This window comes from Thalassophryne amazonica, unplaced genomic scaffold (assembly GCF_902500255.1).
Source record: "Thalassophryne amazonica unplaced genomic scaffold, fThaAma1.1, whole genome shotgun sequence".
Lineage (NCBI taxonomy): Eukaryota > Metazoa > Chordata > Actinopteri > Batrachoidiformes > Batrachoididae > Thalassophryne > Thalassophryne amazonica.
In genome coordinates this window covers 200,636-272,724 of record NW_022986245.1, presented here as the reverse complement: position 1 = coordinate 272,724, position 72,089 = coordinate 200,636, and the positions used below count along the sequence as shown (strand labels likewise).

The following is a 72,089-nucleotide window of genomic DNA, read 5'->3' as shown; positions in this document are numbered from 1 at the left end:
GAATAGCCAGATTAGCAGACGCCTGAAAGATTCCACAGTTCTGAGAACAGAGTGGCTCTCAATGCATCTGAATGTAGAATGTGGTCTTCACAGACGATCAGAGCGGGTTTCCAGGGCTGCAATTCTATTCGAGATATTTTCCAACGCGCGGTTAACCCCCACCGACTGCGCAGCCACTGTCTTCCCAATCGAATCAATCATGTAGGGCAGCCTGGAAGGACCAATCAAAGCTGCTTCCACTTTCTTGATTTTCAGGTAAACCAGCATAGTGCCCGCTCCACACATCAGAAAGCCGGTCACCACCAAGCCGAATATGTACACATCTTCGACGTCCTCCACAGAAAGCATGTAAAGGCACATGACCTGCCATCTCCTCCACGAGTCCATCACGTAACCCATCACATGCGTCCCGGCAAGACAGGTCGGGTCCTCCGCCCCTGAATGTCTTGTAGAAAAAATAGTGTCAATTGCATTCAGAGACCACTTTAACAGATCCATTTTTGTCGTTCCAGAAGAGCAAAGCTGCAGCCTCACAGACAACACGCCACAGATATATATATATATAAATATACAACTAAATACTAGTTTAGTGATTCACAGGATTGATAAAAAAGCAGTTTGAACATAATAGTTTTGAGTTTGTAGCGTCAACAGCAGATGCTACTATTATTGTGAACACCCCTTTTCTACTTTTTTTACTAATAGCCCAATTTCATAGCCTTAAGAGTGTGCATATCATGAATGCTTGGTCTTGTTGGATTTGTGAGAATCTACTGAATCTACTGGTACCTTGTTTCTCATGTAACAATAAGAAATATACCCAAAACCTGGATTAATCTTTTAGTCACATAGCACTACTATTATTCTGAACACTACTGTATGTATATGCATAGATGCATATTCCCAATCTTTTCAAAGCATCTGCTCAGAAGAGGATCACTGACCTAATTAAATTCAGATCAGAGAGGAGGACAAATTTGTCTATCCTGAAAGAATTAATTTGAGTTCTTATTGTTTCTGCCTCACCAGACAGCGTAGATGTCCACATCTCTTTGAAAAAGAATTTGAGATGACAGACTTGTATCAGCTTATTTGTTTTATATTTAATAGTTACTTCAACTTCAAACAACTTTATTAATCCCACAAGGGGCAATTAAGTTTGAGCAGCTCATTAAAACCACCGTGACGTATAACGTATAAGAACAATAAAACAAATACTAACAGATGAAAACAGACTTTGAGAAGGAGTTCAAATGAGTAGCCAGTTTAAAAAAAAAAAAACACCCCAGACCTACGGAGCATTTGAAAGTTGAATTGCCAAGGGAATAAACAACTTTAAAAGACGATTGGTTTTACAAACTGGTGAAGCATGAAGGTGTCCTATAGACAACAGAAAAAAACTCCCCTGACAGAACATGACCTGACGAAGAGACACAATGCTTTCAGCCTTCTAGAGGATCTGTTGATTAGAGAAAGAATTTAAGTCTCTTTGTTCAACCCCAATAATCTTTGAGCAGGTTTTAACTATGCTGTACAGGCTGTTTCTGTCTTTCACTGTGAGGCTGTGTAAAGAAACAAAAAGCTCAGAAGACTGATTTTAAAAAATGACAAAGGATGACAGGCCTGACAGAGCAATTCAAAGCAGTTCAATTTGTGGGGAAGATTAATTCTCTGCTGTTTCCGCTTCACAGTGGTGTCTGTGTTTACATCAAACCTCGGCTTGTACTCAAAAATAGGACCCAAATACTTCCAATGCTGTGAAAACGTTTGTGCACCCTCGAGGTTTTACATGTTTGAAATTTTTTAAGTCATCTAAAAAAAAAAAAAATCAGGCTTTTTATATTAAATTTTCTCAAATTCTGCCCTTTAAACTCACAATGAAAAGTAAATTCTACATCATTAATTATAAAAATCAAAAAGTCAAAATGATGGTGTGAATATAAGTGCCCCCTTTTAGTACAACACATACAAACCATCACTTTTACATTCAGTCTTCTTCAGACAAGTCAGGGGACAGATACATCAACACTTCCAAGACACTGACTATGTCTTGGTCTTTATTTACATCAGTTGTGTGGAAATACAAACGGTACAGCACTCTATGGTAAATCTGTCTGGAGGAGACAGTTCTCAAAAACTAAGGGACCGTACAAGGAGACAAGTGAGGAAAGTCACCAACACACCCAGACAACTCTGTGCAAGTTACAGGCTTTTGTGGCTGCAGCTGGTGAAATTCATACTAAAGGGGGCACTCCACACTATAATGTTGGCTTTTAGATTTTTTTTTCCTCATTTAATTCATGATGTAGATATTACTTTTCACTGGGAGTTTAAAGGGCAGGATTTTAGAAATTTTAACATGAAAAGCCTGATTTTTTTTTTTTATGTCATAAAAATTTTTAAATATATAAAAGCTTGAGGGGGGCACCAACCATTTCATAGCACTGTATATGATGTGACAAGATCCACTTTTCATACACTCAGTGGTGGGCACAGCTAACCAAAAAGTTAGCTTTGATAACCGTTAATCAGCTAAATGAAAAGTTAGCTTTTATGCCGCTAAATTGATAAACCACTAAAAAAAAACTTAGCGGAAGTTACAGCTAACCGCTAACTTTCAGTATTGTCTCTGTTACACTCTCAGCTACTGACAAGCCAGGTTCGAGGTTAAGCACCGCCAGTGCTTCTAATTAAAATCAAAGACGATCACAACCCAAGACAACCTACGAGCCAGCGCTTCAGTCTTTGTATGCCCTGCCCACTGCTGTAAAGAAGAGTCATTTACCTTCATAGCATACAGCGGTCCAGCTGTGAGGCAGGCGTCCTCAAAAGGAAAGAAGGATTGACTTATGGTTTTGATTTATAAACCAAATTAATCCAGATAATTTAACTACATTAATGTCAAGTCTGTCATTTGTACAAAGTGAAAATATAACACATATCTTTTAATTTTAAAATAATGTACTAATTCTGAAGTTATGAACATTAACACACAAAGATGCCATAATGCATTATGGGTAAACTGAGCCTCTGATCACTGATTAGCTGATTAATTATATGTAAAAACCAACACACACAAGTTAACGTGTGTGTTGGTTTTTACAAATGTGTATTTGAATTTTTTTTTTTTTTTTCTGCTTAAGTTGTGATTCAGCAACAACCGTGATATAAACTGGGCGTCATTCACACTGCCATCCAGTAGATGGCAGTTTTCTATGCATTTTGATCCTAGATGGCTCCTTTTTATCTGTACATGATTTTAAAAAAAAGAGGGGCAAAGGAATGCACCCTTGTGGTGATCCTGTGGACAACACCACAGAGTCCAAGAGGCAGCCATTTATAGAGACGCCCTGTTCTTTGTCAAAAAAAAAAAAAAAAAATTAAAAGCCATAAAACGAGCTGGTGAGGCAGGTGGAAATGATCTTGCAGCCTTTGTAGTCTGCAAACAAGAGTCTGGCATGTGCATGTGCTTCTCCAGTTTATACAAGGAGCCAAGAATAAAAACCTAAGCAAATTGAAGTGTCAAGGGCTCCGTCCACCCTTTCCAAAATAAGATTCTTCACAATCCTCTCAAAGCTTTTCATTATTAATGATGTTAAAGCGACAGGTCTAAAATCACTAAGTTGCTTTGGTTTGGTCGTCTTTTGGACCGGGATCACTGTAGAAGATTTCCAACTGACAGGAATTTGGTTAGACTTGATTTTAGTTGGTTCCTGATGTTTCCTTGTCAAATCTGCTCTTCAAATCACGTGGAGCCAGTGAAGGGAAGCTAGAATGTCTGTAGTCAAACCTCGTGGTTTTCATTGAAACCCGAGCAGCAGTATTCAGTGCCATCTGTAGGCATGTCGTACTCTTATGTGGCAATAGTCAGTCAGGGGAGGTGATGGTCCAGTGGTTAAAGTGTTGGGCTTGAGACCAGAGGATCCTCGGTTCAAATCCAAGCCTGACCAGAAAATCACTTGCCCTTGGTCAAGGTCCTTAATCCCCTTGTTGCTCCCGGTGTGTAGTGAGCACCTTGTATGGCAGCAGCCTGACATTGGGGTGAATGTGAGGCATGGATGTGGAAAGCGCTTTGAGCATCTGATGCAGATGGAAAAGCGCTATATAAATGCAGTCCATTTACCATTTCAATTCTGGAAGACAAAAGCTGAATTAAAATGTGTAAAATGTAAAACAAATCCTCCTGATGTACATTTCCACTCTAAAGGCCCTTTGCCACTACACAGAACTAGCACTACTCAGCTCGACTCTACTCTTTTTTTGCTTTTCCATTAGGGTTAGTACCTGGTGCTTTTTTTGGTACCTGCTGAGGAACAGTTCCAAGCGAGCCGAGCCGATACTAAAATGTGACATCAGCAGGCTGCTGGCCACTGATTGGTCAGAGAATGTCGTCGTTATGAGCACGCCGCCTGACACAAAAATTAAACCCGCCATTTTTAAATACTAGCAGCGGTATTATAGCCATAGTAAAGCTGGTTATAGTGGCCCTTTCTTTCATTTCATGCCAAGTTATTTTTTTACTCGCACAAAACCACACCATGATCCGTGGGTGAGTTGTGGAGTTTTCTGTTTGCTGGCGGAGGAGAGAATATTGAGAGCTGGCCGAAGTGAGAAGATTTCCCAGTTTTGCGTCGCTCATGACTCATTGAACATTACAGCAACGTAGAGAAAAGCAGAAAAAGGAATTACAGGACAGAACGGCCGGAGTGGGTCGGACCGTAAGGGCTGGAAAGGGTTCGACCACACAAACACCATTTACGGTCACCGATCAGCGAGCACCGGGAGGCAGGATGACCGCGACTCATCCACGGAGGTGAGGATGGTAAGTGATTTTTGTAAAGACTTTATAGTCTGGAGTCTGCTTCAAAGCACTGTTTAACGTAACTTATCCCATTGGTGGTAAGAGCACTTTAACAAAGATATTTTGAGTCTAAACGTGTGTTAAAGTAACGTCGTTGACTCATGTATGCAGAAACAATGAGGTTGCTAGTTAGCTTTGTTTGCTAACTAGCAAGCTAGCTAACGCCGTGCTCAGCTTGAAAGTATTCGCTTATAGAAAAATATAAAAACACGCACACCTAACGTCGGCATGTCAACAATGAACGTGTACATCTGACTAATGTATTAGTTTTTTTTTTCTTTTTCTTTTTTTTTTTTTTTTTTTTAAAACATGTCGCCATGTCATGTTGTGCTTGTAATAGAGTCTTGTGTATTTATTGAAGAATTCACTTCCAGAAGTGAGGAGGGTCCAGACGACTCTCCAGGCTCCTCTGACCCGTCACCAGCTTCATCAGCGTGCAGGATCACACAGCAACATGTTATCACGGGTGAGAAGTCATGTCTTTGTGTAACTCTTAGCTTCCAAATTATTTGATAATAATAATTATTATTATTATTGTTATTATTTAAACTTGCTTTTGTTAATCTCTTCTCATTTCTATCTTCATTATTGTCCAGGCAAGAGAAGATGGAGCCTGTTCCAGCAGGAGAATCTGTCCATCCTGAGTGAGATTGAGGCTGAAGCTGAACTGGGCCCAGCGTGATCAGTACATCCGATTGATCCTCTGACACTCGCTCTTCTTTATTTGCTCTTCTTTTAGTTGCAGTAAACAATTTGACTTCTGTGACTGTATCATAATTTGTCACTTCAGGCTGAGTCAACAGTAAAAAACATTGTCATTGATGTTTTGGTGTGATGGTGGTTCATGTCTAAGAATTTTTAATTTGGGATTTGCCGCTTCAGAAGACACTGCACACTACACCTGACCAAATCTTGGAATAATCGTGTCTAAAACGGAGATTTTACCAAATGGTATTTAACCTAAACAAAAAGATTGAGACACTTCAGTGACGGCACCATTACATCAAGGAGTTCTGGCTCTACAAGGGTTTAATGACATGTAACATGAAGTAAATTTTTTTCAGGTATTTTTGAACAACCAGTTTTACTGCCCATTTACATTTATGACCCCATTAAATGTAAAAGGTATTTTACTACTGGATTATGCTTAAACAGGTTTCCTGTCTTTCAGCATTTAATTTATGCCAGTAAACCTTGATAACCTTTATAAATCAAATTCATGTGGCACAAAAGTGGAGACATTTCTGCAGAAAATACAAAAATTTATTGTTGGTCAAAATTCACAGTGAAAGACAGCAGGTGTGTAACGTGTAGGTAGACGCTGACAAAGGTGTCCCATTCTGTGTCATGAACTTTTGCAGCGGTGACTCTGAGAAAACCGTCTGAAACACACACAGAGCACACATATTTTAATAAAAAAATAATGTAATTAATTACAGGGTCTGTGATTACTGAACCTAAGTGAATCATTTAATTGAATTTATAATAAATAAATAACCCCTTAGGTCTGTGTGTGTTTTGGGTATTTAGTAATCTGGTTAAATTAACGGTTCTGGGTTATTTCTGTTACATATGTCCAGGAGGTATGAAACTTTGATCTTAAATCAGGAGAACTGTTTAACTGTAATTAATATGGGTTAAATGCAGACATTTCATTGTACAAATATGTATAATGACAATAAAAGGCTATTCTTTTTTCTACCCGGTTCTTTCATGTAATTTTCTTCCCCGTACCAAGAATCCAAACTGTTGGGAAAGTGTAGTGACACGGACCCACAACAGGGGGCGTAAATGAACGGACAATGGATAAGCCAAAATATAACAATTTAATGTTGCGAATTGTGCACAACGGAATACAGACAAATGCAGTTTGAGAATGATAGTCAATTATACGAAAAGTGACGTGTGGGCAGGCTCGAGGATAGAAGACGTCTGTCCAGAGAAGAGCCGGGTCCCACACGGCTTCCACTGCCAACGGATCTGAAGAACACCGGAGCTGCCAAGTCCTGAGTCCCCAGGTGGCCACCGTCTCCAGCTGTCAGACCTGGTACTGCTGGCAGGAAGCAGAGACAGTTAATGGTGGGTGTGTGGATACACACCCAGTAAATCCTCACACACAGATTCCGTTCCTCCGGGAGGGAGCACCTCCACCTCCGAAGTAGGAACACAATAGCAGCTCCTGTTAACCACTTATCTGGTTGGAGTGAGAGGCGAGGACGTCGATTCTCTCACTGATCGCCAACCCAGCTGAAAGTGCACCACAGGAAAACGGCTGCAAACAGATCAAACGTAAGTCACAGTTCAGACACAGCAGAGAATATTACTTAAGTGGTAGATGATATCTCGGCAGCGAGGTGGAGTTGCTGCCCGGCTTTTATGGTGATGTGGTGATGATGAGTGACAGCTGGTGCTGTTGATGAGTGACAGCTGTCACTCCCAGTTGCTCCAGCGCCCTCTCATGCCTGAAGCCCGCACTTCAGGCAGGGCGCCCTCTGGTGGTGGGCCATCAGTACGTCCTCTTCAGCAGCCCACACAACACAAACCATTGTATTCCTCATTTTTAGTTTATTAAAGGTCACAACAAAAACCAGGCCCGTGACCCTCACAGACAGACAGTGAACATCTTGGTGAAGGCACACGAAGTAGCTTGTACAACACTTTTATACAGTGTGGGTGCTAACAATGGGTGTGGTTTACTCTCACATTTCTAATGTTACTGGCTCTCACCAACAGGGGGAGCTCTCCCTGTGTCTGAAACTTAGACATATAATAGAAGTGAAACTTATCTGATATTTCTCAGAACTTCCAAATACTTGATAGCTAATGTAAAATAAAAAATTAGCACAGATATTATCTAACAGCTATATTATATAGAATGCTTATAAAAACACAAACATTTGGAGATATAAAGGCTGATGAGTCCTTTAATAATTGTCTTACTAGATTTCATTTAAATTTAAATCTGTCGATTGAACATTAAAATCTGGATGAAAAACATCAGTTTTAAGCCTGTTTGAGTTCGGTGACGATGTTAATTCACGGTAATTAAAACCAAACCAACATTTTGTGCATAAATGTCAGTAAACACACAAACTCCCACATTTGAGATTTAACAAAAAAGTTATCAAAGCAAGTTACTTTGGTATGAAAAGTATTAACAACCCAGTTATTGCTCTCAAAAACAACTCACGTTTAAACAAAATGGAGCAAAGTGTGACTAAAGGCGTTATAAGCGCTGTAATTGATTGATCAAAAATAGCGCTTTATTTTGACAACCACCATTTTAATACTTTTTTAAATTGAATTTATTAAACTACGCTGGATTTATTTACGACCTACCTAGGAAGCTAACGATTAGCTACAATTAGCTTACCGTTCATGCGTTGTCAGCATGTCCTCCTGTCTTCAGCTTCATATTCTTGTATGATTTGCCAAAGTCTCCTGTACTTTTCAAGCGTGTTTCATCTCGTCACCTGTAGCTTCTCTTAAAAACCCACAGAGCAGTCAGCGCACAGAATCCTCACCACTCACCACTCTCATACTTTAAACTCACCACTCTGATACTTTATTTTAATGAGTGTTGTTCTAACATTTATTGTTAATTTGTTTCTTTGCAGACATGCAGCCGTTGTTGGTGATTAAAGAAGAAACTCTCCCTGAACACCAGGAATGGAGTCTGAGTGTTGACCAGGAGGACATTAAAGAAGAAGAGAAGCTGTGGATAAGTCAGCAGGGAGAGCAGCTTCAGCAGCTGGAGGAGACAGATCTCACCAAGTTTGGTTTCACTGCCGTCCCTGTGAAGAGTGAAAATGATGATGAAAAACCAGAGTCATCACAGCTTCATCAAAGCCCAAGTGATGAGAGCACAGAGGCTGAGCCTGTAGCCAGCAGCTCATCTGTACACAGAACACTGACAGCAGAAGCTGATGGAGAGGACGATGGAGGACCACAACCAGCCAGCAACTCAGGTCCAAACAGTCATTTACAACCAGATACCAGTGGCAGGAGTTCAGACAGTTCTGGAACTGAGACCGATGATGGTTATGACTGGAAACAGACTAGAGAACTTCAGTCAAGTTTTAACTGTCGAAAAAATACCAATGTTGTTCACACTGATGAGAAACAATTTAATGGCTCTAAATATAGAAAAGCAACTGGTCACATGAACAACTCAGAGCAACAAAAGGAGAGGCAAGCAAGCAGAAAACAATTTAGCTGTTCTGATCATAGTAAAAGACAAAAACAGAACAAACACATTCAAATTCAGACAGGACAAAAAACATTTGTCTGTTCTGAGTGTGGTAAAAGATTTGGACAAAAGAGCACTCTGAACAGACACATGATAATTCATACAGGGCAAAAAGCATTTATCTGTTCTGAGTGTGGTCAAAGATTTGGACTAAAGAGCACTCTGAACACACACATGATAATTCACACAGGGAAAAAAGCATTTGTCTGTTCTGAGTGTGGCCAAAGATTTGGACTAAAGAGCAACCTAAACACACACATGATAATTCATGCAGGACGGAAAGCATTTGTCTGTTCTGAGTGTGGTCAAAGATTTGGACGAAAGGGAACTCTGAAAACACACATGATAATTCATACAGGACAAAAAGCATTTGTCTGTTCTGAGTGTGGTCAAAGATTTGGACGAAAGGGCACTCTGAACACACACATGATAATTCATACAGGACAAAAAGCATTTGTCTGTTCTGAGTGTGGTAGAAGATTTGGACTAAAGAGCCACCTGAACACACACATGATAATTCACACAGGGCAAAAAGCATTTGTCTGTTCTCAGTGTGGTCAAAGATTTGGACGAAAGAGCACTCTGAACACACACATGATCATTCATACAGGACAAAAAGCATTTGTCTGTTCTCAGTGTGGTAAACGATTTGGACGAAAGAGCCACCTGAACACACACATGATAATTCATACAGGGCAAAAAGCATTTGTCTGTTCTGAGTGTGGTCAAAGATTTGGACTAAAGAGCTATCTAGACAGACACATGATAATTCATACTGGACAAAAAGCATTTGTCTGTTCTGAGTGTGGTAAAAGATTTGGACGAAAGGACACCCTGAACACACACATGATAATTCATGCAGGTGGGTTGGAGTTCCTACTGGACACTAGCCTCGAGTGTCCTCGGCCCCACTGTGAAGGGGTTTGCTGGGAGAGATCTCAGTATGAGGATGTTGCAGGGAAAACAAACCCCAGCTAAAAACTCCACAAAGCAAATATGAAAATGTGTAACAATGATGAATTGTACTGGCCGGATGTTGCCCAGGATAAAAAGGTCCCCAAATCACACCAAGGCACCAAGGTGTGTGAGAGCAATGGTGCAACTTCTCCCAGTGCTGCAGGGAAAAATCTCTCCTGTGGCAGCATTCAGCTGGGTCCAGATCCACCAGATCAGCATAGTTCTGATCCTAGATCTCAACAACAGCAACATCAATGGGCCAAAAGACAACAGTGAAACTGTGCCATTGTAAACTGGACCACTGAGGAGAAGAAAAAGATTTTTCACTGTTTCACTTATTCAAGGCCTGAGAAGTGAGGCAGGAGGACAAAGATAGTATTTGAGGAGCGGATAAAATAAGTGGATTTACCAACAGAAAAGAAAGAAAGAAGCCACCACAACTGCAAAACTACAATCGATCGCCTCAAAACACAAAATATCTGACAGCAGAAAAAATACAAAGTATAAAGGAAGAAGCCCAAAAAGAAGCGATAAAAGATCATCAGTCAATAGAGGAAGGGAAACAACTTGAGTTTGAAAGGAGTCAGTGGAAGAGGGAGGAAGAGTGGGTACTGCTGTGAGCAGTGGAATATGCCAAAATAAAATACACCAACAGCCAGAGAAAAGGATGTAGAGAATGGCAAAGAATATTTCACCACCACTGCCCAAGTAAGAAAGACAAACCAAGAGGGCGACTCACCACCCAAAGACACAACTTTATCACACAAAAACATTTCTCGGATGCAGAAATACAAGTGATGCAACAGGAGGTTGGACAAATGATCAGAGACGGCATCTGGCCTCTGAGAGAAAACTGGGAAACTATCTGTCAAAAGGCTCATAAAACCATCATGATTTATGATCCCTCCTCCTCCTCCTCTCCCTTCCCCAAAGCGCCCTGCCTCCACCCCCAGACCTACCCAAACTCCTCCCACCTCTAATTTTTGAATAGCATTTTATAATTTTTAATTTCAGAGTTAAAGAATAATTAAAAAATAAACATATCTTTATTGCAATTATGGGGCAATTTCTTTAATGTAGTAATTCATTAAATAGTAGTTTATGATATCTGAATTATGTTAATGAGTAATTAAAAAATGTAAGTATCAAATGATTTGCTTTATGGTATAATTAAATGGGATTATTCAAAATAAAGTTTTATGAAGTAAATGCCTTTCTGTTATTTAAAATAAAGTTTTATGAAGTAATTAAAGAAATGGTGTCTTAGTCTTAGATCTTAGGTTTTACAGTGCGATGAGCAGATAAAACAGTATTTTATGTCCTTGAGAAGAAAAAAATGTTTCCTGATGTCTATCGTAAAACTCAGACCCCATGTGGTGACGGAGCGCCGGTCCTAGCGAGGTGTGGAGGTGTGGCTTTTTTCAAGCATACATTTCCTTAATTCACAGTCAATTTCCTGATCGGAGATTATACATGTTTCCAGCTGCGTATAATTCAATTTTTCAATTTCAATTTATTTTAATTTATATAGCGCCAAATCACAACAGAGGTGCCTCAAGGCGCTTCACACAAGTAAGGTCTAACCTTACCAACCCCCAGAGCAACAGTGATAGAGATGGGTATTGATAAGATTTTATCGATATCAATGCCATTATTGATTCTGCTTATCGATCCGATTCCTTATCGATTCCCTTATCGATACCTCTTGTGAATTTTGTACTCAAAGTAGGCTTTACAGGTTTTCAATGTATTTCATTGAGTCTTAAAGTAAATAAATATGAAATTAGTCACTGTATCCTTGATCTCTGGACATAAATAAAAATTTAAAAAATGATGTTTCGCTTTGAAGTTATTAATTCAGACTGGATTCTATCGTTCTATCTTGACTCGTCAGAGAGCCGCACAGCGTTTGGAGCTGTGTGAACAGAACGGAGGACGGTTCCCGTTTCTTTCTCGCAACAAGACAGGAGTCCCAGTTAGTGACTTTAATCTGCACAAAAGCGACTCACGATTTCACATATTCAGGGATGAAAGTGGTGAAAAACAAAAAAAGCTGAAACCCAAAATTACCCTCCAACACCACCTGCACGAAAATGTTTGAATTCTAGAAGCTGTGAAATGTAATCTGGGACTATTCCAGACAATAAACTGGAGTGAGTGCAGCATCCATTTAGTGAGAAAAAAACCCAACTTTCCTTATTCAAATTCATTCCAGTAGTATTCTGCTCTTACTAGGATGCAGCAGTTTTCTAGTTTGGCACATAGTTCTGGAAGAAATCACTGAAGAAATTAACACATTGAAAATATGGTTTGACTAAAACAAACTGTCATTAAACTTAAATAAGAGGGATGAAGTGGAGGTGGAAGAGTCACTAGGTGTTCACAGGAAACACTTACTTATTTCTATATGTTTGTATTTATTTATATATGTTCATTGTTCGTTGGTTTTATATTTTCTGTTGTGTTTCTATTCAGGTTCTTTTTGTCTCTTTCTCTAAAATTGTATATAATAAGTATATATTGTATATAATAATCATTAGATTATTAATATATAAACAAAAATAAATTTAAGAAATATTACAATTTGAAAACAAATGCACCGCCAGGGAATGACCTACAAAGTCACCTTCAAGCTTGCCGGTTCTGAGACCGGGTTAGTGGGTCAAATGAAACTGGACCGCATTAACATTACAATTTGTTCATGTAAATGGGGAATCTTCTTCACAGACTAAAGTTAATTATGGAGTTCCACAAGGTTCTGTGCTAGGACCAATTTTTATTCACTTTATACATGCTTCCCTTAGGCAGTATTATTAGACGGTACTGCTTAAATTTTCATTGTTACGCAGATGATACCCAGCTTTATCTATCCATGAAGCCAGAGGACACACACCAATTAGCTAAACTGCAGGATTGTCTTACAGACATAAAGACATGGATGACCTCTAATTTCCTGCTTTTAAACTCAGATAAAACTGAAGTTATTGTACTTGGCCCCACAAATCTTAGAAACATGGTGTCTAACCAGATCCTTACTCTGGATGGCATTACCCTGAGCTCTAGTAATACTGTGAGAAATCTTGGAGTCATTTTTGATCAGGATATGTCATTCAAAGCGCATATTAAATATGTAGGACTGCTTTTTTGCATTTACGCAATATCTCTAAAATCAGAAAGGTCTTGTCTCAGAGTGATGCTGAAAAACTAATTCATGCATTTATTTCCTCTAGGCTGGACTATTGTAATTCATTATTATCAGGTTGTCCTAAAAGTTCCCTAAAAAGCCTTCAGTTAATTCAAAATGCTGCAGCTAGAGTACTGACGGGGACTAGAAGGAGAGAGCATATCTCACCCATATTGGCCTCTCTTCATTGGCTTCCTGTTAATTCTAGAATAGAATTTAAAATTCTTCTTCTTACTTATAAGGTTTTGAATAATCAGGTCCCATCTTATCTTAGGGACCTCGTAGTACCATATCACCCCAATAGAGCGCTTCGCTCTCAGACTGCAGGCTTACTTGTAGTTCCTAGGGTTTGTAAGAGTAGAATGGGAGGCAGAGCCTTCAGCTTTCAGGCTCCTCTCCTGTGGAACCAGCTCCCAATTCAGATCAGGGAGACAGACACCCTCTCTACTTTTAAGATTAGGCTTAAACTTTCCTTTTTGCTAAAGCTTATAGTTAGGGCTGGATCAGGTGACCCTGAACCATCCCTTAGTTATGCTGCTATAGACATAGACTGCTGGGGGGTTCCCATGATGCATTGTTTCTTTCTCTTTTTGCTCTGTATGCACCACTCTGCATTTAATCATTAGTGATTGATCTCTGCTCCCCTCCACAGCATGTCTTTTTCCTGGTTCTCTCCCTCAGCCCCAACCAGTCCCAGCAGAAGACTGCCCCTCCCTGAGCCTGGTTCTGCTGGAGGTTTCTTCCTGTTAAAAGGGAGTTTTTCCTTCCCACTGTAGCCAAGTGCTTGCTCACAGGGGGTCGTTTTGACCGTTGGGGTTTTACATAATTATTGTATGGCCTTGCCTTACAATATAAAGCGCCTTGGGGCAACTGTTTGTTGTGATTTGGCGCTATATAAAAAAATTGATTGATTGATTGATTGATTAACGGTGATCGCTGTACCGCCGTGGCTGTGTCAGCGGAGGAGTGGTGTGAAATGCTGATCACTCACGCTGAGAAAATAAATTCACTTTTCCTGAGGTGCCTCGCTTGGTGGGGACGTAGTGAAAGTCAGAAAAAAAAAATCTTACACCTTTTTTTTGTTGTTAAAATGACCCGTGACTCCTCCCACTTTACGGACATGTTTATGTACATTACTGCACCAGAATTTCTTTAAACAGCCACCATCGAGCTGGCATGAACGCCGCACGTGCAGTCTTGACACCTCCCCCGCAGCCTGCTGCGAGGAGTTTGCAGAGATCGACTCAGTTTTTAAGATTACTGCAGGAGTCTTCGGTTGATCTTTCTGGGGTGACTGAGCAACCGTGGTCGAGTCTTTGCAACCTTACACCCGCTGAAGTTGGGCCTACGTGGCGTGTAACTTAACCAGGAGCTGCGTACAGCCTGCCCACGGTGCCGGAACACGAGGAGCTGCAGGGTGCTTCATGGAGCCGAGAAGGGTTCGATCACCTGTGGTCAGTTCCCTTTAACCCTAGCAAGGGTGATGGAGCGCCTTCCTCACCGGGAGTTGCGTCCAGCCCGGCAGCCATACCAGAGGACAAGGAGCGGGTCCTTCCCGTTGTAGAACATCAGGCTGCCGCAGTGGGGGCTGGATCAGCAAGCCCGGCGCATATACAGAGTACGTCACACCGGTCATCGGAGATCTGATGGATGGCCTGATGTTAGCTGAATTCCTGAAAACTATTAAAGTCGCTGTGGCCCACCTGCTTCTAACGGTGATCAAAGATTACCATCGGAAACTCTGTTACAGCTGCCAAGTTGATCACCCGAGCCAGAAGCAGCACGAGTGTCTGGAAGCCCCAAGTGAATATTTTTATACCAGGCGGTTTGACCGGCTGATGTCGAAACGTTGGACCCTGCATTTCATTCCAGCTATCCTGAAACTCCTGGAACAACGCGTCATCCGTCCTTCAGCAGCGAGAGTGCAGGGCGTGGCCGAGAACAGTCTTAGCGAACTGAAATATTGTGATAATTTTGCTGAAAAACTGACCAAAATTGACACTTGTTTGGTGAAAGCTTCCAAGGAGATGTCAGGGAGGTGGAAGCTGTATGGAATTCTGACGACTGAACACCTGCAGGTTTTTTTAAATCATTATAATGTTTCTGTCACGCGTAATTGTGTGATGAAATTGTTTCAAAGCGTGAGGGACGTGTATGTTATACTCTCGTATCTGTTGGAACAAATTATGATTCACAAACTGGACAGCCCTGACGTCCCATCAAGTGTAATGGAGCGCGTTTTTAATGTCATCAGATGCCGAACTGAGCCCTGGAGTCTGGGAGGAACACGTTTGCACCACAGCCCTACAATCATCTGAAATTGGTCTATTAGTAAAACAAAGTAGAAAAGGGGGTGTTCACAATAATAGTAGCATCTGCTGTTGACGCTACAAACTCAAAACTATTATGTTCAAACTGCTTTTTTAGCAATCCTGTGAATCACTAAACTAGTATTTAGTTGTATAACCACAGTTTTTCATGATTTCTTCACATCTGCGAGGCATTAATTTTGTTGGTTTGGAACCAAGATTTTGCTGGTTTACTAGTGTGCTTGGGGTCATTGTCTTGTTGAAACACCCATTTCAAGGGCATGTCCTCTTCAGCATAAGGCAACATGACCTCTTCAAGTATTCTGACATATCCAAACTGATCCATGATACCTGGTATGTGATATATAGGCCCAACACCATAGTAGGAGAAACATGCCCATATCATGATGCTTGCACCACCATGCTTCACTGTCTTCACTGTGAACTGTGGCTTGAATTCAGAGTTTGGGGGTCGTCTCACAAACTGTCTGCGGCCCTTGGACCCAGAAAGAACAATTTTACTCTCATCAGTCCACAAAATATTCCTCCATTTCTCTTTAGGCCAGTTGATGTGTTCTTTGGCAAATTGTAACCTCTTCTGCACATGTCTTTTATTTAACAGAGGGACTTTACGGGGGATTCTTTCAAATAAATGAGCTTCACACAGGCGTCTTCTAACTGTCACAGCACTTACAGGTAACTCCAGACTGTCTTTGATCATCCTGGAGCTGATCAATGGGTGAGCCTTTGCCATTCTGGTTATTCTTCTATCCATTTTGATGGTTGTTTTCCGTTTTCTTCCACGCGTCTCAGGCTTTCAAAGAGAAAAGCATGTTCAACAGGTGCTGGCTTCATCCTTAAATAGGGGACACCTGATTTACACCTGTTTGTTCCACAAAACTGACAAACTCACTGACTGAATGCCACACTACTACAACCCCTGGCAAAAATGATGGAATCACCGGCCTCGGAGGATGTTCATTCAGTTGTTTAATTTTGTAGAAAAAAAGCAGATCACAGACATGACACAAAACTAAAGTCATTTCAAATGGCAACTTTCTGGCTTTAAGAAACACTATAAGAAATCAGGAAAAAAATTGTGGCAGTCAGTAACAGTTACTTTTTTAGACCAAGCAGAGGGAAACAAATATGGAATCACTCAATTCTAAGGAAAAAATGATGGAATCATGAAAAACAAAAGAACACTCCAACACATCACTAGTATTTTGTTGCACCACCTCTGGCTTTTATAACAGCTTGCAGTCTCTGAGGCATGGACTTAATGAGTGACAAACAGTACTCTTCATCAATCTGGCTCCAACTTTCTCTGATTGCTGTTGCCAGATCAGCTTTGCAGGTTGGAGACTTGTCATGGACCATTTTCTTCAACTTCCACCAAAGATTTTCAATTGGATTAAGATCCGGACTATTTGCAGGACATGACACTGACCCTATGTGTCTTTTTGCAAGGAATGTTTTCACAGTTTTTGCTCTATGGCAAGATGCATTATCATCTTGAAAAATGATATCATCATCCCCAAACATCCTTTGAATTGATGGGATAAGAAAAGTGTCCAAAATATCAACGTAAACTTGTGCATTTATTGATGATGTAATGACAGCCATCTCCCCAGTGCCTTTACCTGACATGCAGCCCCATATCATCAATGACTGTGGAAATTTACATGTTCTCTTCAGGCAGTCATCTTTATAAATCTCATTGGAACGGCACCAAACAAAACTTCCAGCATCATCACCTTGCCCAATGCAGATTCGAGATTCATCACTGAATATGACTTTCATCCAGTCATCCACAGTCCACGATTGCTTTTCCTTAGCCCATTGTACTTGTTTTTTTCTGTTTAGGTGTTAATGATGGCTTTCGTTTAGCTTTTCTGTATGTAAATCCAACTTCCTTTAGGCGGTTTCTTACAGTTCAGTCACAGACGTTGACTCCAGTTTCCTCCCATTCGTTCCTCATTTGTTGTGCATTTTCGATTTTTGAGGCATATTGCTTTAATTTTTCTGTCTTGACGCTTTGATGTCTTCCTTGGTCTACCAGTATGTTTGCCTTTAACAACCTTCCCATGTTGTTTGTATTTGGTCCAGAGTTTAGACACAGCTGACTGTAAACAACCAACATCTTTTGCAACATTGCGTGATGATTTACTCTCTTTTAAGAGTTTGATAATCCTCTCCTTTGTTTCAATTGACATCTCTCGTGTTGGAGCCATGATTCATGTCAGTCCACTTGGTGCAACAGCTCTCCAAGGTGTGATCACTCCTTTTTAGATGCAGACTAACGAGCAGATCTGATTTGATGCAGGTGTTAGTTTTGAGGATGAAAATTTACAGGGTGATTCCATAATTTATTCCTCAGAATTGAGTGATTCCATATTTTCTGCTTGGTCTAAACACGTAACCGTTACTGACTGCCACAATTTTTTTTCTTGATTTCTTATAATGTTTCTTAAAGCCAGAAAGTTGCCATTTGAAATGACTTTACTTTTGAGTCATGTCTGTGATCTGCTTTTTTTCTACATAATTAAACAATTGAATGAACATCCTCCGAGGCCGGTGATTCCATAATTATTGCCAGGGGTTGTACAACCTCATGGAGGAAGATTGAAACCGACTGCATTCTACTCAAAAGGATTGGATCCAGTAGCACAGGCACTGCCCCCTTGTGTTCACACTGTTTGTGCTGCAGCCATGGCCATCGATTCATCAGCTGATGTTGTTTCATCCAACTACACTCTTAGTACCACATGCTGTAGATGTGTTGTTGCTACAGGCTAAAATGAATTTTCTATCGCCAGCCAGACATTTATCTTATACTGCTACGTTGCTGTCACAACCCCACGTGGTCATAAAGCGATGCACCACACTGAATCCAGCTACTCTCCTCCCCACCGAGGAGGATGGAGACCCCCACAGCTGTGTTGCTGTTACTGAAGGTCTCCAGCTCCCCAGAGCCGATCTGACAGATTCTCCCCTGTCTGAGGGAGAAGTCTGGTTTGTTGACCGTTCTTTCTCCAAGAATGATAAGGGAGAGACGCAGACAGGATATGATGTAGTGAGGTCACAGAATGGTTATTGAAGCAAAACAGATAACACACACACATTCAGCACAAGCTGCTGAACTCATCGCTCTGACTAGAGCTTGTATTTTGGCCAAAGATAAAAAAGTGACTATTTATACTGATCCCTACTCATTTAGTGTGAGGTGTTTTGGTGACACTGTAAGCTGAGCAACAATGCTACCGGAGGACACTCTGGTGGGACGCCGTGTTCCGGCAGGAGAACGGCGGCAGGAACGTTGCTGTCACCAGCGTTGCAAAGATAGCTGTTGTGTTATGGTCTTAGTGTGTGGGATACTTGACTCCTTATGTAGAGACATCGCCATAGCAACACATCTTTTCCACAGGACGAGACATCGCCATAGCACTCTTTCCCAACTTTGGAATCTCCAGTGTAAGAAGAGAAGTTGAATTCACCAGATACAAGTTCCTACAGTTCATGAACTCATCACTGACGTTCGCAAAGGCCACTTCGGAAGAACTCACCGCTCTACGACTGATGGTGCTACAGAACCGCATGGTTCTCGACCTCCTAACCGCACCACAAGGAGGTGTGTGTGTGATAGTGGGAACTGCATGCTGCACCTTTATTCCGGACAACACTGCCGATGGTGGGGCCATTCAAAAAGGCCATCGCTGAAATGACTACTACCAGAGATGCTGTGCAGGCTTCCGTGAATTCTAAGAGCTGGGACCTTTGGTCTTGGTTCACATCTGGAACTTGGTGGCAACTCCTTTTGAAAACTTGTATTCCTCTCCCTGCTGTTGTGATTCTGTTTTGTGTTTTGATGACTTGCGTGCTTCCATGTATCCGTAGCATGCTTACCCGCACAGTGAACCCTTCTTTTTTGCAGTACCAAGTCCTGATACAACAGCAGAATAGAAGCTATGAACCTGTGTGGCAACAGATTGACAATGTCAGTGCTGAAGCAGGATATGAGAATGTGTAATGCTTTTATGATGTGCCTATTGAAAGTGTGAAAGCAAGTGATAGGCATCTGATGTTCTGCATTCACAAACGACAAACAGGAGGGACATGTCAGAAAAATCATGCTCATACCATCATAACACTTATGTTTTTATTATCATTTGTTCTGCATCACATATCTTATGCATGCTTATATTTTTGCACTGTGCTGTGTTGCACGTCTCTGCTGGGATTGCTGGCCTTGAAACGAGGAAAGTTCTCGTGGGATGACAGTGAAACAACAGAACTGATGAGCACCAGTTGGTTCCACATCCTGCCTGGAGATGGGTTGTTTGATGGGAAGACAAGGGAGTATAAGCTAGCAATCAAAGCAAATCCACAGATAGGACATGTAATAGATCTTTGTTCAACAGCTGCACAGAATGTTTTGCATATGTATCTACTCAAGGTACCTGACAAACTGTGAGACGCATGTGAGTTTTCCATCAATGACTACATGATCACGCCCTGCTTGTACATCACACTGTTTGCGTGAATAAAAGATGCTGAGCAGAGGGAGACTGTCGAAGAGAGTCAAAAAGAGAGAGGTGGAGACTGACTGCTCTGAGACTGCTCTTCCCTTTGCATGCAAAGCTGACAGAAAAGATTTGCTGCATCCCGTGTCCATTCATTTCTTTGGTGTCTAAAGGTGTTTGACCCTGACACAGGTGCTGACCAAGCTGGGCTTCCTGGTATCACGGGCATTCCAGTGTGAGCTGGCTGATCAGTCAGGCGCGTGCCAGTCAATGTTATGCTAATCCGCAATCATCCAAATGTCATCAGGTACATTCCAACATTACAGCGCATTTTGCAGCGAGAGCCGGTTTCCTGAATGTAATCAGAGCTACTGACTGCACACTAGGGCTGGACTGGGACCAAAAAACGGCCCGGGCATTTTTGGCCATGGCGGCCCACCATGATTATTTATATGATACATGAAAACACACAACATACCAGAGGACATATGCACACATTGTGTTATTTCAAACATTAAAATAAAGCGCAGTAGAATGTGCCACAAATTACTGCATTTACAGTCGTTTTTGACAGGAAGGTGATTAGAGAACCTCTGCCTTGGGTTCCTGAAGCATGGATCTGCTTACTTTTTTCAGTTATGTTGCTGAGGTGCTCTTTTAAGCAGACATCAGAAATATTATCAATTCCACAAAATTGCCATGATCAAGGCTGTCAAGTTGTACGCAGCCTCACTGTGCTCCTGCCTGGAGCTTCAGCCTCTCTTCCCTTTGACCTTCACAACCTCCATTACACGTTCCAACACCTGATGTCTCTTCTTAACCTGCTCACAGTGTCCTGTCAGCTGTCTTCCCTCACAGATGTGGTCAATGCTTTACTCTGGAGCAGTTTAAAATATGCCTCAGCACACCGTCTATTGTATGTGCCTCTCTCGTGTTCTTCGGTGCACACGCCTCCAGTCTGTCATGCCTCTCTTGTGTTCTTCTGTTCTTCGCTGCACACGCCTCCAGTCTGTCATGCCTCTCGCGTGTTCTTCTGTTCTTCTGTGCACACGCCTCCAGTCTGTCATGCCTCTCGTGTGTTCTTCTGTTCTTCTGTGCACACGCCTCCAGTCTGTCATGCCTCTCTCGCGTTCTTCTGTTCTTCGGTGCACATGCTTCCAGTCTGTCATGCCTCTCTCGTGCTCTTCTGTTCATCGGTGCACGCGCCTCCAGTCTGTCATGCCTCTCTCATGTTCTTCTGTTCTTTGGTGCATGCGCCTCCAGTCTCTCATGTTCTTCTGTTCTTCGGTGCACGCGCCTCCAGTCTGTCATGCCTCTCTCGCGTTCTTCTGTTCTTCGGTGCACGCGCCTCCAGTCTGTCATGCCTCTCTCGCGTTCTTCTGTTCTTCGGTGCACACGCGCCTCCAGTCTGTCATGCCTCTCTCGCGTTCTTCTGTTCTTCGGTGCACGCGCCTCCAGTCTGTCATGCCTCTCTCGCGTTCTTCTGTTCTTCGGTGCACGCGCCTCCAGTCTGTCATGCCTCTCTCGCGCTCTTCTGTTCTTCGGTGCACGCGCCTCCAGTCTGTCATGCCTCTCTCGCGCTCTTCTGTTCTTCGGTGGACACGTCTCCAGTCTGTCATGCCTCTCTCGCGTTCTTCTGTTCTTCGGTGCACGCACCTCCAGTCTGTCATGCCTCTCTCGCGCTCTTCTGTTCTTCGGTGCACGCGTCTCCAGTCTGTCATGCCTCTCTCGCGTTCTTCTGTTCTTCGTGGCACACGCCTCCAGTCTGTCATGCCTCTCTCGCGTTCTTCTGTTCTTCGGTGCACACGCCTCCAGTCTGTCATGCCTCTCTGGCGTTCTTCTGTTCTTCTGTGCACACGCCTCCAGTCTGTCATGCCTCTCTCGCGTTCTTCTGTTCTTCGGTGCACACGCCTCCAGTCTGTCATGCCTCTCTCGCGTTCTTCTGTTCTTCGGTGCACACGTCTCCAGTCTGTCATGCCTCTCTCGCGTTCTTCTGTTCTTCGGTGCACACGTCTCCAGTCTGTCATGCCTCTCTAGTGTTCTTCTGTTCTTTGGTGCATGCGCCTCCAGTCTCTCATGTTCTTCTGTTCTTCGGTGCACACGCCTCCAGTCTGTCATGCCTCTCTCGTGTTCTTCTGTTCTTCGGTGCACACGTCTCCAGTCTGTCATGCCTCTCTCGCGTTCTTCTGTTCTTCGGTGCACACGCCTCCAGTCTGTCATGCCTCTCTCGCGTTCTTCTGTTCTTCGGTGCACGCGCCTCCAGTCTGTCATGCCTCTCTCGCGCTCTTCTGTTCTTCGCTGCACACGCCTCCAGTCTGTCATGCCTCTCGCGTGTTCTTCTGTTCTTCTGTGCACACGCCTCCAGTCTGTCATGCCTCTCGCGTGTTCTTCTGTTCTTCTGTGCACACGCCTCCAGTCTGTCATGCCTCTCTCGCGTTCTTCTGTTCTTCGGTGCACATGCTTCCAGTCTGTCATGCCTCTCTCGTGCTCTTCTGTTCATCGGTGCACGCGCCTCCAGTCTGTCATGCCTCTCTCATGTTCTTCTGTTCTTTGGTGCATGCACCTCCAGTCTCTCATGTTCTTCTGTTCTTCGGTGCACGCGCCTCCAGTCTGTCATGCCTCTCTCGCGTTCTTCTGTTCTTCGGTGCACGCGCCTCCAGTCTGTCATGCCTCTCTCGCGTTCTTCTGTTCTTCGGTGCACACGCGCCTCCAGTCTGTCATGCCTCTCTCGCGTTCTTCTGTTCTTCGGTGCACGCGCCTCCAGTCTGTCATGCCTCTCTCGCGTTCTTCTGTTCTTCGGTGCACGTGCCTCCAGTCTGTCATGCCTCTCTCGCGCTCTTCTGTTCTTCGGTGCACGCGCCTCCAGTCTGTCATGCCTCTCTCGCGCTCTTCTGTTCTTCGGTGGACACGTCTCCAGTCTGTCATGCCTCTCTCGCGTTCTTCTGTTCTTCGGTGCACGCGCCTCCAGTCTGTCATGCCTCTCTCGCGCTCTTCTGTTCTTCGGTGCACGCGTCTCCAGTCTGTCATGCCTCTCTCGCGTTCTTCTGTTCTTCGTGGCACACGCCTCCAGTCTGTCATGCCTCTCTCGCGTTCTTCTGTTCTTCGGTGCACACGCCTCCAGTCTGTCATGCCTCTCTGGCGTTCTTCTGTTCTTCTGTGCACACGCCTCCAGTCTGTCATGCCTCTCTCGCGTTCTTCTGTTCTTCGGTGCACACGCCTCCAGTCTGTCATGCCTCTCTCGCGTTCTTCTGTTCTTCGGTGCACACGTCTCCAGTCTGTCATGCCTCTCTCGCGTTCTTCTGTTCTTCGGTGCACACGTCTCCAGTCTGTCATGCCTCTCTAGTGTTCTTCTGTTCTTTGGTGCATGCGCCTCCAGTCTCTCATGTTCTTCTGTTCTTCGGTGCACACGCCTCCAGTCTGTCATGCCTCTCTCGTGTTCTTCTGTTCTTCGGTGCACACGTCTCCAGTCTGTCATGCCTCTCTCGCGTTCTTCTGTTCTTCGGTGCACACGCCTCCAGTCTGTCATGCCTCTCTCGCGTTCTTCTGTTCTTCGGTGCACGCGCCTCCAGTCTGTCATGCCTCTCTCGCGCTCTTCTGTTCTTCGGTGCACGCGTCTCCAGTCTGTCATGCCTCTCTCGCGTTCTTCTGTTCTTCGTGGCACACGCCTCCAGTCTGTCATGCCTCTCTCGCGTTCTTCTGTTCTTTGGTGCTCACGCCTCCAGTCTGTCATGCCTCTCTGGCGTTCTTCTGTTCTTCTGTGCACACGCCTCCAGTCTGTCATGCCTCTCTCGCGTTCTTCTGTTCTTCGGTGCACACGCCTCCAGTCTGTCATGCCTCTCTCGCGTTCTTCTGTTCTTCGGTGCACACGTCTCCAGTCTGTCATGCCTCTCTCGCGTTCTTCTGTTCTTCGGTGCACACGTCTCCAGTCTGTCATGCCTCTCTAGTGTTCTTCTGTTCTTTGGTGCATGCGCCTCCAGTCTCTCATGTTCTTCTGTTCTTCGGTGCACACGCCTCCAGTCTGTCATGCCTCTCTCGTGTTCTTCTGTTCTTTGGTGCACACGCCTCCAGTCTGTCATGCTTCTCTCGTGTTCTTCTGTTCTTCGGTGCACACGTCTCCAGTCTGTCATGCCTCTCTCGCGTTCTTCTGTTCTTCGGTGCACACGCCTCCAGTCTGTCATGCCTCTCTCGCGCTCTTCTGTTCTTCGGTGCACGCGTCTCCAGTCTGTCATGCCTCTCTCGCGCTCTTCTGTTCATCGGTGCACGCGCCTCCAGTCTCTCGTGTTCTTCTGTTCTTCGATGCACACGCCTCCAGTCTGTCATGCCTCCCTCGCGTTCTTCTGTTCTTCGGTGCACACGTCTCCAGTCTGTCATGCCTCTCTCGTGTTCTTCTGTTCTTTGGTGCATGCGCCTCCAGTCTCTCATGTTCTTCTGTTCTTCGGTGCACACGCCTCCAGTCTGTCATGCCTCTCTCGTGTTCTTCGGTGCACACGCCTCCAGTCTGTCATGCCTCTCTCATGTTCTTCTGTTCTTTGGTGCACACGCCTCCAGTCTGTCATGCTTCTCTCGTGTTCTTCTGTTCTTCGGTGCACACGTCTCCAGTCTGTCATGCCTCTTTCGCATTCTTCTGTTCTTCGGTGCACACGCCTCCAGTCTGTCATGCCTCTCTCGCGCTCTTCTGTTCTTCGGTGCACGCGTCTCCAGTCTGTCATGCCTCTCTCGCGCTCTTCTGTTCATCGGTGCACGCGCCTCCAGTCTCTCGTGTTCTTCTGTTCTTCGATGCGCACGCCTCCAGTCTGTCATGCCTCCCTCGCATTCTTCTGTTCTTCGGTGCACACGTCTCCAGTCTGTCATGCCTCTCTCGTGTTCTTCTGTTCTTTGGTGCATGCGCCTCCAGTCTCTCATGTTCTTCTGTTCTTCGGTGCACACGCCTCCAGTCTGTCATGCCTCTCTCGTGTTCTTCTGTTCTTCGGTGCACACGCCTCCAGTCTGTCATGCCTCTCTCGTGTTCTTCTGTTCTTCGGTGCACACGCCTCCAGTCTGTCATGCCTCTCTCATGTTCTTCTGTTCTTCGGTGCACAAGCCTCCAGTCTGTCATGCCTCTCTCATGTTCTTCTGTTCTTTGGTGCACACATCTCCAGTCTGTCATGCCTCTCTCGCGCTCTTCTGTTCTTCGGTGCACGCGTCTCCAGTCTGTCATGCCTCTCTCGCGCTCTTCTGTTCATCGGTGCACGCGCCTCCAGTCTGTCATGCCTCTCTCGCGTTCTTCTGTTCTTTGGTGCACACGCCTCCAGTCTGTCATGCCTCTCTCGCGTTCTTCTGTTCTTCGGTGCACACGTCTCCAGTCTGTCATGCCTCTCTCGCGCTCTTCTGTTCTTCGGTGCACACGCCTCCAGTCTGTCATGCGTCTCTCGCGTTCTTCGGTGCACACGCCTCCAGTCTGTCATGCCTCTCTCACGTTCTTCTGTTCTTCGGTGCACACGCCTCCAGTCTGTCATGCCTCTCTCGTGTTCTTCTGTTCTTCTGTGCACACATCTCCAGTCTGTCATGCCTCTAATAAAAGCACTTGGATCACTGGACTTACTAAAATCAAGGCAAACAAAACAAAATAAAGCGTGACATTGACTACAATACGTCAGCCATTTCCATGTTATGTCTTCTGTTCTGTTAAAGAGCCTCTGGATGACTGGGTTTGTGGCATCCTGTTGTGGATGAAACTTAGAAAGGTCCTGCTTCTTTGTGGGATGAGTGTTGTGTGGGCCGCCCGAAGAGGAGGTACTGCTGGCCTACGCCAGAGGGCGCCCTGTGTGTAGTCGGGTTTCAGGCACCAGAGGGTGCAGTTACTACCCAGGAGCCAGGACTGACAGCTGTCAGCAATCACCATCATCATCACTATAAAAGCCTGGAGGAGACACCACATCTCTGCTGAGATATCAGTTTACCACACAGGTAATACTCTCAGCCGTTTTTCTGTGCCGAACGCACGTACCTTGTCTGTTCTGAACCTTTTGCAGGAGTACCTGGAACTCTACTCGCAGCGGGAGCTGGGTTTGTGGATGGTGGAGGAGTGACGACTTTCACTCCTCGCTCCACTTACGATAAGTAGTAGTTCAGGCTCTGCCGTTGAATTGTTCCTGAGTTGGTGGTGGAGGTGTCCCCTCCAAGTGGATAAGAACTGTGAGTTTGCTGACTGCTTACTGGGTGTCCACACACCCACCATTAACCTGTTTTTGTTCCTGCCAGCAGTACCGGATCTGACAGCTGAAGCAGAGGCCACCTGAGGACTCGGGACTTGGCGGCTTCAGTATATTGCAGGTCTTCGTTGGCGGCGGAACCTTGTGAGCCCCGGCTCTTCTCTGGATAGGCGTCTCCTACCCTCGGGCCTGCCCACATGTCACCAATTGTATTTTGTGACTGACTGTCTAAAAGCAGTATTCGACCTGTTGTGCACATTTGCCACAATAAATTGTATTTATTGGATTATCTATTGACCGTTCATTTGCGCCCCCTGTTGTGGGTCCGTGCATTACACTTTCCCCAACAGGATATCTCGGCCAATGTCATGGATCCCGAGGGGCACAACCCACCCGTTGAACAGTCAATGGAGACGCAAGGTGCACAGGCTTCTGCAGGAGGAATTATGGGTGAGTTGCAGCAATTTTTGGCCATCTTCACTGCTCGGTTGGATTTGGTAACCGAGCAGAATGTACTACTCAATCGTAGGATGGAGGCTCTCACCGCATAGGTGGAAGCATGTGCACAGGGTGCGGCTGCCACTCCTCCTCCTGCCGACCTGTTGCAGAACAGGGACCCTCCAGTGGTCGTTCAACGGACCCCCCCCATCCCCTGAAGCATACATAAGTCCCCCGGAGCCGTACGGAGGCTGTGTTGAGACGTGGGCGGACTTCTTAATGCAGTGCTCGCTCGTCTTCGCTCAGCGTCCAGTAATGTACGCGTCAGACTCCAGCAAGGTGGCTTATGTTGTCAATTTGCTTCGAGGTGAGGCATGCGCCTGGGCTACGGCGCTTTGGTAGCAGAATTTGCGGCTCCTAACGACTTACACTGGGTTCGTACGGGAATTCAGACAAGTTTCTGATCACCCTAATCGAGGCGAATCTGCTTCCACACTGCTGCTGTCCATTCGACAGGGGCGATGGAGCGCTGCGGAGTATGCAGTCGACTTTTGTGTCGCGGCCGCGAGGGCCGGCTGGAATACGGTAGCGCTCCACGCCGCCTTCGTAAATGGACTGTCTTCGGTCCTGAAGGAGCACCTGGTGGGTAGAGATGAGCCGCGGGATTTAGATGGGCTTATTGATTTAGTTATACGTTTAGACAACCGATTGGAAGAACGTCGACGGAGCGAGATGAAGGGCGTGGCTGGGCACGCGCCGTCCCTCTCCCTTCCCGGTCCGAAGCAGCCCCGCCTTCCCCACGCTCCACAGCCAGAGTGCTCCGTGTGACGACAGCTCCACCTGCTGATGAAGCTATGGACACGAGCAGGGCCAAGATAAAATTAGAAAACAGAGGAGGCTGGCCCACGGAGAGTGCTTTTTCTGTGGCTCTAACGAGCATTTGCAGAAACAATGCCCCAAGCGGTTAAACACCAACGCTCGCCCTTAGAGACTGGGCTTAGGGTGGGCCATAACACACACGCGGGTAATGCACGTAAATCCGCACGAATCCCAGTTGTGATCCTCTGTGGGGATTTAACCCTTCAAGCTCCAGCACTAATCGACACGGGATCAGAAGGGAATCTGCTAGATAGCAGATGGGCTAAAGAAGTAGGGCTCCCTCTAGTGGCTCTTCCTTCACCAGTGAGGGTACGGGCACTAGATGGCACCCTTCTTCCACTAATCACACACCAGACACAGCCCGTAACACTGGTTGTGTCTGGGAATCACAGGGAGGAGATTGTGTTTTTTGTAACACCTTCTACCTCCAGAGTTATTTTGGGCTATCCATGGATTAGTAAGCACAATCCCCGGATCGATTGGCCGTCTGGAGTTGTGGCTCAATGGAGCGAAACCTGCCACTGGGAGTGTTTACGATCCTCGGTTCCACCCGGTGGGACTGCTAAAGAGGAGGTTTGAGTCCCTCCCAATCTCATGGTGGTGCCAGTTGAGTACCACGATCTTTCTGACGTTTTCAGCAAAGATCTGGCACTCACGCTTCCCCCGCATCGACCGTACAATTGTGCCATTGATTTAATCCCGGGCGCTGAGTATCCGTCCAGTAAACTGTACAACCTCTCACGCCCCGAGCGAGAATCGATGGAGACCTACATCCGGGACTCTTTAGCTGCCGGGTTGATCCGGAACTCGTCCTCCCCGTAAGGTGCTGGTTTCTTTTTTGTGGGCAAGAAGGACGGCGGACTCCGTCCATGCATTGATTTTAGAGGGCTGAACGAGATCACGGTTCGCAACCGATACCCGTTGCCCCTGTTGGATTCAGTGTTCACGCCCCTGCATGGAGCCAAAATATTTACTAAATTGGATCTTAGGAATGCGTATCACCTGGTTCGGATCCGGAAGGGAGACGAATGGAAGACGGCATTTAACATCCTGTTAGGTCACTTTGAGTACCTGGTCATGCCGTTCGGCCTCACTAACGCCCCCGCGATGCAAGCATTAGTAAATGACGTCTTGCGGGACTTCCTGCATCGGTTCGTCTTTGTATACCTAGACGATATCCTCATCTTCTCCCCGGATCCTGAGACCCATGTTAAGCATGTACGTCAGGTCCTGCAGCGGTTGTTGGAGAACCGGCTGTTTGTGAAGGGCGAGAAGTGCGAGTTCCACCGTACTTCTTTGTCCTTCATGGAGTTCATAATCTCCTCCGACTCCATCGCCCCTGATCCGGCCAAGGTAGCGGCGGTGAGAGATTGGCCCCAACCGGCAAGCCGTAGGAAGCTGCAACAGTTCCTCAGCTTCGCTAATTTCTATCGGAGGTTTATCAAGGGCTATAATCAGGTTGTTGGTCCCCTTACAGCCCTGACCTCCCCAAAAGTTCCCTTCACCTGGTCGGATCGGTGCGAAGCCGCGTTTAGGGAGTTGAAACGCCGGTTCTCTACTGCGCCAGTCCTGGTGCAGCCTGATCCTAGCCGCAAATTTGTTGTGGAAGTAGATGCCTCTGACTCAGGGATAGGAGCCCTGCTGTCCCAGAGCGGGGAGTCCGATAAGGTTCTCCACCCCTGTGCCTATTTCTCCCACAGGTTGACCCCAGCAGAGCAGAATTATGACGTCGGCAATCGGGAGCTCCTGGCGGTGAAGGAGGCCCTGGAGGAGTGGAGACACTTGTTGGAGGGAGCTGTGGTTCCATTCACGGTTTTCACCGACCATCGGAACCTGGAGTATATCCGGACCGCTAAGCGTCTGAACCCCAGGCAAGCCCGTTGGTCTCTTTTTTTTTGGACGTTTTGACTTCAGGATCACCTATCGCCCCGGGACTAAGAACCAGCGGTCAGACGCACTCTCCCGGGTGCATGAAGAAGAAGTCAAAGCGGAGCTGTCGGATCCACCAGAAAACATCATCCTGGAGTCCACTATCGTCGCCACACTGACGTGGGACGTGGAGAACATCGTCAGGGAGGCCCTGACGCGTCACCCGGTCCCCGGCGGTGGACCACCTAACCGTTTGTACGTCCCACCAGACGCTAGGACTGCAGATTTGGACTTCTGTCACGGTTCTAAGCTCACCTGCCATCCAGGCGTGCGAAGGACCGTGGCAGTTGTTCGACAGCGGTTCTGGTGGGCGTCTTTGGAAGCCGACGTCCGGGAGTATGTCCGGGCCTGTACCACCTGTGCCAGGGGCAAGGCAGTCCACCAACCGGAGAAGGGATTCCTCCAGCCGCTGCCAGTGCCTCATCGCCCCTGGTCCCACATCGGCCTGGACTTTGTCACGGGTGTCCCTGCATCCCAGGGAATGACAACCATCCTGACGATAGTGGACTGGTTCTCCAAGGCGGTCCACTTCGTGGCCCTCCCGAAGCTCCTGACGGCCCAGGAGACTGCAGACCTCCTGGTCCAGCACGTCATACGTCTGCATGGTATCCCTGCGAACATCATCTCGGATCGTGGTCCCCAGTTCTCCTCGCAAGTCTGGAGGAGTTTCTGTAGGGAACTGGGGGCCACCGTGAGCCTTTCGTCCGGATACCACCCCCAGACCAACGGACAAGCAGAGCGGGCTAATCAAGAGCTAGAACAGGCCCTACGGTGTTTGACCTCCACGCACCCGATGGCCTGGAGTCAACATCTGGCCTGGATCGAGTACGCTCATAACAGTCAGGTTTCATCAGCAACCGGCCTCTCCCCATTTGAAGCATGTTTGGGGTACCAACCCCATTGTTTCCGGCTGTGGAGGGAGAGGTCGGGGTTCCCTCGGTTCAGGCCCACCTCAGGAGGTGCCGTCGGGTGTGGTGTACAGCCCGCTCTGCCCTGCTGAAAGCCCGGATGAGGGCGAAAAGCCATGCAGACCGCCAACGCGCCCAGGCAGGAGGTCTGGCTTTCAACCAAGAACATTCCTCTCAACACGGAGTCACCAAAACTCATGGACAGATACATCGGAACCTTCAAGATCACTAAAGTCATCAGTCCAGCCGCAGTGAAGCTGAAACTCCCAGCTTCACTGCGGATTCATCCCGTGTTTCATGTCTCCAAATTGAAGCCATACCACACCTTGGACCTCTGCACCCCCGGACTGGTGCCGCCTCCTGCCCGCATCATCGACGGTGAGCCTGCGTGGACAGTCCGCAGGCTCTTGGATGTTCGCCGGAGGGGTCGGGGTCTCCAGTATCTGGTGGACTGGGAAGGTTACGGACCTGAAGAACGCTCCTGGGTGAAAAGGAGCTTCATCCTGGATCCGGCCCTCCTGGCCGAGTTCTACCAGCGACACCCCGACAAGCCTGGTCGGGCGCCTGTTGAGGGGGGGGTCCTGTTGTGTGGGCCGCCCGAAGAGGAGGTACTGCTGGCCTATGCCAGAGGGCACCCTGCCTGTAGTCGGGTTTCAGGCTCCAGAGGGCGCTGTTACTACCCAGGAGCCATGACTGACAGCTGTCAGCAATCACCATCATCATCACTATAAAAGCCTGGAGGAGACGCCACATCTCTGCCGAGATATCAGTTTACCACACAGGTAATACTCTCAGCCGTTTTTCTGTGCTGAACACACATACCTTGTCTGTTCTGAACCTTTTGCAGGAGTACCTGGAACTCTATTCGCAGCTGGAGCTGGGTTTGTGGACGGTGGAGGAGTGACGAGTTTCACTCCTCGCTCCACTTATGATAAGTAGTAGTTCAGGCTCTGCCATTGAATTGTTCCTGAGTTGGAGGTGGAGGTGTCCCCTCCAAGTGGATAAGAACTGTGAGTTTGCTGACTACTTACTGGGTGTCCACACACCCACCATTAACCTGTTTTTGTTCCTGCCAGCAGTACCGGATCTGACAGCTGAAGCAGAGGCCACCTGGGGACTCGGGACTTGGCGGCTTCAGTATACTGCAGGTCTTCGTTGGTGGCGGAACCTTGTGGGCCCTGGCTCTTCTCTGGATAGGCGTCTCCTACCCTCGGGCCTGCCCACATGTCACCAATTGTAGTTTGTGATTGACTGTCTAAAAGCAGTATTCGACCTGTTGTGCACATTTGCCACAATAAATTGTATTTATTGGATTATCTATTGACCGTTCATTTGCGCCCCCTGTTGTGGGTCCGTGCATTACACTTTCCCCAACAATGAGGGTGGCTAAAAGAGTCACCTGTTTGATCTCCCTGTGACTCCTTCAACAGTCTCTCTTCTTGACTAAACACAGAGAAACAGAAAGAGGCAGGAATGTTCATTTCACTAGTCTTATTTCTCTGGTTACCGACCAAGAATCATCCATATTTCAGCAAAGCAATGTTTCACTAATATCACATGATCAACTGTAAGCTTTAACACCTGCAAACAAGAAATTTATAACAAGCTGAAATAACACTGAACACTTAGACCTTATAGGTGTTTACATCAGAGTGACATGAGCCCATCATGAACATTAATGTTCATGATAATGCTGCTTTTAATGTTGACGGCGCTGCACTCGTTGATGACGCTGCATCCGCTGCTGTGGCTGAACCACTGGCAAACATATCTGTAATTTTTGCACATTTTGCTGTCTCAACTTGTAGACTTTTGAGCCTTTTCTCTCACAGCTTCTCTGCGCCTCCCTTGCGTTTCTGTTGTTTATCCATTTCGATAGCCAGATATTCACTTAAGTCTCTCCAACTCCGTTCAGCTCAAATGGCAGAAATTGATCACATGGGTCAACGTGAGGGTGAGGGCGGGCCGAGGAAGGCTGAGAGATTTCATTGGATTAGCCCAGTGTCCTTCAAGAGATTCTGCCAATGGCCACATTTTGTGTTTCAAATACCGTCACGGCTCTTTTTTTTTTTTTTACTTTTTTTTTATATATATAAAATTATGACAGCCCCGGCCCAAAATATCTTACAGGACATGCTGTGACATGCCCACCTCTTCCACAATTTCTCAGATAGTCACACGACTGAAAAGTCACCGAAAGCCGTCTGAATCTTCCAAATGGTGGAAGAGGTGGGCAAACTCTTTTCATGGCCAAATCTTCTGTCACAGTGGAATGTGCTGAAAAAGTGCTGATGTCCACCTCTTCCACAGTTTCTCAGATAGTCACACGACGGTCCCACATCACCACAGTGTTCACTTTGGCAATGATCTGGTCATTTCAGCATGTTGATGGCCGATCGGAGCGCGGCTCGCTCTCCACCGTTGTGTGGACGTCTTTAAACCGGTTGTACGGCTCCTTAATCTGTGTGATGCCCAGAGGATCGTCACCGAAAGCTGTCTGAATAATCCAAATGGTTTCCACCTGGCTGTCGCTCAGTTTGTGGCAAAATTTGATGCGGCGCTGCTCCAGTCGTTCCCCATCCTCACACAAAGGCTGCTTACAAGCAAATGATGCAATCAACAGGCGTGAAAAAACTCACGCATGCGCACAAAGGTTCAAGGTTTGCTCATGCAAGCACACGTGATTCAAATCCATCAGGTTTTTGAAAAAAATTAAAAGGTCCAATACTTTTCTAACAGACCTCGTATGAGAGATATGTGATTTTGAAGAGATGAGCCAGTGATGTCACAGAGCAGCTCTACTCTGATTGGCTGTCATCCCCCACAACTCAAAAACAAAGCAGAACAGATTCAAACAGAATGTGACTTTTTAACCTCTTAAAATATGTCAAGGTCAGCCATCATGGAACTTGTCCAAGGTCTGTGTCCCAAAAATGTTCCCTGTGAATTTGAAGACTGTGGCAGTAACAGAACTGGACTTATACTGAGCTCAGACAGACGGACACCAGGTTTTCACAATGCCCAATGGCCATATGTTGGCCTCGGGTGAAAAACCCAGAGATGTTAGCTTACCTGTGCTATGTCCCGCCTTGATGGGGTGCCTGTAACTATAGTTACATGCATCAGTTGTAAACTGGTGATGCTTCCCAGCCCGACCTGAAGATGACTGAAAGCACCACACATGTTGACAGGCTGAGTGGACCTCTATCACGAAACCAAAGATAGTTCTGGAACTGATCTGTCTCTCTTTTGCAAACCCACAATTCTGCAAAAGCACATGTTGGAGCTGCTGATGGACAGAGGACCAGCGGGTTGTGTTGGAGAGGGGGGCAGCCAATGTTCACTTGATTGACAGCAGAGGTCGTGTGGTGGACACCATACTGATGGAGGTGTTGGACGTCCCGTCGTCCCACCAAGACGTCATCTTCAAGGAGGGACAGAAGGAGCTCGTCCATAAGGACGGTCTGACATTTGACCTTCAGGTGTCTGATCAACTGAACTATTTAAACAGTGTTCAGCCTGCAGATGAAAGTGATGTTGATCAATGTCATGGATCTTCCCATCTTCAAACACGGCACCAAATAAGTGCTCAGTGTAACTATGAAGACGTGTTAAAGTTGGAAAGTGACACAGAGGGGATGAAAATTAAAGGTCAAACTGATGAGGCTGATCTTAAATGTGAAGGAACAGAGAACCAGATGAGGTAATTATAAAGGCAGCTGAGTGAAGCTGTCAGAAACCTGGATCAGAGCAGCTGAACGTCAGCGTTGTAAATGTGGACACCCTGTTGTCCTCAGTTCATGTCCGTCTCTTCTGTCATGTTGATCTTCCAGCATTTCTGCTGCCAAATTGTCTTCATGAAAATTCAGTAAGATATATCTTATATATTATATTCCAGTTCTAAGGTGGAACTATGCCAGTATACAAAGGTATATCTAAATATCTAAAAAGGAAGAGTAAAATAGGAGAGTAGAAAAGAGTAGAGTTGAGCCACTTAGGTGCCTGGTCTTGAGAACCAGGGATGGCAGGTTGAAAAGCTTTTTTATCCCATGGGAACTCTCCCTACACACCCAAGCAGCTCAAGAAAAAGGTCTATATAATATAATAAGTAATGAGACATAAGAAGGATAAGACATCATAAAGGTAATTAGTATGTAGACTAGCAGTAAAATTAAATATAGTTAGGCTGAGCTGTAGAAGCTGTGAGTGTACTGGGATCTATCTAAAGTAACTCTGTTAGCATACTGTAGGAAAATAAAAAGTATAATCATTATGCTATCAAATGGAAACCTAAGAACATAGGTACTACATGTGGAGGAACACATAAACTGATGAATCATGAAAAATCTACACCAGGTAAAATAAAATTGTAAATGGTGAAAATAAGCTAGTTATAGTAGAAGAGCTAAATTAGCTGTGAATAAGCCAACTGTACCCAGCAAGCTAACACCATAAACAAAAACGGTAATTAGTGTATAAAGTATAATAGCGTAGTTAAACCTACAATAACAGTATTAACAAATACATATAAAATAAATGTGGGCAAAAGTATGAATTAATGTGGGTTATCAAACACAAATGACAGAATCAGAAACGCCGCTGATTCAGCAAAAATGTTGTTCCCCTTTAAGATGCTCCTCGTTCCACCTCCACCATCGACTTCTGTCACCGCTGATGGTTTGACCTCTGACCTTACAGGTACAGCAGCAGACATCATGAACTGGTTCTAGCTAATAACCAGAGCTCACCCGGGTTTATTCTCCAACTATTTCCCTGCACTATGCAGGCGAGGAAAATGATGACAAACTCCAAATAAAATTCTTTACCAACGGCTGGAAATTTTCTAAGAGTCATTTTAGTGTTTATACTATTGTGACTTTTGAATGAAATCTGAAGTTCCAGCTGAAATGTTGACAGCAGAGAGTCGACTGGATCAGGGGACACAAATTTACTGGATTTTTTTTTTTTTTTTTTCACTGCAAATTGAAGTTCTTTTCCAAAAATGTTGTCCTGTCCTGTCTTTGTTTCTCCCCAGGTGGTTCTAAGGTGGATTTCTTCTGTGTGGACTGTGGCGTCTGCTGTGGGTGACGTTAAGGTTCAGTCCTGCTGTCAGTGGAGCACACGTGGGGAACTGTCAGAGCAGCGTGTCATCACAGCTGATTGTCATCTCACCTCATCAGCATCAGTGCTTTTACCCTCGAATCGTCTCCTGATTCAGGGCCATAATCTGTTGACTGAATTTGTCTGCTCCCTGCATTTGAGTCCTAAACCCTAGTCCTTGGTCAGTCTGTGACGGAAGGTCCAGGGCCCCCGAGCCCGAATCATGACAAAAGATTCTGGCCATACCATGGAGCCCCTGGGAGCAGTCCCTGTCTAGTCAGACCTTAGTCTCCTAGGATTTTTGTTTCCCCAGTGAAGTTTCTTCCATTCCGGTAGTCACTCAGTCACCTCTTGCAGCATTAGCTCCAAGAAAAAGTTCTGGGTTCTGAGTTTTTCTGTGTATCTGGTCCCAAGTTGTGTTTTTGCCCTAGGTCCATGTCTCACCCCAAGTTCTGTTTTCTGTTGTTAGGTTTCTAGTCAAGGTTTGTGTTAAGTAACCAGTCATGTGTTCAAGTCTCCAGGCGGGTTTTTACCTGACATGAGGTAATTATGTAATTATAAAAACTAGACCTTGGTCTCTGTCCAAGCTCTACTTTGCTTCCAAGTGTAGTTCCTGGTCATGTTTAGTCCTACGTCCTGGTCATGTTCCCTTGTGTGGAGACTCTAGTCATGTCCCATGTTTAGTCCCCAGTCGTGCTGTTAACTGTAAATAAATGGTAAATGGACTGCATTTATATAGTGATTTTCCATCTGTATCAGACGCTCAAAGCGCTTTACAATTATGCCTCACATTCACCCCGATGTCAGGGTGCTGCCATACAAGGCGCTCACTACACACCGGGAGCAATAGGGGATTAAAGGCCTTGCTTGATTTTCCAGTCAGGCGGGGATTTGAACCCATGATCTTCTGGACTCAAGCCCAACACCTTAACCACTAGACCATCACCTCCTCCTAACTGTGCTTCCTCCTGGTCTGTTTCTAGTCCCAAGTCGGGTTCCTAGGTGTCTCTCTAGTCATGTTGTGATCCTACATCTTAGTCAGGTTTCCTTATGTCAAGTCCAAGTCAGGTTTCTTTGTGTCAAATCTCACGTCCAAGTCAGGTTCCCTTGTGTTATGGCCCAAGTCAGGTTTTTACTCTGTGTCCTGATAATGTTCCACTCCACCCTCCCTGAGTACATCCTTTCCAGCCAGACCCCTACTGCAACTGGACTCCTCCAGTCACGCCTTCTGCCTCATCTCCGCCTTGTACCCTGGAGGGTAGCACAGCATCCTTGTTTCCATTGTGGGCCCAGGGTGGTTTGCAAGGCTCCTAAGTTTCCGCATCTGACCCTGGAGGGTCACCCGGCTTCTCCTCTGGGACGTCTGCCTCGTATATTCAGATTGGCTCGGAAGGTTGCCTGGTGGGCTCCCTTTTGGGGGGTGTTGGTGAGATAGAGCTGAATGTGGATTTCTTCTGAGTGGACTGTGGCGTCTGCTGTGGGTGATGTCCAGGTTGCCAGAGTAGCACGTGGGGAACTGTCAGAGCAGCTTGTCTTCACAGCTGATCGTCGTGTCACCTCATCAGCGCCAGTGGTTTTAACGTTGGATCGTCTCCTGATTCAGGGCCAGAATCTCGGGGTTGCCGCAGGAATCTACCAAGAACCTCCTGGTCTCTACAGTGTCCTTCTACAGCGCACCAGACTGCAGCTGATCCAAGTCAGAGCAGTTCCACAGGCTCGCCCCACCTGGTTCCAGTCACAGTCCTGTCTGTCTAGTCTGTCATCCCATTTGGTTCCTTCTGGTTTAGTTGTCCCACTGTGGAGTCCTGTCCGGTTCCCTGTCCTCACATTCGTCATTCTGGTTGTGTTGTCTCCGGGGAGGGGCTTCCACATCCCGTAGCTCCTCTAACTGCACAGATCCCCCTTGTACAATAAACCCTTGTTTTTTTCTGGTTCCTGCCTGCTTTGTGTGCTCCCTAAATTTGGGTCCTAAAACCTAGTCAATCTGTGACGGCAGGTCCAGGGCCCCCGAGCCAGAACTGTGACAGAGATTTATGGCCCTGGGCTTTAACCGTGACAAACTTAATGACAATCTGTAAATTTTCTTGAATGCTGTAGGGGGGGGGGGGGGTTGTTTCTATCAAAAAACACAAAATTCAGGAACATCAATTTTGGGTGAATTTCATAGTTTTCATGACCAAGAATTGCTGTTTTTCTTCAAATTGTGAAATTCTGCATTTAAGAACAGAATTTTTATGAATCAAACACAACCATCATACAACCCCAATTCCAATGAAGTTGGACGTTGTGTAAAATGTAAATAAAAACAGAATACAATGATTTTCAAATCCTCTTCAACCTATATTCAATTGAATACACCACAAAGACAAGATATTTAATGTTCAAACTGATAAACTTTATTGTTTTTGTGCAAATATTTGCTCATTTTTAAATGGATGCCTGTAACATGTTTCTAAAAAGCTGGGACAGTGGTATGTTTTCCACTGTGTTACATCACCTTTCCTTCTAACAACACTCAATAAGCGTTTGGGAACTGAGGACACTAATTGTTGAAGCTTTGTAGGTGGAATTCTTTCCCATTCTTGCTTGATGTACGACTTCAGTTGTTCAACAGTCCAGGGTCTCCGTTGTCATATTTTGCGCTTCATAATGCGCCACACATTTTCACTGGGTGACAGGTCTGGACTGCAGGCAGGCCAGTCTAGTACCCGCACTCTTTTACTACGAAGCCACGCTGTTGTAACACGTGCAGAATGTGGCTTGGCATTGTCTTGCTGAAATAAGCAGGGACGTCCCTGATAAAGACGTTGCTTGGATGGCAGCATGTGTTGCTCCAAAACCTGGATGTACCTTTCAGCACTGATGGTGCCATCACAGATGTGTAAGTTGTCCATGCCATGGGCACTAACACACCCCCATACCATCACAGATGCTGGCTTTTGAACTTTGTGCTGGTAACAATCTGGATGGTCTTTTTCCTCTTTTGTCCAGAGGACACGACGTCCATGATTTCCAAAAACAATTTGAAATGTGGACTCATCAGACCACAGCACACATTTCCACTTTGTGTCTGTCCATTTCAAATGAGCTCGGGCCCAGAGAAGGCGACAGTATTTCTGGATGTTGTTGATGTACAGCTTTCACTTTGCATGGTAGAGTTTTAACTTGCACTTGTAGATGTAGCGACGAACTGTGTTAACTGACAATGGTTTTCTGAAGTGTTCCTGAGCCCACATGGTAAGATCCTTTACACAATGATGTCAGTTTTTAATGCAGTACCGCCTGAGAGATCGAAGGTCACGGGCATTCAGTGTTGGTTTTCAGGTGTGCTGCTTACATGTAGAAAGTTCTCCAGATTCTCTGAATCTTCTGATTATATTATGGACTGTAGATGATGGAATCCCTAAATTCCTTGCAATTGAACATTGAGAAACGTTGTTCTTAAACTGTTGGACTATTTTTTTACACAGTTGTTCACAAAGTGGTGATCCTCACCCCATCTTTGCTTGTGAACGGCTGAGCCTTTTGGGGATGCTCCTTTTATACCCAATCATGACACTCACCTGTTTCCAAATGGGTGTTCTTTGATCATTCATCAACTTTCCCAGTCTTTTTTTGCCCCGTCCCAACGTTTTTAAAACGTGATGCAGGCATCCATTTCAAAGCCCTAACTATAAGCTTTAGCAAAAAGGAAAGTTTTAAGCCTAATCTTAAAAGTAGAGAGGGTGTCTGTCTCCCTGATCTGAATTGGGAGCTGGTTCCACAGGAGAGGAGCCTGAAAGCTGAAGGCTCTGCCTCCCATTCTACTCTTACAAACCCTAGGAACTACAAGTAAGCCTGCAGTCTGAGAGCGAAGCGCTCTATTGGGGTGATATGGTACTATGAGGTCCCTAAGATAAGATGGGACCTGATTATTCAAAACCTTATAAGTAAGAAGAAGAATTTTAAATTCTATTCTAGAATTAACAGGAAGCCAATGAAGAGAGGCCAATATGGGTGAGATAAATAAATCTACAGGGATTAAAGAAAAAAAAAAAAAAACTTTATGACTTTTTTAAAAGCAAATCATAATTTGTTCACCATCCACCTTTTTATAAAAACCCTTTTGCGATCATGTCCAAGGATTTAAGGTAAAACAAGGTGCAGACAGTTAAGAAACCAGCAAGTTGTTCTCCTGCTGAACCAGATTCTATTTCACTCACTAACCGTTGTTGCTCTTTTCTAAAGCAGCATCATATTATAGAAAGACTTTAACCTCCACATTATTTAAATACTTCAGGATAAACACATTTTAAGGGGACAGATTTTCTACAGATTTTACTTCATTCAACACCAATGAAAATCTATTTGGCTAAAAAAGGAAACTTTTGGGAGGTCGGCGTCAGCGTGAACTCTGACCTTTGGACACCACAGATCCTTTAGAACTTTACCAGAATCAGACGAGTCCAAGTTTTCTTTCTAAAGTGGTCAAATCCTTTATTTCTTTGTGTGGTTGTGAGTTTCTGATCTTTCCTGACAGTGCACGTGCACGTTGTGACCGCAGCCAGTGAAAAACAGCCTCACGTGTGTGAAGCTTTTCCACAAAAGCTGCTTTGATAAATCCACCCTGTTGATGAACAGATGAAAGTTCTGATCAAATCCAGTAAGAATCCATCTGATAAAGGAGTTTTTTGATCAGTCAGTTGATTCACATAAAAAAAGTGTGTGTCGTTTCTCTTCAGGGTGTAACAAAAACACACAAACACACTGCTTCACTTTAAATACACAACAAGTGTGTTTAAGATCATCTGTGTCACTGTCTGAGAGCACGGAGTCCATAAGAACAGACAGAGAACTCTTTGCAGCTGCACACAAACTCTGCAGGCCTCTGGAGCAGGGGGCGGAGCCGCAGGGGGCGGAGCCGCAGGGGGCGGAGCCGCAGGGGGCGGAGCCGCAGGGGGCGGAGCCGCAGGGGGCGGAGCCGCAGGGGGCGGAGCCGCAGGGGCGGAGCCGCAGGGGGCGGAGCCGCAGGGGGCGAGGGCTGGGGAAGGGCCCCAAACCCTTTAAAGGTCCACTTTTGCAGCAATTTTAAATAATCTCAAATAATAATAATAATCAGACTCTAATACTTTGAAACAAATAAGATATTATTATTATGCAGGGGCAGTAGTCTACTAGTCTGTGCAGTTGGTTTCAGTGTGCAAGGTTCCTGGTTCAAACCCCACCCCTGCCACATTTCTCCAAGTAATGTGGACTTGTGTCAGGAAGGGTATCCTGTGCACATCTACAGGGTGTCCCCAAAAAAGTGCCACAAAACCATTTGACTGGCCAATCTGAATTGTTGTTTTTTTTTTTTTTTTTTTTTTTTTGCTTTTTTTTGGGGGGAGTTTCTTCTTATGTAGTTTGAGGCTGATCCAATGAGGATGCTGCTTACAATCGAGCAAAAAGGGAAACTGATGGAATTGTACTTTGAGAACCAAATCTTGTGTACGCCAAAACTCTTACAAACTGAGGTGAAATTACAAATAAACACCAGAGATAAAATTTCTTGAGATATGCTTCAACATGACATATAACAGGTATCAGTATCCAAAAGTGTTTAGATTTTCTATGACTTTATTTTTGTGGCGCTTTTTTGGAGATACCCTGTACCAAGGGCGTAGGTTTGGTCTCAGCTTTGGTAGGGACAATACCCCCCCGGCCCACCTGCCCACCACCACCCCCTAACCCACTCACACCATTAGATGCACAAGTACAGCATAATACATAACATATGACGACACTTTATTATATTTAACACTTTATTTACATTATTAAGTGTGTAGGCAAACAAACAAATAGCTTAAATAACAAAATTGCACCCAAAATCACTAATCTATTCTATAGGCCTACACCTGAGAGAACAAGACAACAAAAAAATACTTGTGGAGCTAACAAAAAAAAAAAAAAAGTTTTTGCAACCAAGATGTATAATCTATTCTCTTCATCAATAATGCAGTTGTAGGTATCTGGCAACCTAATTTGCAAAAAAAAAAAAAAAAAAAAAAAGATTTCCAATGATATATAGGGTGTATTACGGTAAACGTAAGCCTGTGATGTCATAACGCAGAGGAAAAACACGGAAGTTTCACACTAGTGCACCGCTGAGAAAAAAAAATAAATAAATAAATAAAAAACTAGTGCGCCGCTGATTCTCATTACCGTAAGTTCTCATATAAGCCCTCACTCTGAAAAATTTGACAGCAAGCCAAGAACCCGTTCTTTCCAACAGTGCGTTCGGTGACTTTTGAAACGAGGGAAAGTATGAAAAAGAGCGCAAAAGTGACAGAAAAGTACAGAGACAGACAGCAAACATAAATGTAGTAATTTTTGAGGAAAAGGCAGGATGTTAGTGTCATTTGTGAAGGTGTGTTTGTGTGGGTGTGCAGTTTATTGTAAGTGTGGCGCACAGCATTGTTCTCAAGCCCCGCCCTTCTTGTTTTTCTGCACTGGAGCAGTGTTGCCAGATATGAAATATGAAACTATCGTACCAAAACCTCAAAATGATCGTATTTTGGGAGAAATTATCGTACACAAACAAAACGCATACAACGTAGCTATTTTAGCGTTGTTGGTTTTTTTTTATTTACAAAGAATTTTATGTCACATTTTTAAACAGTAATTATAGTAATGGGGAAACTATGGCACAAAAAGAACGCAAGTGCACAAGCAAATGCACTACCAGACTAGAAAGATTTTTTTTTTTCTGTGAAGGGACACAAACGTGTTAATTACCAGACTAGAAAGAGTCGAATTCAACCTCGAGGTCGCTGTCGTCATCCGATGCCATGGACACTTGTGCAGATTTTGTTGAACACAGAAAAAATGTTGACACCTCCATAAGGAACTTGAACTTTTTATTTTTCTTGTATATCTCTTTGCTCTTGTGTTTTGTTCGTTTGTTATTGCATTTGTTGAAATACAGTTTTGAAAAAAAAAAAAGATGTTGTTGGTTGGGGAATCTTCCTGTCCTGTCCTGCAGAGATTGGATGGGAACTCATTCAAATGACTGTCCCAGCAGCCCAAAGCCAGCAGCAGCCCTGTGTGTGTTGTGTCTTTGATGCTGCAAACGCCTGCAAAATGATTCTTGGGTGTCAGAGAGAGATGCGTGTTTGGGCAACCAACAGAAATTATCGTACATATTTGGATTTTTCCCCATTATAGATCGTACATCGTACAGAGGGCAAAACTATCGTACAAATACGATAATTATCGTACATCTGGCAACACTGCACCGGAGCCACCCATCCTCTGCGCTCCGGGACCTCCCACTTTACAAATGAAGCGCTGCCTGCCGAGATAGAAGAATGTGAGTCAGTGAAATTGCAACATGGTAACCCTGTCACTCTGGCACGTTGAAAACACAAAACATGACGACTAAAATTATAGTATCGAGTTCGCAAAAAATAGTGAATGATTTTGTTATATTAAAAAAATGCTAAATATTGGTAGGGACTATTTTGCCATCCCAAAATACTGGTTGTGACTTGTCCCTATGGTCCATATGCAAACCTACGCCCCTGCCCTGTACCTTCTATCTGCTGGTGACCCCAAGTGAAAACAAGGGAGCAGCTGAAGGGATTTACTTACTTTCATATCATTATCATTGGTTTACTATTTGTAATATTTAAGAAGAAAGTAATTTTGCCCCCCCCCCCCCCCACCAAAAAAAACAAAAACAAAAAACCCAGGAGCTTCACACACCAAATACTATAAGTATGTGGTTTATTATTTTAAAAATGACTATAAATTAAAGATACATATAGAGGATAAATCCCTCTGTATGGGCTGAATGTGTTTCCTCAGGAGGGTGGCTGGTGTCTCCGGCTGAGAAGCTCAGTCATTCACAGGGAGCTTGGAGTGGAGCCGCTGCTCCGCTCTGTCGCATTGAAAGGAGCCAGCTGAAGTGGTTCAGGCATCTGGTAAGGACGCCTCCGAGGTGTTCCAGGCACGTCCAACTGGGAGTAGGCTGGTTAAGACCCAGGACTAGGTGGACAGATTAATCTCCACGCTGGCCTGGGAACACCTTGGGATCCCCCACTCAGAGGTGGTTAATGTGGCCCGGAAAAGTTTGGGTTCCCCTACTGGAGCTGTTGGCCTGTGATCCCGGATAAGTGGTGGAAGATGAGTCATGACTAGGAAATTTTACTCGGAGAGATTTCATATGTCATAATTCCTAGCGGAGCAGCACGGTGCCATGATGGACCCCGTGCTGTTGTTATCAGGTAGACAGTTAAGGTGGACAAGATTTGGATGAGCTTTAGTGCTACATTGTAGTTTTATCTTGTGTTGTTTGCCCATTCTGCTTCTATAAGGACCATTGTTACAAAATACAAAGTATTCACTGACCATAGCACCATTTCCATTTATGTTGCTGAAAAATAAAAAACATTTGCTGTCATTGGGACTGACCGAGTTAAATCTGCACTACAACTTTTGTATTGTTTTTTTTTTTGTTTATTTGTTTGTTTGTTTTTTGCACTGTTTTGTATTGTTTGAACACAGCACCTTTTTATGATTCATATTATGGGAGCTGTCAGAAGTCTCAAAATATTTGTACAAAACCTATGAAGGAATTCTGGTTTTATTTATGTTATTTCATTGAATTATTTTTCATTGTTATTTATGTTATTTTAATGTGTGTTTGTTTGTGTGTGGGTGTGTTTGTTCAACAATTAAACCTCTAAGCCCCAGACAGATGGTACTGATAAAGAACAATGAAGCCAAAGCAAAACAAGAAACTTGGACTTAAGTTGATTTTCAGATGCATCATTTAACCATCGTCCAGCTTCGTCTCTGTAGCTGGCACTTTGTCAGAATTTTCAAACTGTTGAAAAATGTTAACGAATCCTGACGACAACCTCAATTCGTACACATTCCGTTTTGCTTTCTGTCTTGACGGTTCCTCGAGGTCCCGTACTGTCAGCATTCCGTATGACTGTCGTCCAACCTCCCAAGTCCAACATCTTGCACGAACGTTGCCGATATCTGAACGGATCAATAACTAAAGATCCGACGAGCTGAATGTGACTCGTCCATGTGTGGAACAAAAGCAACATTGTCATACAGAAACAACATTTTATCAACCTCTTTTAACTATTTATGCACGTTCCAGCTGTTTGTGGCTGGAACTTTGTTAGTTTTGGTTTTGGTCTTTTATGCACTCTTGATTCGCAGGTTTTTCAGTGATGGGAGAAGTGCAGGCTCATTTGTCCACCTTTACTTGACGATTTGTGACTTTTTTCCTTTGTTCAGCTGTTGTCATGTGACCGGGCACATGACGTCTGTCATACAGCTGTTGTCAATCTATAATTTAAATCATAATCTCGCCTAAAGTAAGTCCCTTCAGCTGTTCCCTTGTTTGCACACGGGGCTTTGCCACAGAAAATCCGAGGCCTCAGGCACCAAAACACTTAGAACCACCTCTGAGCCCAATTGAATGGAATCTGTCATAGTGATGGAGAAATTTAACCCCTTTAGCAAGTTCTTTCAATGACCATGTTGTCCATAGATCATTTTTAAGGTCTTGGTATTTTGTTTGTGTCTCCTGCATGAATTATTATCAGGGCTATGAAATGAAAATTGTAAAATCTGAGGAAAATTCGGAGGGGGTCTGGGGGGCACAGTTGCCGCTCCCCAGGAGTTGGGGTCTAGGGCCTTGTGGGGCCCCAGAAACCAAATTAAATTTTCATCTACTGATACATTTTCAACATCTCCTGGAAGAACAAATCTCAAAATTAGTGCCTTTAAATTTAAATGATCCTAGATTCAACCTTTCATTTGACCTGTTAATGATGATGTTGAAATAACAGAATATGACGTGGAAGTTGGACCTGGAATGATTTTCCTTTTAATTGTAAGCCAAATGATGCATTAACTCAAAACAATTAAACTACATGAAATTCATGAAGACTGAAAAGACTGTTAAAGTATTTCAAAAACCACAGCTAAAGCTTGTAGAATATTTTGAAAATCATTGCAAAATATCAATATCATACCTTATAGTAAAAAGCCACACATTCTTATGTAAATTCCTGTAAATCCACTCAAAGCCAGTGTCTTTTTTCCCCATGAAAAAGTCTACATTAATAAAAACTAATTGACATTGTTGTGTAAATTCATGTAGCCTAAATTCATTCAAAGCCACAGTCTTTTTTTTTTCTAAAGAAAGTCTAGATTAATGAAAGAAAAAAAAGGCACATAATCTTTTCTGAAATTCTGTTTGAACAGCACAATGTTTATTTACCAGTTCACTTTCAGGTGTGTTGATGAAGCCAGCAACAATTCCACAGATTCTTGTCCTTATCAGACTTTTTCAAACAGTCTTTCTCCCCATCTTCGCTCTGTCTGATGTCGCTCCGTGACACAGACATGCTGCAAAATTCTTCTTTTAAAAACTTGAAAGTTCTAAAAGTGTGCGATGTCCACATGCTACGTATAGCTAAGCTTCGCACAGGAGCCACACAGCGTTGCCGCAGCAACCAACCAGTCCCGCTTTATGACAACTGTCGCAACAGCCAGGCTTTGAGTGGCATTTATTCTCCTCGAAACTCCGCGGATCCGAGGAAACTGATTTGTATCTGTAACACACAGATCAGTCTCCGCGAACTTATAAAACTTACACGATGTCGTAAAAAAAAGAACGCTTTGCGATAAGCATTTTAAAAACTCAGTAACAATCACGATTAAAGAGTGCAACACCCCCCCCCCCCACGATGAAATCCGCGGAGTTTTCACAGCCCTGTTATTATGTGTATTTTCAGGTGGCTAAATATTTTAACACACTGAGAACAGACAAATGGTTTTTGTCTTTGTTTTACAATTTATGATTACAGATGTTCTGTATGTGTATTTTAAACAGGAAAGTCTCCATTTAGCATAAACATTTTTCTACAATATTATGCCTGATAAAATTTGACAACAGATATAGAAGTAAAATTTTCTTTTATTTAGAAATCTTTTTCCCCATCCCATGTGGGTCTACAGCTTTTCAGATAAAGATTTGCAAACATTTGCTTTGAATAAAAAAAATGAAGAATTAGCAATCACAAGAAACTGACTTATAAATGATTAAATATATACAGAATGTACAGAAACTTTTTTTCAGTGATTTTAGAACAAACTCCTGAGTTTAAGCACGCTGTGCTGCTGAAATAATTTTTTCATACACAAACACACCGTGCCAGGAATAAATTTATAAGAAAAGGTGGTGAGTGAACAAACCATTCTGTGTTTTGTAAGCAGCTTATATCCAACAGTGTTGTTGTTGTTGTCATCCCCTGACAGCTGCGATTCATCCTCGTCTTCTGTCACGTTCGGCTGGAACATATGTGGTCGGAGCCCCTCATTCTTTTCACCATCGCTTCGTTCATCAGAAACTTCCTCATCATCTTCAAAAACAATCGATATTCACTTAAAATTTTGGCTATAATCGCTCACTATGCCTTCGCTGTCCGTGTCTGCCGTGTTGGTAAACAAGAGCCGCATTTCGACACATTTACTTGCATGACGTCACATCTGTCGCAGCGATAAAGTAGGTCAACTCGGAGGCGGTAAATTTTAATTCTCAGATGGGTAATGAAACATCTAAATCCTTGTTCAGTGTAATTTTATGGGAAAAACAAAGACAACATGTGGAAAAAGCTTTTTTTATTCTTCAAGAATATGTAAAAACATCATGGTGTGGCAGGGACCCTTTAAGTTCCGAATTTTTTCCTTATGTAGCATTTCTATTCATTTTCCAGGTCGCAACCAGTGTAAAGATATTCATGAATTGCATCGGATATAATTCCTGTCAGCCATTTTATATGTTGTTGTTAGGCAACAGATGGTTCTGCAACTGTTGTCTTTTGGTTTTTCATTTATCTTTGATGTCTTTTTTGTAGAATGCAATGGGCCCCAAACCTGGGGTCTAAAGTTGCACCCTAGGCTCTATAGTTATCCTAACCAGATCTGGCATTGTATCTGAGGGCCCTCTTCAAGATGGTGATCGTTCCCTTAATCGCAGACAACTGCACCTCATGTGCACTTGGGTGACCGGGGATTGCCTCAAGGTATTTCTTCAGGTTCTTCTTCATCAGGCCTGTTGCTCCCACCACAACTGGGATGATATTGATGTCTTTCAATGACCATGTTGTTCTTAGGTCATTTTTCAGGTCTTGGTATTTCGAGATCTTTCCCCTTTCAGCTCAATTCAGGCCGTAGTCATTGGGGACTGTGAATTATCATGTGTTTGTTCAGGTTGGTCTTTAGTCCAAATCTTTGACCACATTCAGAACACACAAACTGTTTTTGTCCTGTATGAATTATCATGTGGTTGTTCAGGTTGCTCTTTCGTCCAAATCTTCGACCACATTCAGAACAGCCAAATTGTTTTTGTCCTGTGTGAATTATCATGTGTTTGTTCAGGTTGCTCTTTCGTCCAAATCTTTGGCCACATTCAGAACAGCCAAATTGTTTTTGTCCTGTGTGAATTATCATGTGTCTGATCAGGTCGCCCTTTTGTCCAAATCGTCGACCACATTCAGAACAGCCAAACTGCTTTTGTCCTGTATGAATTATCATGTGCCTGTTCAGGCTGCTCTTTAGTCCAAATCTTTGATCACATTCAGAACAGCCAAATAGTTTTTGTCCTGTATGAATTATCATGTGTTTGTTCAGGTTGCTCTTTCGCCCAAATCTTTGACCACATTCAGAACAACCAAACTGCTTTTGTCCTGTATGAATTCTCATGTGCTCGTTCAGAGTGCTCTTTCGTCTAAAACATCGACCACATTCAGAACAGCCAAATTGTTTTTGTTCTGTATGAATTCTCATGTGTTCTTTCAGAGTGCTCCTTCGTCTAAAACATCGACCACATTCAGAACAGCCAAACTGTTGTTGTCCTGTATGAATTATCATGTGTTTTTTCATGTAGCTCTCATGTCTAAATATTCGACCACACTCAGAACAGCCAAACTGTTTTCGTCCTGTATGAATGATCATGTGTCTGTTCAGACTGCTCTTTTGTCCAAATGTTCGGCCACACTCAGAACAGCCAAACTGTTTTTGTCCTGTATGAATTATCATGTGTGTGGTCAGAGTGCTGTTTTGTCCAAATCTTTGACCACATTCAGAACAGCCAAATTGTTTGTGTCCTGTATGAATTATCATGTGTTTCTTCAGGTTGCTCTTGCGTCCAAATCTTTGACTACATTCAGTACAGCCAAATTGTTTTTGTCCTGTATGAATTCTCATGTGTTCATTCAGACTGCTCTTTCGTCTAAATTGTTGACCGCATTCAGAACAGCCAAATCGTTTTTGCCCTGAATGAATTCTCATGTGTTCGTTCAGACTGGTCCTTCGTCCAAATCTTCGACCACATTCAGAACAGCTAAATTGTTTTTGTCCTGTATGAATTATCATATGTTTTTTCAGGTAGCTCTTATGTCCAAATCTTCGACCACATTCAGAACAGTCAAATGGTTTCCTTCCTGTCTCAATTTTAATGTGCTCCTTTAGAATGCCCTTCTGTTTCTGTCTTTTACTCTGATCAGAACAGCTAAATGGTTTTCTGCTTGCTAGCCTCCCCTTGTGTTGCTCTGAGTTGTTCATGGTTCTAGATGCATTACAGCAAAGAAATTGTTTTTCAGCAATGTTGCAATTGCTTGAACTAACATTACTGGTATTTTTTCGACAGTTAAAACTTGACTGAAGTTCTTTGGTCTGTTTCCAGTCATCACTGTCATCAGTGTCAGTTCCAGAAGTGTCTGAACTCCTGACACTGGTATCTGGTTGTAAATGACTGTTTGGACCTGAGTTGCTGGCTGGTTGTGGTCCTCCATCGTCCTCTCCATCAGCTTCTGCTGTCAGTGTTCTGTGTACAGATGAGCTGCTGGCTACAGGCTCAGCCTCTGTGCCCTCATCACTTGGGCTTTGATGAAGCTGTGATGACTCTGGTTTTTCATCATCATTTTCACTCTTCACAGGGACGACAGTGAAACCAAACTTGGTGAGATCTGCCTCCTCCAGCTGCTGAAGCTGCTCTCCCTGCTGACTTATCCACAGCTTCTCTTCTTCTTTAATGTCCTCCTGGTCAACACTCAGATTCCATTCCTGGTGTTCAGGGAGAGTTTCTTCTTTAATCACCAACGACGGCTGCATGTCTGCAAAGAAACAAATTAACAGTAAATGTTAGAACAGTGATGTCCAAAGTATTCTAGAAAAGGCCAAGAGGGTGCAGGTTTTCTTTGCAGCCACTGACTCCAACAGGTGATTTCACTGATTAGCATCACTTTGAGCAGATGGGATGAGATCATCAGTGAAATCACCTGTTGGAGTCAGTGGCTGAAAAGAAAACCTGCACCTTCTTTTCCCTTTCTGGAATACTTTGGCCACCACTGTGTTAGAGCAATGCTCATTAAAATAAAGTAGTAGAGTGGTGAGTTTGATGATCGTAAATTATTGCATTGATGGAACTGATAAAGTGGAAATTAGGGTTGAGCCCGATACTGGTTTTAGAAGAGTATCCGGTACGGATAAATTATTTTTGACGAGCACGAGCATGATACAAGTAAAACCTGTCAATATCTGTGCTCATGCTGAAGGAAAATCCTGATTGAGTAACTGACTGTCTTCATGTTCTGTGATTGGCCAGTCACACACAACGCCCACCCCTCCCTACACAGATATGTCTCTGCAGCCTCTCACACACACGGACAGGGAACTGATCTCTCTCTGTGCTTGGCTTGACTCTACCTCACGTTGCTGTCGCAGAACTCCAGTTTTTTTCTTCAATTTGCCTCTTTTTTGGTTTGTATGGTATTTAAAGTTACTCGGTGAACTTGTTTCATAACATACACGGTGCATTTGACAAGACAGAGCTGGAAACGGCTCATGTTGTGTTGGTCAGTAACTCCACTCTGGTCGGGTTTTTTTTTTTTTTTAACCGTTTGGTCAGGTTCTTTTGTTAACTGTTTGTTTGCTCTTAGTTTGGCTGGTAACATAAAGACAGTTGGAAAACTTTGCTCCTCATGAATGCCGTGCTTTTGAGAAGAACACAGTGAACAAGGCTGATATATTATTTCCCTGTTTGCCATCACTGGATATTTGCATGAATCACCAAGTTCACACACATCATTAAAAAATAAACAGTCTTAGAACAACCTCTCTCTCTCCCTCTCACTCAGTCACACACACGCACGCACACACACACACACCTTAACACTGTTTAACTTTGTGTGGGAAAAAAAAATGCCAAGAACATTATGTCAAATCAAATAAATTTTATTTATATAGCGCCAAATCACAAGATGCAGTTGCCCCAAGGCGCTTTATATTGTAAGGCAAAGCCATACAATAATTACAGAAAAACCCCAACGGTCAAAACGACCCCCTGTGAGCAAGCACTTGGCGACAGTGGGAAGGAAAAACTCCCTTTTAACAGGAAGAAACCTCCAGCAGAACCAGGCTCAGGGAGGGGCAGTCTTCTGCTGGGACTGGTTGGGGCTGAGGGAGAGAACCAGGAAAAAGACATGCTGTGGAGGGGAGCAGAGATCAATCACTAATGATTAAATGCAGAGTGGTGCATACAGAGCAAAAAGAGAAAGAAACACTCAGTGCATCATGGGAACCCCCCAGCAGTCTACGTCTATAGCAGCATAACTAAGGGATGGTTCAGGGTCACCTGATCAGAGGTCAGGGTAATGCCATCCAGAGTAAGGATCTGGTTAGACACCATGTTTCTAAGATTTGTGGGGCCAAGTACAATAACTTCAGTTTTATCTGAATTTAAAAGCAGGAAATTAGAGGTCAGTATGTAATAAAAATAAATAAATAATTGAGAAAAAAAAAATCACAGTTTGATCATAAAATTAAAAATAATCATAATAATATAAAAGAAAGTTGTGTTGAGTATGACAACTCTTGTTCACGCAGACTTAGTAGTTCATAGTTTCCTACTACATTGAATGCCAATTCTGAGGCTGTTCTGTTATTCATTCATACACTTAAGAATATTCATGTTTCAATTTCAATTTATTTTCATTTATATAGCGCCAAATCACAACAGAGTTGCCTCAAGGTGCTTCACATAAGTAAGGTCAAACCATACTAACCCCCAGAGCAACAGTGGTAAGGAAAAACTCCCTCTGAGGAAGAAACCTCAAGCAGACCAGACTCAAAGGGGTGACCCTCTGCTTGGGTCATGATACAGACACAAACTAGAAGCACTCAGAGAGTGCAAACCTCCTCCAAGGCCATGGGGTCACTGACGCCATAACATCTACACACCGTGGAATCACTGAACCTAAAAAAGTCTAACAATGATGTTTGTTCAGTAGTAAAAAAAAGTTTCATCTGCTGTGACTGGATAGCATGTATCCTTAGTGCTTGGCATCACAGTTTATTGCAACTTGCACCTTTCCCAGAAGCTACTGTCATCTGAGCACTGATATTGATATTGCATGTGCTTATAGACAAAAACAATAAGAGACAAAATTCAATTTATTATTCAACTAAACTGCAAATATATGAATTTTTTTAACATTTATGAAACACTTCTGTAAATAAATAACAGTATATTCTGAAATAGAACTATTTAAGTGTTGCATGTGCTACATAATGAAGTGCACCTTCTATATATTCAGTGAAGTGCACTGAAGCAGAATATATGCGACAGTAAGGTGCTGATGTCAGTCTCTGGGTTTTCTGGATTCTAGGCGTGATTCATTGACACCTGGGAGTGGGTTTTGCACCTTGTGTACTTTGTTCAGTGATGTGCACTGAACCAGAACTTAACCACTGCTGAGTATACTGCTGACTCATCACTTTGCTTTTGCTAAGTGAAGTAATCTGGATAGTGATATTCATTGCCACTAAAATATAATAATGACAAATGATAGTCCTTCATCTAATAAATTCATTGTGTTCCCCAGCCCTGTATAGTTTGTCATGAGGGATTTCCTCTTTGCAGTGTGTTGTATTTGACACTGTTTACTAACAAGGCCATAGGGTCACTGACCCTAAAGAGATTCCCTCCTTGGCACAGTGATCTATTCAACAATTCAGGCTGAGTCTCAGTTCTACCCCTCGGCCCTTCCTCTTACCCCGTACCCTCCGTTTTGCGCGGGCACGAGAGACAGAAGGGTGTCTCAATTCTGTTTTTGGAGCGAGGCGGAGGGGAAGGCGAAGGGCTTCAAACCCCTCCGTTTGGAGTGAATCTGGATGCACACGCCGTTTGGAGGGTTAGGAGGAGCTTACTGCTGTCTCCGAAAAAATAAACATGGCGCCGAAAAAGCTGCATAAATGAAGTGGCTTTCATTACAAATTACGCTGTTTAGAAAGTTATAACTTGAACAAAAACTTTACAGGCAGTTAGTTGTCTATGACAGTAACGTGTCTGCATGTTGTGTATATTGTCGTTCTGAAGAATATTGTAACTTCGCTCGTGCGCTGAGGCGTTATAATGCACATACACACAAACGCTACGATAACACACTTTTATATCTCACAACGGAGAAAATCATGATAAAAGATAAGCAGGTTAATTTGTATGTTCATAAATCTTTGGATAATAGCGCCCCCTGCTGTTGGATTTCAAGGTCTGTAACGTGTGTATTTAGTAAACAAACAGGGAGCCCTGAACACACTCGACTCCTAATAAGAAAATGAGGCAGAAAATGAGAAGTTTCATCAATGGGATGCAGCCCAGAACATACATACAGGTGCTGGACATATAATTAGAATATCATGAAAAAGTGGATTTATTTCAGTCATTCCATTCAAAAAGTCAAACTTGGATAATGTAGACATTCATTACACACAGACTGATATATTTCATGTTTATTTATTTTAAATAAATAAACTGTTTTCCTGTTTTATCATTAGTATTTTATATGATTGTCTTTTTTATTCTTTTTATTATTTTACTTCTTTTACTTATTTATGTTTAAAATTTTGTATTGTGTTTTAATCTTATTTAATTTTATTCTGCTTTTAAATTATGTTTGTGAAGCGATTAGTCGTGATTTGGTGCTATAGAAATTAATAAATTATTATTATTATAAATGATTATGATTACTAATTAATTAATTACTAATCAATCAATTAATGATTACTCAAACAATATTAATTATAACTATTATTGATTAATTATTATTGGTATTAAACATTAATCAATTTCTAATTGATTAATTATTAATACTATTATTATTATTATTATTATTATTATAAATGACAAATTAATTAAATTAACATGACATGATTGCGATGCATCAAAGAAATCTGCAACTTCTTCTATTTCTTTGCATTTACACAGAAAGGCGAGAAAATAAAAAGAGCAAACAGGCTGCAACAAGTTGCATTTTGGTTGCCATGTTAACGAACAGTGAAGACGGCAGTTTGAGACGGGCAGTTTTTTTTTTTTCTCCTAAGGCGGAGGGGTGTCTCAATTCATAGGGCTAGAGGCGTACCCCTTCGTGTTACCCCTTGTTTTAAAGGGGTAGGCGTAGGGGTAGAGTAGGGCCAAGGGGAAGGGGAAGGGGTACAAAAGAGAACTGAGATTGGGGGTCAGTGTTACAACCAAAACTATGATACATACACTTTTCTTTCCTGTATATTTGACATCCTTGACCATGAAAACATACCACTAGAACTTGGAATCACTTTTATGTCTTTATTAGTTCAAAAGTTATTGTATAAAAACAATTTTTCAGTAATGGCTTTTCAGTAATTGTTTTCTTCTGGATCTAGCTCCATAACATTTGAAGCTACGTCAAATCTGATGACACCTTACTGAATCAGTACAGATTCAGCTACAATTTGGTGTTAGTTGTGCATCTCTAGCTTCATTTGTCACCTCACACTGACACATTTTCTATTTTCCCTATATTTTTGCATATTCTGGATCACCAGATCCGGAATCCAAATCCGATCATCACCAAACTTTGTTGTTTGATAGAACATTTGACTATGTTACACCCTAATTTTTTTCAAGCCTTTCTGCCTTGTTTTTGTGGAGTTAGAAACTAGAATGTCAACATTCCCCCTATCCTGCAATGGTGAAGAATCCTTTAAAAAAATTCCTGGATCCGGATTGTGATCTGGATCACCACTAAAATTTAATCACTTGTTCCTTTTGTCATTTCCAACCACTCCACAAAATGTAATCAAAATCCGTTCAAAACATTTTGAGTTATCCTGCTGACAAACAAACAAACAAACTCAACTGAAAACATAACCTCCTTGGCGGAGGTAATTATAGAACAATTCACAGAAACAATTCACAAAACAAATATACAGGAAATGCTGTTGGTGCACAGAACAGGAGGGTCTCCAGCACCAATACTAAATCCAAAGAGTAAAAATCATAAAAAAACAAAACACAAAAAACTGTACCAGTATGCTGCCATACGAAAGGGAAAATAAGTGCGTCTTAAGTCTGGACTTGAAAGTCTCCACAGAATCTGACTGTTTTATTGATGCAGAGAGATCATTCCACAGAACAGGGACACGATAAGAGAAAGCTCTGTGACCCGCAGACTTCTTATTCACCCTAGGGACACAAAGTAGTCCTGCACCCTGAGAACACAAAGCCTGGGCCGGTACGTAAGGTTTAATTAGGTCAGCTAGGTAATGCGGTGCCAGTCCATGAATAATTTTATAGACTAGTAACAGAACCTTAAAATCTGATCTCACTGGGACAGGAAGCCAGTGAAGAGACGCCAAAATGGTTGTAATGTGGTCAAACTTTCTGTTTCATGTCAAAAGTCTGGCGGCAGCATTTTGAACCAATTGGAGAGCCCTAATGCTAGACTGCGGTAAACCAGAAAACAGAACATTGCAGTAGTCCAATCTAGAAGAGATAAATGCATGGATCAGGGTCTCAGCATCAGCCATAGACAGGATGGGACGAATCTTCACTATATTTCACAGGTGGAAGAAAACAGTCCTCGTAATACGAGGTCTGTCAATAAAGTATAGGTCCTTTTTATTTTTTTCAAAAACTATATGGATTTCATTCATATGTTTTTACGTCAGACATGCTTGAACCCTCGTGCGCATGCTTGAGTTTTTCTACGCCTGTCGGCGACGTCATCCGCCTGTGAGCACTCCTTGTGGGAGGAGTCGTTCAGCCCCTCGTCGGAATTCCTTTGTCTGAGAAGTTGCTGAGAGACTGGCGCTTTGTTTGATCAAAATTTTTTCTAAACCTGTGAGACACATCGAAGTGGACACGGTTCGAAAAATTAAGCTGGTTTTCGGTGAAAATTTTAACGGCTGATGAGAGATTTTGAGGTGATACTGTCGCTTTAAGGACTTCCCACGGTGCGAGACGTCGCACAGCGCTCTCAGGCGCCATCGTCAGCCTGTTTCAAGCTGAAAACCTCCACATTTCAGGCTCTATTGATCCAGGACATCGTGACAGAACAGAGACATTTCAGAAGAAGTCGGTTTCAGCATTTTATCCGGATATTCCACTGTTAAAGGAGATTTTTTTAATGAAAGACGTGCGGACGGATTGCAGCGTCGGCTCGCAGCCGCTGCGACGCTCCGCCACAGGAAAAACACCTCTGTTGGAAGCCTTATGGACAAGTTGGAACATGTCCAGCTGTTAAACAATTTCTCATATACTCACTCCACTGAAAGCCATCAAAAGCCGCCTGGATTTTACAAATGGTTATCAACATGGAGGTGTTTTTCCTGTGCCTCATAGGTTTAGAAAAAATTTTGATCAAACAAAGCGCCAGTCTCTCAGCAACTTCTCAGACAAAGGAATTCCGACGAGGGGCTGGACGACTCCTCCCACAAGGAGTGCTCACAGGCGAATGACGTCACCGACAGGTGTGGAAAAACTCACGCATGTGCACGAGGGTTCAAGCATGTCTGACGTAAAAACATATGAATGAAATCCATATAGTTTTTGAAAAAAATAAAAAGGACCTATACTTTATTGACAGCCCTCGTATCTCTAATTTGGAGGTCAAAGGACAATGTAGGATCAAAAATTACCCCAAGGTTCCTCACTTTGTCAGTCGAGCCGAGGCTGAGTGTTAGCTGGTCAAATTGATGCAGAAGTCTCACTGGACCAAGAACCATCATTTCAGTCTTATCAGAGTTTAAAAGTAGGAAGTTTTTAGACATCCAGCTTCTCACTATTGCAAGGCAATCTTCTAAGGATTTTATGTGAACGAGATTACCAGCAGTTATCGGCAAGTATAACTGAGTATCATCAGCATAGCAGTGAAAGGTAATCCCAAAACACTGTAATATGTGCCCAAGGGGTGCTATATAAAGGGGGAAAAGCAGGGGGCCAAAGACAGACCCCTGTGGAACCCCAAATTTCATGTCATTAAGGTTAGAGGTAGTGTTACTGTACAAAACACAGTGAGAACAACTGGTCAAGTATGACGTCAGCCATGCAAGGGCACTCCCAGTAATCCCAAAATGATTTTCCAGCCTATCAAGTAGAATATGATGATCCACTGTATCAAATGCAGCACTGAGATCTAACAGCACCAGAACCGTAGTGGTGTCCGAATCCATTGTAAGCAGAAGATCATTCACCACTATAGTGAGAGCCGTCTCTGTGGAATGATATTTTCTAAAAGCAGACTGCAGTGGCTCAAAGAGATTATTCTCAGTAAGATAGTCCACGAGCTGCCGTGACACCACTTTTTCCAGAATTTTAGAGCAAAATGATAGATTTGATATCGGCCGATAGTTTTTCAATGCACTAGGGTCAAGATTAGGTTTCTTAAGTAATGGTTTAATCACTGCAGATTTGAAACATTTAGGAACAGATCCAGAAGTTAAAGAAAGATTAATAATTTCCAGCACAGTTTTGTTGGTATAGGATCAAATAAACAGGTTGTGCTTTTTGTTGACATCATGTTCTGAGTTTATAAAACAGTTTGTTCTGTAAAATAGTTCCTTTACTATTGTGATCAAAACCATTGATTTGAATGTCAAATTTGAGGGTGTTTTGTAAATAGTTTTCAAATAAGATAAGACATCTCACAGAGGAGAAATTCACGTTACGTCAGCTCTTAAAAACACACAAGATGAGTGCGAGTAGAGGAAAATGTGCATCAAACAGCATGTGCAAAGATAAGCAATAATAATAATACTTGTAACAATATAATAAAATAAGAAAATGAGGTAGAAATAGTATATATATATATATATATATATATATATATATATATATATATATATATATATATATAAATTCTAAAATTCTGGGACTTGGTTGATTACATCACAATACAAATTATGTATAAAGTTAAAAAATAAACTGATGCCACAACATCTCCAGGATCTGTTTAAACTGAGGGACTTAGTTATAATTTGAGAGGAATATTATGTTTTGAAGAAATTAAGGAATTGAACTACTGCAAAAAGTCACTGAGTTTCTGTTAATGGTGTTAAAATCTGGAATAACTGTACTGACAATAAAGTGGTCCCTCATTTATTGCGGGAGTTACGTTGTAAAAATAACCCGCGATAAGCGAGCTTTTTTGTGCTGTGCAGCCGTGCTATTTTTTACAGTTATTATAGATGTTTTAAGACTGTAAAACCCCTCACTACATACCTTATACACTTTTCTCAAACAGGCATTAACATCTTCTCACTTTTCTGTCCTGTGTAAACACTCTCTTTTCTTCTGTGCGAGAAGATTATAAACAGACACACGCAGAACTCTCCCTACGCTCACTGCCTCCGTAGGTACGGATGCGGGACCCGCAAAGAATCCAAGTCCTCTCTCGGTGGCCACGGAGCTCTGCGGCTGCGGTCAACATCGGCATCAAAACAGCGAGAGTAGTCTCTGGACCTGTTGCCAGATTTGCCGCAGCTCTGCACAGCAGACAAGAGGGCGATGTGAGTGGCCCGCTGCTGCGTTTACCGAGCCCGCAGACTCAGTAAGCGCATCAGAGGCAGTGAGAGCAATCGCGGTGATGCCGACCGGTGCTGCGACCGGCCAGCCTGATAAGGACACAGAACACAATGCGCTGTTAAAAAAAAAAAAAAAAGCATGCAAAACTGCACTAAAAAAAAAAAAAAAAAAATCACCGAAACTGCGAGGCCGCGAAAGATGAACGTTATAGAGAGGGACCACTGTATTAAAGTACTTGGTACTGTGGTTAGCTTTAAAAGGCATTACAAGATGTTGGAATATACCTTATTTTGTTGTCATTTAAACGTCTAAATGAACTGTTTTCTTTAAATTGAAGTAGAAGTAACCCTGTTTTCCATACGCAGTGTTTTCAGATACATAAGATACCTGAGATCCTTGTCTCGCCAAGTCAGAGCAACAAGAAGTCTCTCATGGCGTGATTAATGCAAAGTATCTGTTTTTCAATATGCAGTGTTCAGATACATGAGGATGTCTGAGTTTTGTTTTGTTTAGTCAGATCAAGTGGAAAAATAAGCTGTTGCCACACATTCGCACGTGGTATTTGTCAACTTATTTTGCTGATGTTGACACTTAACTAAAGATTGAAACTGTCCTTGTTCCCGGGAGAGACTGTGCTGCTCGTTTCTGCTTTGTAACCATGGTGACGGCATCCTTGTTTGTTTGAATGAATAAAAAGTGAGGTAGAGTGTCACTCAGTAGAGAGAGGGAAGGAGAGACGGAATGAATCTGTTGCTCGAGCGGTATACGCTCTCTCTCTCCTCGCAAGCCAACACTGCTTGCTAGCAAAAGATAAACAGTGACTTCTGGTGTGTTTCTTTGATATCAGGTTGTCTGTTGTAGCGCCATGGCCTTGATTCGCCCTAATTAAATAAATACATTAATGCTGTCTCAACAAAAACCTGAGTTTTCAACTGGAGACAGACTGTGCTTACACTCTCCGTTGAGAAATTCCTAAGTCATCTGGTGATCTTCAAATAAGCTTGGAGATGTCCCCCAATGGTCCAACACTGCTTTGCAGAGGGAAAAAAAAACTCTAATTCATAGTTCTTCAAAGGGAAGCCCTTGCCTTTTTATCAGTCATTATGAATTACATGACATTATAATTGCTTCACGTCACAATCTGAGCTTCTCCAGGCCCGAAGAACGCAGTTTAGGGCCTCAAGCTAAGACAGAACCTTTCCTCCTGCGGGGGGACCCGTCCCCCATGATAACACATGGTCATAAACTTAGAACTTATAAACAAGCATTATATTTAGTTTAACGCAAAGGAAGTGACCTTTCTTTTAAAAAAAGAAAAAAAAAGAATTGCATTAGTATTTCTTTTTATTCATATAAAAAAATTCTAATGTGTTGTATTGATTAATCAAACAAAATGTTTTGCATATAATCATTCCAGTTTATTGACATGTGCTCATTTTAAGTGATGTTGTTTAAGTGTGCTCAGCTCTCTCTCCACCACGATGGTCCGATACAGTCTACCAATCTCACGTTCCATCCGTCCCTCACTCGTGAACAAGACCCCGAGATACTTAAACTCCTGCACCTGAGGCAAGGACACCCCACCAACCTGAAGAGGACAAGGCACCTTTTTCCGGTCGAGAACCATGGCCTCGGATTTGGAGGTGCTGATCTTCATCCCGGACGCCTCACACTCGGCTGGAAACAGCCCCAGTGCACACTGAAGGCCCTGGTTTGACGAAGCCAACAGAACCACATCGTCTGCAAACAGCAGAGATGAGATTCTGTGGTTCCCAAACCGGACCCCCTCTACAACCTGGTTGCTCCTAGAAATTCTGTTCATAAAGGTAATGAACAGAACCGGTGACAAAGGCAGCCCTAGCGGAGGCCAACATGCACTGGAAACAGGTTTGACTTACTACCTGCAATGCGAACCAAGCTCCTGCTGCGGTCGTACAGGGACCGAATAGCCCTTAGCAAAGGCCCCCGGACCCCGTACTCCCGGATTACCCCCCACAGGGCGCCTCGAGGGACATGGTCAAATGCCTTCCACAAAGCACATGTGGACTGGTTGGGCGAACTCCCATGAACCCTCGAGCTGGTCCAGTGTGCCGCGACCAGGACGAAAACCAGTGCTCCTCCTGAATCCGAGGTTCGACTATCGGTCGAATTCTCCTCTCCAGCACCCTGGAATAGACCTTACCAGGGAGGCTGAGGACTGTGATCCCCCTGTAGTTGGAACACACCGTCCGGTCCCCCTTCTTAAACAGAGGGACCACCACCCCGGTCTGCCAATCCAGGGGTACTGTCCCTGACTGGCACACGATGTTGCAGAGACGTGTCAACCAGGACAGTCCCACAACATCCAGAGACTTAAGGTACTCAGGACGGATTTCGTCCACCCCAGGAGCCTTGCCACCAAGGAGCTTTCTGACCACCTCGGTGACTTCGGCCTGGGTAATGGACGAGTCCGCCTCTGAGTCCCCAGTCTCTGCTTCTTCTTCGGAAGATGAGTGACAATGGGATTGAGGACATCCTCGAAGTATTCCTTCCACCGCCCAACAACATCCCCAGTCAGGGTCAACAGCTCCCCACCCACACTATAGACAGTGTTGGTGGAGAGCTGCTTCCGCCTCCTGAGGCGTCGGACGGTTTGCCACAATTTCTTCGAGGCCGACCGATAATCCTCCTCCATGGCCTCTCCGAACTCCTCCCAGACCCGTGTTTTTGCCTCTGCGACCGCACAGGCTGCAGCACGCTTGGCCTGCCGGTACCTGTCAGCTGCCTCCGGGGTCCCACCTACCAACAAAGACAAGTAGGACTCCTTCTTCAGCTTGACGGTATCCCTTACTTCAGGCGTCCACCACCGAGTTCGGGGATTGCCGCTGCGACAGGCACCAGAGACCTTGTGACCACAGCTGCAGGCGGCCGCATTGACAATGGAGATGGAGAACATGGTCCACTCGGACTCCATGTCTCCAACCTCCCCTGGGATCTGGGAGAAGCTATCCTGGAGGTGGGAGTTGAAGACCTCGCTGACAGAGGGTTCCGCCATTCGTTCCCAGCAGACCCTCAAGATACGTTTGGGCCTGCCAGGTCTGACTGGCTTCCTCCCCTCCCAGCGGATCCAACTCACCACCAGGTGGTGATCGGTTGACAGCTCAGCCCCTCTCTTTGCCCGAGTGTCCGAGACACGTGGCCGAAGGTCAGATGATACGACTACAAAGTCAATCATCGACCTCCGGCTCAGGGTGTCCTGGTGCCACGTGCACTTATAGACACCCCTGTGCTCAAACATGGTGTTCATGATGGACAAACTGTGACTAGCATAGAAGTCCAACAACTGAACACCACTCAGGTTCAGATCGGGGAGGCCGTGCTTCCCAATCACGCCCCTCCAGGTCTCACTGTCGCCGCCCACGTGGGCATTAAAGTCCCCCAGGAGAACAATGGAGTCCCCGGTCGGAGCACTATCTAGTACCCCTCCCAGAGACTCCAAGAAGGTTGGGTACTCTGCACTGCTGCTTGGCCCACAGGCCGAGACAACAGTGAGAGACCTGTCCCCACTCGGGAGGAGCTCTGAGTCGAGCCGCTGGTCCTCCACGTTGAAAGGAGCCAGCTGTGGTGGCTCGGGCATCTTTTCCGGATGCCCCCTGGATGCCTCGCTGGAGAGGTGCACGTCCCATCGGGAGGAAGCCCCGGGAAAGACCCAGATCACGCTAACCCTAACCCCGAGGCGTTCCCCCAGAGGAGCTGGGGGAGGTGTGTGTGTGAATCGGGAGGTCTGGGCGGCTTTGCTTGAGCTGCTGCCCCCGCGACCCGATCCAGGATAAGCGGAAGAAAATGAATGGATGGATGGATGGATGTTTAAGTGTGATTCTGCCTCCTTCATCAATATGTTGATGAAGTATTCTGTTTTAACCAAATGGAGTGTTTAAGTGTCTATAAATAATGTGTGTCCATTTGAGTGTCTTAGAATAACAGTATACCACAATAGTTAATGTGTTTAAATAGTTGAATCATATCCGTCTGCCCTCTGAGGACATGAAGTTTTCTGTGAGATTAGACACCCTAAATGGGTGGAGTTTGGTGACATCACTCCCCCTTTAAAAGTTAGAACAGCCTTCTCCATGGTCTCTCTTTTCCGCTGGCAATGCTGCTTCTCTTTCTTTGCTTTCTTCTTTGTAAACGCTTCACTTTATTCTTGGGCCAAGGCCCCATTGCTAAGCTAAGCTACCATGTGGAATTCATTCATTTTTTACTTTTGACAAAGTTTAACCTGACGCTTTGAGGTGCGTCAAGTCTTTTGAATCTTTAAGAGAACTTTAAAATTAAGAGTGATTTACAGAAAAGCGACTTTTCCTTATCATTTTAATTTTTCAACGCTCTTAAAGTTTTACTTTTTTCTAAATTCACAAAGACTTTTAATTTTGTTCCAACAAACTTTTGAAAAGCTACCAGAAACCATTTTTAACAAACATCTTTTACCTCTGGGTTCCTGCAAGCTGATGGAGCTGATCTCAAACCAGCAGCCAACCTGTTGGTACCGTCAACCGACAAAGCCGCTGGGATCATTCGGGGACACCGCAGAGTTAACCCCTTTGACCCAAATGAGCTACAGACGTACGGATGGACGGAACCGCCCGAACCACCTCTTCAACAGCAGCGAAGTGATCCAGTTCAAGGTTCCAGGAAAAAGGTTTGTTGTCAATGGATGCAGGTGGCTCCTTTCCTTCCTTTTTAAACATATTCATGTTTGTTTAATTAATTGGCTTTAAAATTCATCACTAAATTCCAATCAGATTTATTTACTTAAAGTTTTAAGCTTTATCTCTCTTTTTTCCAATGTCTCATGAGTTAGTAAGAATTGTGCCCATAAATGAACTTATTTAATCACTGTCCATAAAATTCCATTAAAATGTTCATTTCTTGTATAAATTGTAAATATTTCTGCCGTGGTTCATTTTGTGTTCAGAAGGAAACTCTTGGTCCCGTATCATGTGAATTCAGACTTCAGATCAGAGAGTGATTAAATTAAATTGAGACTGATTAATTTGAGACTGATACATTAATGAATGTTTAAATTAAAGTACCTATTCTTCAAATGGGTGGTACCCCAAGTAATAATTAAATAATAAGTATTAAACACTAAATTAATTATTTTGGTGACTCATTATATGGGGCCTAGTTCAATCTAGTTCAATTTGGGAGTTTAACTACTTATTCATTACATTTGCTATATATCTAATGCGTCTCCGTGTGGAGGCTCAAATAAATAAATAAAAACATTACATTATTAATGGTGCCCCGGCGTGAGCCGATCGCGTTTTATTCCATAAATGAATGCTACACTGTGATTTCTATTACAGGGTGAACCTGACACAAGAGTAATATAAAATTGCTTGCTATAGTTTGAAGACTTAGGTTTATCGATTTTTGTTGTTTGTCTGGTTGTGTTTTGTAAATGTCAATTTTTCATTTATTTTCATTTATATAGCGCCAAATCACAACAAAGTTGCCTCAAGGCGCTTCACACAAGTAAGGGCTGACCTTACTAACCCCCAGAGCAGCAGTGGTAAGGAAAAACTCCCTATGAGGAAGAAACCTCAAGCAGACCAGATTCAAAGGGGTGACTCTCTGCTTGGGCCATGATACAGACACAATTGACAATACAGGAAATGTTGCTGGTGCACAGGATATGAAGGTCTCCAGCACTAATACCACATCCATCTCTGGATGGAGCTGCACCTTAAACAGAGAGAAAAAAACATAATCAGGCATCAGAAAATAATTTGTCAGCATTAAACAACAAGAAAAACAGAAGAAATACTAAGGTGATCGCCAGCTACTAGCCCTAAGCTTCACTAAAAGACCCAGAATTTAGGTAAAGTTGAGGCTGCGGCCCGCTCCGTTTACTAATAAAATGAATTAAAAGAGTAAAAAGCATAGAACTGTACTATGCCAGTATGCTGCCATACGAAAGGGAAAATAAGTGTGTATCAAGTCTGGACTTGAAAGTCTCCACAGAATCTGACTGTTTTATTGATGCAGGGAGATCATTCCACAGAACAGGGGGACGATAAGAGAAAGACCTGTGACCCACAGACTTCTTATTCACCCTAGGGACACAAAGTAGTCCTGCACCCTGAGAATGTAAAGCCCGGGCCAGTACGTAAGGTTTAATTAGGTCAGCTAAGTAGGGAGGTGCCAGTCCATGAATAATTTTATAGACTAGTAGCAGAACCTTAAAATCTGATCTCACTGGGACAGGAAGCCAGTGAAGAGACACCAAAATGGGTGTAATGTGGTTGAACTTTCTGCTTCCTGTCAAAAGTCTGGCTGCAGCATTCTGAACCAACTGGAGACCACTAATGCTAGACTGCGGTAAACCAGAAAATAGAACATTGCAGTTGTCCAATCTAGAAGAGATAAATGCATGGATCAGGGTCTCAGCATCAGCCATAGACAGGATGGGACGAATGTTCGCTATATTTTGCAGGTGGAAGAAAGCAGTCCTCATAATATCTCTAATGTGGAGGTCAAAGGACAATGTAGGATCAAAAATTATCCCAAGGTTCCTCACTTTGTCAGTGTGATGTATGATACACAAGCCTAGGCTAAGCGTTAACTGGTCAAATTGATACTTATGTTTCACTGGACCAAGGACCATCATTTCAGTCTTATCAGAGTTTAAAAGTAGGAATTTTCTAGACATCCAACTTCTCACTGATGCAAGGCAATCTTCTAAGGATTTTATGTGAATGAGATTACCAGCAGTTATCGGCATGTATAACTGAATATCATCCCAAAGCGCTGTAATATGTGCCCAAGGGGTGCTATATAAAGGGAGAAAAGCAGGGGGCCTAAGACGGACCCCTGTGGAACCCCAAATTTCATGTCACTAAGGTTAGAGGTAGTGTTACTGTACAAAACACAGTGAGAACGACTGGTCAAGTATGACGTCAACCATGCAAGGGGCACTCCCAGTAATCCCAAAATGATTTTCCAGCCTATCAAGTACAATATGATGATCCACTGTATCAAATGCAGCACTGAGATCTAACAGCAACAGAACCGTAGGTGTCTGAATCCATTGTAAGCAGAACATCATTCACCACTTTAGTGAGAGCCGTCTCTGTGGAATGATATTTTCTAAAAGCAGACTGCAGTGGCTCAAAGAGATTATTCTCAGTAAGATAGTCTACGAGCTGCCGTGACACCACTTTTTCCATAATTTTAGAACAAAATGAGAGATTTGATATCGGCCGATAATTTTTCAATACACTAGAGTCAAGATTAGGTTTCTTAAGTAAAGGTTTAATCACTGCAGATTTGAAACATTTCGAAACAGATCCAGAAGTTAAAGATTAACTAGAAGCATTCAGAGAGTGCAAACCTCCGCCAAGGCCATGGGGTCACTGACGCCATAACATCTACACGCTGTGGAATCATTGAACCTAAAAACGTCTAACAATGATGTTTAATCAGTAGTAAAAAAAGTTTCATCTGCTGTGACTGGATAGCATGTATCCTTAGTGCTTGGCATCACAGTTTATTGCAACTTGCACCTTTCCCAGAAGCTACTGTCATCTGAGCACTGATATTGATATTGCATGTGCTTATAGACAAAAACAATAAGAGACAAAATTCAATTTATTATTCAACTAAACTGCAAATATATGAATTTTTTTTAACATTTATGAAACACTTCTCTAAATAAATAACAGTATATTCTGAAATAGAACTATTTTTTAAGTGTTGCATGTGCTACATAATGAAGTGCACCTTCTATATATTCAGTGAAGTGCACTGAAGCAGAATATATGCGACAGTAAGGTGCTGATGTCAGTCTCTGGGTTTTCTGGATTCTAGGCGTGATTCATTGACACCTGGGAGTGGGTTTTGCACCTTGTGTACTTTGTTCAGTGATGTGCACTGAACCAGAACTTAACCACTGCTGAGTATACTGCTGACTCATCACTTTGCTTTTGCTAAGTGAAGTAATCTGGATAGTGATATTCATTGCCACTAAAATATAATAATGACAAATGATAGTCCTTCATCTAATAAATTCATTGTGTTCCCCAGCCCTGTATAGTTTGTCATGAGGGATTTCCTCTTTGCAGTGTGTTGTATTTGACACTGTTTACTAACAAGGCCATAGGGTCACTGACCCTAAAGAGATTCCCTCCTTGGCACAGTGATCTATTCAACAATTCAGTGGTACAACCAAAACTATGATACATACACTTTTCTTTCCTGTATATTTGACATCCTTGACCATGAAAACATACCACTAGAATTTGGAATCACTTTTATGTCTTTATTAGTTCAAAGGTTATTCTATAAAAACAATTTTTCAGTAATGGCGGTTTTCTTCTGGATCTAGCTCCATAACATTTGAAGCTACATCAAATCTGATGACACCTTACTGAATCAGTACAGATTCAGCTACAATTTGGTGTTAGTTGTGCATCTCTAGCTTCATTTGTCACCTCACACAAACATTTTCTATTTTCCCTATATTTTTGCATATTCTGGATCACCAGATCCAGAATCCAAATCCGATCATCACCAAACTTTGTTGTTTGATAGAACATTTAACTATGTTACACCCTAATTTTTTTCAAGCCTTTCTGCCTTGTTTTTGTGGAGTTAGAAACTAGAATGTCAAAATTCCCCCTATCCCGCAATGATGAAGAATCCTTTAAAAAAATTCTTGGATCCAGATCGTGATCCAGATCACCACTAAAATTTAATCACTTGTTCCTCTTGTCATTTCCAACCACTCCACAAAATTTCATCAAAATCCTTTCAAAACATTTTGAGTCACTCGGGAGGAGCTCGGAGTCGAGCCGCTGCTCCTCCATGTCGAAAGGAGTCAGTTGAGGTGGCTCTGGCATCTTTTCCGGATGCCCCCTGGACGCCTCGCTGGAGAGGTGTTCCGGGCACATCCCATTGGGAGGAGGCCCCGGGGAAGACCCAGGACACGCTGGAGGGACTACATCTCTCAGCTGGCTTGGGAACGCCTTGGGGTCCCCCCAGAGAAGCTGGGGGAGGTGTGTGTGGATCGGGAGGTCTGGGCGGCTTTGCCTGAGCTGCTGCCCCCACGACCCAACTCCGGATACAGCGGAAGAAAATGGATGGATGGATGGATGCTGACAAACAGACAGACAAACAAACAAACTTGACCGAAAACATAACCTCCTTGGTGGAGGTAATAATCAAAAAAAAAAAAAAAAAACTGACTGTGAGGCTTGCATGTTCAACCTCCAGCTGAAATGCACTGGCTGAATCACAGAGAAAGAGGAATAAAATAAAAAATAAAATTAAAAAAATCATGCAGGGACCCAGTTCACCAACCTTGAAATGGTTAAATTTTACAAGTTGGGGAAAACAAAAAACAGAAAGCCACATCCCATCACCATTTCAGCAAAATTTCACGACTTCAAAACTTTCATGTGAAAAAAATAAAATATTACAGAGGAAAACAAAGGGATACGCTAAATTTGACAATCTCTATGATGATGCAGCGACAATGTGCCATTGCTTAGGGAGAGCCCTGGATTGTTGATGTGCGCAAGCACGTGTGCGCGTGCGTACATGTGCAGCGTGCAATGGTACCAAACATATGGAACCAAATTTGCACTCTAAATGCAATGCAACACAAATGGGATGAATTAATCCATGTCATGTGACACAAAGCACCAATGAAATGACAAGGATCTACTCAGCGGTTATATAATACCAAATAAACACTGATCCCCAATCCATGTAATCTGATTGCTGAGAGAAAGGAAATTGTGGTTTCTTGCGGAGCGAAAAAGAGAAATCGAATCAAATCAATTTTATTTCAAAATCACAACAACAGTTGCCCCAAGGCGCTTTATATTGTAAGGCAAAAGCCATACAATAATTACAGAAAAACCCCACCAGTCAAAATTGATCATTGATTGATCTTATTTAAGATCGAAGCATTAAATAATGGTAGGGCTTCCTTGAGCAGCCTGGTAGGAATGGGGTCTAATAAACATGTTGATGGTTTGGATGAAGTAACTAATGAAAATAACTCAGACATAACAATCTGAGAGAAAGAGTCTAACCAAATACCTGAAAATTCACAGAGAAACTCACAGTAACGACCAGGTGGACGATAGATAATAACAAATAAAACTGTTTTTTGGGACTTCCAATTTGGATGGACAAGACTAAGAGTCAAGCTTTCAAATGAATTAAAGCTCTGTCTGGGTTTTTGATTAATTAATAAGGTGGAATGGAAGATTGCTGCTAATTACTGCTGGGACTGGTTGGGGCTGAGGGAGAGAACCAGGAAAAAGACATGCTGTGGAAGAGAGCAGAGATCAATCACTAATGATTAAATGCAGAGTGGTGCATACAGAGCAAAAAGAGAAACACTCAGTGCATCATGGGAACCCCCCAGCAGTCTAAGTCTATAGCAGCATAACTAAGGGATGGTTCAGGGTCACCTGATCCAGCCCTAACTATCAGCTTTAGCAAAAAGGAAAGTTTTAAGCCTAATCTTAAAAAGTAGAGAGGGTGTCTGTCTCCCTGATCTGAATTGGGAGCTGGTTCCACAGGAGAGGAGCCTGAAAGCTGAAGGCTCTGCCTCCCATTCTACTCTTACAAACCCTAGGAACTACAAGTAAGCCTGCAGTCTGAGAGCGAAGCGCTCTATTGGGGTGATATGGTACTACGAGGTCCCTAAGATAAGATGGGACCTGATTATTCAAAACCTTATAAGTAAGAAGAAGAATTTTAAATTCTATTCTAGAATTAACAGGAAGCCAATGAAGAGAGGCCAATATGGGTGAGATATGCTCTCTCCTTCTAGTCCCCGTCAGTACTCTAGCTGCAGCATTTTGAATTAACTGAAGGTTTTCAGGGAACTTTTAGGACAAACCTGATAATAATGAATTACAATAGTCCAGCCTAGAGGAAATAAATGCATGAATTAGTTTTTCAGCATCACTCTGAGACAAGACCTTTCTAATTTTAGAGATATTGCGTAAATGCAAAAAAGCAGTCCTACATATTTGTTTAATATGCGCTTTGAATGACATATCCTGATCAAAAATGACTCCAAGATTTCTCACAGTATTACTAGAGGTCAGGGTAATGCCATCCAGAGTAAGGATCTGGTTAGACACCATGTTTCTAAGATTTGTGGGGCCAAGTACAATAACTTCAGTTTTATCTGAGTTTAAAAGCAGGAAATTAGAGGTCATCCATGTCTTTATGTCTGTAAGACAATCCTGCAGTTTAGCTAATTGGTGTGTGTCCTCTGGCTTCATGGATAGATAAAGCTGGGTATCATCTGCGTAACAATGAAAATTTAAGCAATGCCATCTAATAATACTACCTAAGGGAAGCATGTATAAAGTGAATAAAATTGGTCCTAGCACAGAACCTTGTGGAAGTCCATAATTAACCTTAGTCTTTGAAGAAGATTCCCCATTTACATGAACAAATTGTAATCTATAAGATAAATATGATTCAAACCACCGCAGTGCAGTGCCTTTAATACCTATGGCATGCTCTAATCTCTGTAATAAAATTTTATTGTCAACAGTATCAAAAGCAGCACTGAGGTCTAACAGAACAAGCACAGAGATGAGTCCACTGTCTGAGGCCATAAGAAGATCATTTGTAACCTTCACTAATGCTGTTTCTGTACTATGATGAATTCTAAAATCTGAAACTCTTCAAATAGACCATTCCTCTGCAGATGATCAGTTAGCTGTTTTACAACTACCATTTCAAGAATTTTTGAGAGAAAAGGAAGGTTGGAGATTGGCCTATAATTAGCTAAGATAGCTGGGTCAAGTGATGGCTTTTTAAGTAATGGTTTAATTACTGCCACCTTAAAAGCCTGTGGTACATAGCCAACTAATAAAGATAGATTGATCATATTTAAGATTGAAGCATTAAATAATGGTAGGGGCTTCCTTGAGCAGCCTGGTAGGAATGGGGTCTAACAGACATGTTGATGGTTTGGATGAAGTAACTAATGAAAATAACTCAGACATAACAATCTGAGAGAAAGAGTCTAACCAAATACCGGCATCACTGAAAGCAGCCAAAGATAACGATACGTCTTTGGGATGGTTATGAGTAATTTTTTCTCTAATAGTTAAATTTTATTAGCAAAGAAAGTCATGAAGTCATTACTAGTTAAAGTTAAAGGAATACTCAGCTCAATAGAGCTCTGACTCTTTGTCAGCCTGGCTACAGTGCTGAAAAGAAACCTGGGGTTGTTCTTATTTTCTTCAATTAGTGATGAGTAGTAAGATGTCCTAGCTTTACGGAGGGCTTTTTTTATAGAGCAACAGACTCTTTTCCAGGCTAAGTGAAGATCTTCTAAATTAGTGAGACGCCATTTCCTCTCCAACTTACGGGTTATCTGCTTTAAGCTGCGAGTTTGTGAGTTATACCACGGAGTCAGGCACTTCTGATTTAAAGCTCTCTTTTTCAGAGGAGCTACAGCATCCAAAGTTGTCTTCAATGAGGATGTAAAACTACTGACGTGATACTCTATCTCACTTACAGAGTTTAGGTAGCTACTCTGCACTGTGTTGGTATATCCGGGGGCCAGAGCAGGCGACATCGAAGGACATTTGAAATTGCTGGCTAAGGCTAAGCGTAAATGTGGTAAGATTGTAATTCACGTTGGCAGTAATGACACTCGGTTGCGCCAATCGGAGGTCACTAAAATTAACATTAAATCGGTGTGTAACTTTGCAAAAACAATGTCGGACTCTGTTGTTTTCTCTGGGCCCCTCCCAATCAGACCGGGAGTGACATGTTTAGGCCGCATGTTCTCCTTGAATTGCTGGCTGTCTGAGTGGTGTCCAAAAAATGAGGTGGGCTTCATTGATAATTGGCAAAGCTTCTGGGGAAAACCTGGTCTTGTTAGGAGAGACGGCATCCATCCCACTTTAGATGGAGCAGCTCTCATTTCTAGAAATCTGGCCAATTTTCTTGGATCCTCCAAACTGTGACTGTCCAGCGTTGGGACCAGGAGGCAGAGCTGTGGTCTTATACACCTCTCTGCAGCTTCTCTCCCCCTGCCATCCCCTCATTACCCCATCCCCGTAGAGACGGTGCCTGCTCCCAGACCACCAATAACCAGCAAAAATCTATTTAAGCATAAAAATTCAAAAAGAAAAAATAATATAGCACCTTCAACTGCACCACAGACTAAAACAGTTAAATGTGGTCTATTAAACATTAGGTCTCTCTCTTCTAAGTCCCTGTTGGTAATGATATAATAATTGATCAACGTATTGATTTATTCTGCCTAACAGAAACCTGGTTACAGCAGGATGAATATGTTAGTTTAAATGAGTCAACACCCCCGAGTCACACTAACTGTCAGAATGCTCGTAGCACGGGCCGGGGCGGAGGAGTAGCAGCAATCTTCCATTCCAGCTTATTAATTAATCAAAAACCTAGACAGAGCTTTAATTCATTTGAAAGCTTGTCTCTTAGTCTTGTCCATCCAAATTGGAAGTCCCAAAAACCAGGTTTATTTGTTATTATCTATCGTCCACCTGGTCGTTACTGTGAGTTTCTCTGTGAATTTTCAGACCTTTTGTCTGACTTAGTGCTTAGCTCAGATAAGATAATTATAGTGGGCGATTTTAACATCCACACAGATGCTGAGAATGACAGCC

At 43.5% G+C, this 72,089-nt stretch overlaps 1 long non-coding RNA gene across 1 annotated transcript; it reads left to right on the top strand.

Annotated features, from left to right (window-relative positions):
- Positions 1–19,769: 19,769 nt before the first annotated feature.
- Positions 19,770–43,321, top strand: LOC117505782. The gene is made up of 3 exons (XR_004559260.1): positions 19,770–19,780; positions 28,706–28,710; positions 43,241–43,321. It is a non-coding gene; the product is annotated as an uncharacterized LOC117505782 (long non-coding RNA).
- Positions 43,322–72,089: the final 28,768 nt, after the last annotated feature.